This window comes from Vulpes lagopus, chromosome X (assembly GCF_018345385.1).
Source record: "Vulpes lagopus strain Blue_001 chromosome X, ASM1834538v1, whole genome shotgun sequence".
Taxonomy (NCBI): Eukaryota; Metazoa; Chordata; class Mammalia; order Carnivora; family Canidae; genus Vulpes; species Vulpes lagopus.
Window position 1 is genome coordinate 121,143,941 of NC_054848.1, and position 70,473 is coordinate 121,214,413.

Below are 70,473 nucleotides of genomic sequence, written 5' to 3' on the forward strand. Positions count from 1 at the left end.
GGGCCCCACCCAGCACCTAGCAGATGCCCAGTGGTTTGCTGCACTGAAGGGAACCTCGAGCATCTGGCTGCCCCGCTGGGAGTTCCTTCCCAACACGGAAGGGTCCTCCGCGGCCACCCGGGTGTTCAGGCATCTGGCCACAAGGCGTCTACTCGGCAATCTCCGTGCTGGGCACCGTGCGGGTCCCCAGGCAAGGGTAGTTTGTGCCTCCCAGAGGGTCTCGGCTCCGTGCCTCTTCTAGGGCTCTTCCTGAACTGGGGCGTGGAGGAGGCCAGAACCCACTTCTCAAGGCTCCACTACACCAGGGTTGGCCTCGCGGGGCGGAGGCCTGCCTCGGGGTCACCCGTGTGACCACGGCACACTTCTAACATCATTTGGGTGGACTGGCTTGTGCTCCGGGTACTTCAGAAGGCCTTGCCGTCCCTCGAGGACAGGGGAAGCACAGAGGCGCGCCTTGCCCACCCCGGCCCCCCCACCCCCGCCAAACCCGCCCGGTGAGAATGAACACAGACGCCAGGAGTCACCTCAAAAAGGCAGCTTGCTTTATTCTCTCAATGCCGATGGGGGGCAGGGGTGGGCAGCCTGTCTGCCTCCAGTCTGAGGCTCTCGGAGCCGCAGGGGCCCTGGGGGCTGGGCCTGGTCCACGCTTGCAGAGTGGGGTGCAGAGCATCTTCTCCCCAGTCAGCCCAGCTGGCCGGGCCCGTCTCTCTCGGGTCCAGGCCTCTCCCTCAGCTCGGCGTGGGTCTTGCCACCAAGGTCTTCCACTGCTGCTTCCGTCTTGGCTCTCCCTCGGTCATCGGGGAAGGAAGTGGCCCCCAGGGTGGGCCTCCCGAGCCACACAGAGGCTCCCCGTCCCCACGCCTCAGAGTGGAGACCACCAAGAAAGCTGCTTCCCATTGTCCCCTTCTTCCCCAACCCTTCCCTCCCCCTGCCCCAGCCCAGCCCTCCCTCTCTTCCTTCCCCCCACCCACCTCCTTCCCAGCCATCACCGGGGGTTCCACTTTTTTGTCAGGCTGCCTGAAGGAGCTGCCAGCCCCTAGAGCAGGTCCACGAAACAGAAAAACAACAATTGGCAAGCACAGAAAGGGAGAAAAACCACAAAACTCAGGGTTGCCTTTGTCTAACAAATAACCAAGGCTCCCGGCAGGGGGCGAGGCTGTGCTCAGCTTGGAAGCCAGGCCTTCTCTTGTGCTTAGGACAGTCCCCTCCGCCTCTCCTTTCCAGTCCGACATTCCTGTCCCCAAGTACCCACGCTGAGAGCTCTGGGGGTCGGGGGTGGGGTGGGGCGTGTGTGCGCGCACACGGCCCGCACAGAGCTGGAGGGGTGCCTGTCACACGTCTGCCCCCCTCCCCCCACCCCGTGCCAGGTGTCAACGTGGTGGCTGCACTTGGGGAGCAGGAAGTGGCCGATGGAGAGAAGTGTCCCTTCTCCTCGGGGGCCGCTGTCTGGTAACAGTCCTGTGCACACACACGCAGACACACACTAGATTCTAAGGGAGGGTGGGGGCCGGGGTGTCGGGAGGGGCTCACACAGTGGTGACGGAGAGCAGAGGGTTGTAGACCCGCTTGCCGTCGGCGGAGCGAGTGCCGTGCGCCAGCATCTCCTGGATGGTGATCCAGTTGTCCAGGATCTTCTTGTTCCGCTTCTTCATGGTTTTGCGGTGGCTCAAGGCGATGATGTTGAGCTCGGCCTTGCTGTCGCCGTTCTGCTGCTCCCGCAGGCACTCCAGCCGGCTCTGCATCATGAACTCGCGCCGCTTCCGCTGCTCCCGGGCGCGGATCAGGTGCTGCTTGCGCTCCTCCTTGCTCCAGTAGCGGCCCATCTTCATCTCGCTCACCGCATCGTCATCCGTGGTCATGCCGCTGCGCTCCTCCCGGATCTTCAGGGCCCGGGCCTTGAGGAGGCGATCGCGCACCGGCCGCTTGGCCACGTAGCGGGTCCCGTCGCTGCGCACCTTGACCTTCCACTCCATGCGGGGCGCCTCGGTGGCCGCCGCGGCCCCGCCCACCCGGGGGCCGCCCGCCAGACCCAGGGGGCCGTGGCCCAGCTCCTCCAGGCCGCGCGGCGGGGCCAGCTGCACGCAGCTGTGGTAGTGCTCGGCCTCCTGGCCCTGGCCGCGGTGGCGCCGGGCCAGGTAGGGGCTGCCTTCGGGGCCCACGCGCTCCAGGGTGGCGCCTGTCTTGGGGCTTCGGCGGACGCGCTCCTCCGGGTGCGCTCTCCGGCCCACCTCGGGCTCGCGCGACAGGGAGCGGAACTTGGCGGGGCTCCCCTGCGGGGCGGCGGCGGCCTTGGGGTGGGCGGCCGCGGCGGGGCCCGAGGGGGGCCGGTTCAGGTTGGAGTTGCCGGTGGCGGCGGCGGCCCGCCGCAGGGGGCTCTCAGGCAGGGGCTCCGCGAGCAGCGGGGTGCTGCGGCAGCTCTCCCCCGTGTTGTAGGCGCTGGTGCTGTCCTTGTCCGACTTCTCAGGCAGCTCGGAGATGTCGGACAGCTCGTGCTTCTTGGGCTCGCCGGCCCCCAGGTCGTAGAGACTCTCCTCCTCCAGCAGCCAGGCCTTCATGCAGCGCTCCCGCAGCTGCTGCATCTTCTGCGCCCGCAGGATGTTCCTGCACTTGAACTCCAGGTGCCGCAGCTCCTCCTCCAGCATGGCCATCTCGTGGCCCAGGCTCTCGTTGCGGTTCACGTCCAGGGCGCCGTTGCCCGCCGACGCGCGGGGGAAGAGCAGGCCCAGCTGGTTGCCGTTCTCCAGGTGGCCCTTGATCTCCAGCAGCTCGCGGTAGCGCTCGTACTCCTCGTCGGTGAGGCCCGGGATGTCGCCGCCCCCCAGGCCGGCCCCCTCGGCCAGCAGGGAGTCCATGCTGAAGTGGAGGTCGCGGCTCTTGCGCAGGGCCCCGGGCGTGTTGGCCGCGCTGGCGGGCTCGTCGCCCAGCAGGTCGTGCTCGGAGCTCTCCTCCGTGCGGGTGCTCTCGTCCGTGCGGCCCACCCCACTGTCCAGCTCCTGGCTGTTGCTCAGGCCCGGGCCCGCATCGGGGACCCCTTTCTCCTCTTCGTTGCCAAGCTGGGGCAGAGAGACGAGCCGCGCTCAGTGTGGGTCCCGCGGGCAGGGGTCGGGATGGGAAGGGCCTCCAGCTCACCCTCCCTGCCACCCACCCGGCCTCCTTCCTCACCTGCTGGGCAGGGGGCGATTTCAGCTTCCGTGCACGCAGGTCCCCCTCATGCTCGGAGCCAAAGTCATCCAGAAAGTCATCCCGGTCACTGTCCTTCCACCGCTTTGCCAGCTGCAGAGACAGGGCTGTGCTGTCCCCACGGCTTTAAGGACCTCCCCGGATACCACCCACCAGTGGGCCTCGAGGTCCCATACCCGGCCTCCCGGTCTCGATCAAGTTGAATGACCCAAGAGAGAGGGTGGTCCCAGCACACTCGGCCATCAGAGGCCGGAAGGGGAAATGAGCCCCAAAGACCCTACCCACCCTCCACCAGTGCCAGGTTGTTGGCATGTCTGTGCCCTGGTCACAGATCAGCAGCTCCCACAGAAAGCCCGCTGTCAGGGGTCCCAGAACATCCTGCCGGGCACACACACACACCTGGCTCTCAGGCCGGGCCACCAGCAGGGAGATGTTGGTGTTCTCCTCCTGGCTCAGAATGGCCACCGCCTCTTCCCGGTTCTGGACGTCCACACCATTTATCTGTGACAAGCCGAGGGACAATCAAAGAGAATGCCGGCACCGGCTCTGGGGTGGGCCCCGGCTGAACCGCAAGGACCCCTTCGTAGGGAGCTGCAAGCAGAGCACCCTGGGCTAGGAAGGGTTCTTGAGCTCTGACAGTACGGAAACCAAGTGGAAGTGCCCAGGGAGACGAGAGCCTGGCCTGTGCTCCTGTCTGGCACATGTGCCCCAGGAACAGTGTATAGTGGGACACATGCTCACATCTGGGGGATGGAGGGAGAGGCTGGCCAGGTGCCACCGCAGCACAGGCCCTTGACGCCAGCAGGTCTGACGACACGTGGGAGACACCCGGGGCAGTTGTACAGGAGAGAGAGGAGACCCAGCCCTGGTTTCAGGCACGGCAGGACGCCTGGCCATCGGAGGAGGCTCTCAGCAGGAGAGAGCTGGACTGGCTACCGAGAGGTCGCTGGGCAGCCGGAGCAGTGGGGACCACGGTCAGGCCTGCACACCCCACTCACCTGGATGATACGGTCTCCCTCACGGATCCGGCCGTCTTTGGCTGCAATGCTGTTGGGGTTCACCTGCAAGGCAGATGCATCATGGGGACCTGGCACCCCTCACTCAGGTTCCCTTCTGGTGACAGGGGGCAACCTCGCCTTGGGGGTTCCCGAAGCAAGCTAAGGTCTCCTTGCTTGCTCCCTCTTCAGCTCAGACCAGAAGGTTCCGAACTCCATGAGGCAGGGGACAAAACGGTGGATCTTGGGCTAATCACCTCTCCCCAGCCCCTGCTTATCACCCCCAGGCCCATGCCCACACCCCCCACTGGCATTCATATACTCTTCTGCATGAAAAACCATTTTTTTCCCTTTCAGAGGCTGGGTAAATGGAGGAAGCTGGATGGATAGGGACACACACACACACACACACACACACACACATGCACACACGCATACCAGTCCTGGGGCTTGATGGCTATTAAGATATTCATACAGAGGTTGACTTGGCCAGAGTTTGGGGGTTGGCTGGCGAGCCACCCACCCTCCTGTGGACATGTGTGTCCACCACAGACAAGTGGGGAAGCACAACCACTGCAAGTCCCAGGAGGGGCTGGCTGCAGAACGTGGGAGGGACAACGAAGCCTGGCCAGGACCTCAGCCTTGCTCACTGTCCTAGCCTGGGCACAAGTCTCCTGGATGAACACGCACTGAAGCCATTAGCTGCCCTGTGCCATGCTGAGCAGGCCCCACCCCGGGCAGCCGGGCCTTTACGGGCAGCCGCAGAGCCCTGGGTGGCATGGAGAGGCCACAGGGATGAGACGGTGTGGGGACTCTCCGTGTGCCAGACCCCGCCTCAGCACCTGCCACCACGGTGCCCTCCCGCCCCCACTGCAGGTGCCAGACAGACGAACGCTGTCAAAGTCCAGCCTGGGTGTCCTCACACACGAGGAGGAGGCACCGAGCTCCCCCGCCTCCCAGAAGACCCCAGTCCCGCACCCCACCTTCCTACCTCTCCAACATAGATGCCCAGGTCCTCCTCATCATCCGTACGGTAGCAGACCATGAGGCCTAGCTTGTCCCGGTGGCTGGTCTTGTACAGCTCCACCTCCTGCCACAGGGAGTGGGGGAGAGAAGCAAAGGAAGAAAGGCCCCAAAACACGTGAGCAAGGAGGCACGCTACAGGGGCGGCAGCCACGGCCCGGCTCCGACCCCAGCAGCGCGTCACCAGAGCCCAGGTCGCAGCCTCCGGCTCGGAGGGTCTCTTACCATCCCAAGCGGCGCACGTGTGCCGTGGTCTCCCCTACCAGGACACGCCCGGGACACACCCGAGACTCACACGAGACACACGGGACACACAGGACACAGACATGCGTGGGACACAGACTCACCAACACAGACTGACTAAGGACCTCACCCACGCCCTCCCCGACGCGGCCCGGCTCGACCCAGTGCGGCCCGTGAGCCTGAGTAACCAGCTGCGCATGGGCAAGGGCCACGGGACTCGGCCGCCTGGGGACAGCGGGAGCCAGGCCCGGGCTGGGCTACAGCCAGCCAGCGGGGGGCTGGCTCCTGAAGCTGGCGGGGGGCCCTGGCCTGGCCTGGCCGCCCGGCTCACCTCATACTCCAGCTCGTCCATACGGTCTGCCTCCTGCGGGCCGCCCTCCATGAACTCCGCCGGGTCATAATACTCATGGCTGATGGGGGGGCTGCCCAGGAGAAGGGGGGTCAGGCCAGCCATCTGCTCCTCTAATGCCCTAGCCCCGGCTCCCGGGCTGGCCGGTCCCAGTGAGCTCAGCGTGGAGCCCCTCCGTCTGAGCTACATGCATCCATGCAAAGACCAGGAATGCTTCTTGAACGGGGGTGTGCAGGGGGCTGCACGGAGGACACAGGCATGCCTAGCTCTCCCACCCCATCCCGCCCTGTCGCCCAGCCCGGCCGGCAGGGTACCGAGCTCTCCGAAGTGCAGGTGCCCCTCCCGCCCGGCACTGGCCCCACTCATGCAACGCCCCCAGGAGTTATCCAGGCCTCAGAGGACTGCTGGGGAGTAGAGGAGGACCCACGCTACCTCCGGGGCAGCCCTCCTTGCCCCACGACTAAGCGTGGCTGCCGGCGGCCAGGGGCCTCACTCTCTGCGGAGGAGGGGATCCCGGGACCACCGCCCTGCAGCACGGGGTTTAGATTAGCAGAATGAGCCACCAGGCGTGGATGAGAGGCCCTTCTTCCGAGTGGGCCAAGGAAGCCGAAGAGATGGAGGAAGTTCAGAGCGGGGGGAGAGATGGGACAGACAAGGATGTGAGAAGATTCAAGGAAGGATGCTTGAGAGGCAGAAGACGATGGACGGCAGAGGAGGAGAGAGGATGGAGGAGGAGGAGCGGAGGCCCGCGACCTTCCAGAAGCCAGGTCCCGGGATGCTCCTCCCCCGGCCCTGGGGGGCAGATGCCCTAGGGAGCCTGTGTGGCAGCCTCCCCGGGCCCTTTAGCTGCTGTCCAGCCGGAGGCTGCAGAGGGCCTAGAGATTTCGGAGCCCTGGGATGCCACGGTCAAGCTCTGGAGGCCAAGGAGCCTGCCGCTCGGGGTTTCCCCGCCACGCCCAGAGCTGCGGCAACGGAGCCTCTGGGTGGCGTGCCCTCTCTGGAGGCAGGGCCCGGGGCCCTCCTGAGGGCGACTCACAGCTCAGACAGGACGTACGGCTCCAGGATGGCCATGGGCGGGGTGGGCGGGCGCAGCTTGCCCAGCGCCATGAGATGCTCAAAGGTGATGTCGGTTTGGGTGCCACTGTCCACCAGCTGCAGGTCATGGCATGAGCTGTCCCCCCGGAGGCGGGGGCTGCGTCTCAGCACCTGGATCACCAGAGGCTCCTTGGAGGAGCGCAGGGCCTCCAGGGTTTGCTCCTGAGACAGCTTGGAGAGCTCCTTCCCGTTCACCTGTGGCAGAGACACGCCCCCGTGAGAACCCGCCCACCCGCACCCCGGTGAGCCCCACTCCTGAGCCCTGCCCCTACACAGGGCTGTCTGGGGATCAGGGTGCCCCCGTGACTATGCACCGGGTCTGGGGGCTCGGCCCCCACCCTAGAACATCCTCCAGCTCTCCTCCCTCGGGAGCCAGCCACGCTCCCATCCTCCTCGCTCCGGGACCAGCTCGTCGTTCAAGCAGCACTGAGGCCAGAGCTAGGGTCTAGAAGATCCACGGAGAGTGGCCCTCGGCAGCGACTGCGCACCAGCTGTGCTCATCTGCCGTCAGGGCTGGAGAAGATCTTGATTCCTCTCCCAATGGGAGTCAGTCAATAAATGGGTTCAGGCGGGAGGGTTGGAAAAAGTACACAGACACAAAGGACAGGACCTCTGTCCTCAAGGCAACAACAGAATCGCTGAAGAGAAGGGGGACACGCACAGAGCGTCCTGACATGGCAAGGCGACCTGAGGGAGGGGCCGAGGAAGTGACCCTCATAAGACCGCCACCATTTCTTGGGCACCCGACGTGCGTCTCTCCCCTGAATCCTAACCCCAAGAACCCACTGTGCAGATGAGGAAAGCGAAGTTTAGCAAAAACGAAGGCAGTGAGTCAAGGTCATGAGCCGGACCAGGCTGCGTAGTGGTCAGAGCTGGGCAGAAGGCAGGCCTGGTGAAGCCTCCCGGGAAGAGCAGGACCACAATGGGTGGGGGGTGGAGGGTGCAGTGCTTTCCGGGCCCAGCTGGGTGGAGCAAGATGCGCCCTCAAGGGAACTGGGGACATAAGGCTGGCCCCAGTCCGGACACTGATTTCTGCAGCAGCCTATATGCACCGGGCCCTGGGATGGTCACTGTCGGGTGAGTGCGACCTCGAGGGGCTCGTTGGTGCGGACGCCAGTAGACTTAGGACCAAACAAACACAGCCAGAATTTAGGGCATGTGCCAGGAGACCGGTGAGGGGTGGGAGGTGGGAATCAGGAAGCGGGTCCTGCAGGAGGGGGCACGGCAGGGTCTCCTGGTTCACTCAGCAGCTCGTGGAAGGGCTGTTCTGGGCCTGGGCAGGACACCCACCAGGGGATACTCCAAATGGCTACGCCCAGTGGGTAACCACGGAACCGGACCTTTGGGAGGCCCCTAAGGAAGCAGAGGGCCGGCCACACCCCACCTAGGGGGCGGGTAGGAAAGGCTCCCTGAGTGGGGGGCACCTGGCTCGCATCAGGGGAAGGGAGAGAGGGAGGCTTGCTTGCAGGTGGAAGCGGAGTCCTCACCAGTCAGCACAGAGGATGCAGGGCCCGTGGACCCGGCACCTCTACCCATCACCTGCCCGTGGACAGACCTTCCGCAGGATGAGGGGAGAAGCGCCGCACTTGGGCACAGTGGCCGGGTCGTCCCAGTCTCCGAATTCCCACAGCGCCACCTCTGTCCCCGGGGGTCTCAGGGGGACGGGAGTTCTACATGGAGATGCCTGATCCAACTCGGCTCTCCTGGCCACCACTCAACAGACCAGCCCTGGATGTCATTCCGGGGAGATGGCCGTCTTAAGAGTCCCACGACCCCCTGGCCAACCAATGGCTCCTCTGAGGCATGGAACCCAAATATCTGCTACTTGATTATGTCTTTGTAGAAGAAAATCTCGGTATCGATGGCTCCCCTCCCTACAAACTTTCCCTGGTCAGAAAAGATTTTTTTTTTTAACCAATGTGGTCTGATTATAAAAGAAACACAGGTTCATTGTTGAATCTTTGAAAAATACAGAAAGCCATAAGGAAGAAAAGAAAAATCAGCCAAGAAGGTATTAGTTTCCAAGTAAAGGTTAAGTGTGACCGTGTGGTCGGGGGAGACGCAGGAGCTCGGTCCCGCCGGGGAGGCGGCGCGGGGGACACAGGAGAAATCTGGAAAGCTGTGGGCAGGGCGCCGGGGGCAAGGCTGTAGAGAGAGGGAACGTGAGCAATGGCCTCGAAGACCCTAGCAGAGCTGGCTGTGAAGCGTCAGGAAATCTGCGAGCCAGCTGTTCAGCGCAGCCGTTACCAACATTTGATGGAATAATCTTCCAACGGCATGAATTATATTAAAAACAAAGGCAGTAAGTACTCCAAGCCCATGGCTTTCTAATTATTTTACTCCACTCTCCTGTTGGCACCGTTAGGGTGACTTACGCCTCGTGTGTCTGGAGACAGGAGATACTGTACGATGGCGTGTGCCCGTGCATTTCTTTCCGTGCTGAGGGACACCATGCTGGTGGCCACAATGGGAGTATTTATTTCCACCACGGAAATCAGCAACTGCTCCAGACCAGGGCTTTTTGTCTCGGACATTCACCAGCTCCCCACTGCCCTTAACTCAAGGGCTTCCCTAAAACGCAGAAGGGCTGGGCTGTCCTCGAGATCTCCAAGGGCTAGGTGTCTCCCCGAAAGTCCTGGAGCAGAGCCACAAGTGTGCAAGGGGAGGCTCAGGTGACAGTGAGAAACGCAGGAATGTCTTTCTCCCTGGCATCTGTTGGCTCTCCTGCAGCCGCGTTGCTATGGAAACTGGGCCCAGACAGTGGGGGGGGGGGATGCAGGGTGGGCTGGGACCTGAAGAGGAGGATGGGGTCATCACGGTGATGCCCGGGACACCCGGGACGCCCGGCAGCCTTTCCCTTGACCCATGTGCTCCTTCAGCTCCTCTTCCTCAGTCAGGGGGTGCTCCCAAGCTAATGAAGATAAGTGGGGCAGAGACAGGCCGTGACAAGTTGGAAGTGAGCCCCTGCCAGAGCCAATGAGCGCTACCGGCACGGTGGGGAAGTGTGGGGTGATGAGCAAAGCAGCCGGGGTCCAGGGGCCAGGCACACAGTATCAACCCAGCGTTCTGCTAACACGTCTTCCTCGGAAGCCCTGCCCTCGTCCTGCCAAGACCCACTCCTGCTCACCACCTCCCTCCTCTACCGCCACCACTCCAAGACCCCGACAAACAATCCGAAATGGAGCAAAGTCCTAAATGGACAAAGCAAAACTGCCTACCTTGGAGGTGAGAGAACAATGTCACTGATGTTGGAACAGAGAAGCAATTCTTAAGACGAACAGTGGGCAAGGAAGAATGGAAAAGACATAAATTTGACTATGTTAAAAGGTCAAACTTCTGAACAAAGGACATAAACACAGTGAAAAGGTAAGACAGGCGAGGAGAAGATGCGTACAAGGCATAGAACTGATAAAGGATTATCCGGAATATTCTCTGAAGAATTCCAACCAAACAGTAAGAAAATACAACCAATACGGTAGGAGAACCAGCGGTCACAGAAGAGGGAGCTGGGCTGTGAGCAGCAGCACCGCGACACCAGCCCTGGAAACAGCCCAAGGGCCCACCATCCACAGAGGGATCCTAAGTCGGGCCCTGTTCCCACCTGGGCCCTGTTCCCACCTGGGGTATCCGGAAGCCCTCCCCGCTCGCTCAATGGCAGGAACAGGAAAAAACAGGCATCAGAATGACAAAGCGAGGGAAGGGAAAGGAATGGGGTCAGGGATGAGTCTGCACAGGCGGCTCCAAATCCACCTTTTTAAGGGAAAAATGCCTGAGGCCCACAGGCCAGAACTGAGGTGGGCACCTGTACGCGCCCGATGCCAAGATGATGTGATACTTTTTCTGGACTTGAGAAGTGTTTTGGGGGGGCCCAGCGGTTGAGCGTGTGCCTTCGGCTCAGGGCATGATCCGGGGACCCGGGATCGAGCCCCGCAGGGAGCCCACTTCTCCCTCTGCCTGTGTCCCTGCCTCTCTCCGTGGGTCTCTCATGAATACATAAATAAAATCTTTAAAGGATAAAAAGTGTTTCACCACAGTTGCACCTGGAGGGGCAGCCGGGGCCAGGGAGGCCCGCTGCACAGCTCTTGGAGAGGAAGGGGGTGCCCTGGCAGCCTGCGTGGCCGGATCCGCGGGAGCACGGCCTGGGGGTGCTAAGTGTAGCCCTGGCCCACTCGCGAACGGGCCGCTCTGCCCGGCGCTGCGGGGAGTGGGCTGCACAGGTGCATCGCGGTGGGAGCACAGGAAGCGGAGGGCGGAGGTGGAGGAACCGGCCCAGCCCTGGTGGCGAGGGGAGAGGCGGGGCGCCTTCTCGGGGCCCAGGGGTTGGGGGTATGTGGGAGGGGTGAGGGCGGAAGGCGTGAGCATGTGGGCTGGCGGGATGGGGGGGTGAGCACAGACGTGGGGGTAGGGTGATGTGTCAGGGTGGCCTTTGTGCATGGGGGTGGGGGCCTGGGGCTGGGTAGCTTGTGTGGGTGGTAATAGGGGCGGGTCTCTGACCCTGTGTTGAACCTCTTCTCCTTGGAGAGGGTCTCCTCTCCCCCTCCTTCCCCTGCCACCTCCCGCTTCAGCTGGTGGCCTAGATCATCCGCTCTCTTTTGTCCCCTCCCTCACGCATCCTTCTTTCCTCCCTCAGTAGCTGCTCATCACTTCCTGCCCCCCCTCCTGTCACCTACAGCCACGCGAGGACAGGTGCCAGGTGTACCCATTCCTGGGCATATGTCGAGGGAGTCACAAAAGAGCCAACGGCCACCCGGGGAGAAAGCGGAGCACAGAGGGGACCCGGGTAGTCCCAGCATGTGGGCAGGGCTCCACAGCCCTGAGACTTGACCCCGTCAGGCTGCCAAGGAGGCCAAGCGCGGGACTCATTCACCTTCCCACCCGAGAAGGCCCGAGAAGGCCCAGCGGAGCTCAAAGTCCCAGCAAGGGCCTGAGGGCAGACAGCACATCCTCATCCTCAGCCAGGAGGGGAAGCCAGGGCGCCTTTTAAATTTTTTTAATTAAAAAAACGTTTTTAAAGATGTATCCATTTATATGAGAGAGAGAGAGAGAGAGAGAGAGAGGATCGAGTGCGGGGAAGGGCAGAGGGAGAATCTCCACGCAGACTCCCGAGAGCCAGACGCAGGCCTCGATCGGATGACCCCTGAGATCACGGCCCGAGCTGAAACCAAGAGTCCGATGCCTCCCCGGCTGAGCCACCCAGGCGCCCTCAGGGCACCTTCTGATAGCCGGAAGGAATCCAGAATCAGCATCACATGGGGAAGGTCATCTCCAGTTCCCAGAGAGCAATACTTGCAGGCCGAGCCCCTTGTCAGAATCCCTCATTATTAGATGTTGCCCAAACCTCCCTCCTCTGAAGCAATCCAGAAGAAATCCACTTCCTCTTTCAACACTCCACATACGCCTGAAGGCCACTTGAACGTCCCACATCCGCGCCCGCCCCAGTTCCCGAGGACTCTCGTGTCCTCGAGCACCCCGCGGCAGGCGCTGCTAGCCGCGCCAGGTGCCAGGCGTTATTATCCTTCGCCTTAGCTGGAGCCAGCTTGTGGCCGCCGGTCCTGCTGCTTCACAGCGTGCTCGCAGGGCAAACAAACCCTCAAGCACCGCCTCGCCTCACAGGCCTCGTGCTCTCCACTCAGGGGCTCTCCAGGCAGGGATCCAGTTCTCTGCCCAGATGCGCCCAAGCGGGTTGACCTGACACCCACAGCTCTAACCGGAGGCCAGCGGAGCTGGAGGTCGCTTCACTTCCACTGCGGGGAGAGGGGATCCAAGCCCTAGAGGCCCCCTTTGCTCAAATGGGGCCCAGGTGGCCCTCCCACTCCCCTGGCGGATGGCCTGGTCCCCGCATACACACGGGGAGGGCACTCGCTGCCCTGGGCCCGCAGGCACGGAAGCGCCTTGCAAGCCCAGTCTCCGCAGGTCCCAAGGGCACTGGCCACCACCAGGCCCCTGGGCACTAAGCATCCCTCATCCTGGCTAACCCTGCCACCCAGTCACACGGTCTCGGTCTCAGTCTGACGCACTGTAAAGTGGCAAGCTTTCTGGAGGAATTTGTCAGTAATGATTAAGGATCTTGCAAATGTTCACCATATCCCCCTGGATCCAATAAACTTGCTCTAAGCAAGAGATCCTAATTAATAATACTATTACGTGAATTACAAGGATGTTCAGAGCAGCTTTTTTTGTTGTGGTAAAATACACCAGACGTAACATTTGCCATTTGACCATCCTGAAAGTGGTATTCAGCTCCTTCACACTGTTCTCAGCCATCACCTCTGTCTCGTGGGACATTTTCGTCCCCCAGTGACCTCTACCCATTCTCTCCACGTTACCCCCGCCCCCACCACTCTCTCTTCTGTCCAGATATAAATGGAATCGTGCAACATGTAGTATGATGTGTTTGGCATCGTTCTTTGACACATTTTCTAGGTTCATCCATATTGTAGAATTAGTGCTTCATGGCTTTTATGGCTGAATAACATCCCATTGTATTCCATAATATCCCCTTATATGGATGGACTACATTTGGTTTATCCATTCATCCGTCAATAGACATTGGGTTGTTTCCACTTTTTGCCCACTGTGAAGAAGGCTGCTATGAACATTTGTGTGCAAGTTTTTGAGACTGTTTGCAAATCTTTGGGATGTATACCTAGGAGGGGAACTGCCGGGCCCTATGCTCATTCTGCATTTAACTCAGTGACGTATCAGCATTATTTTAAATGCCAACAAACTTACAACCATCTTAAGCATTAAGTGTCTACCTCATTAAAATGTACAGCTGACCTACCACAGAATCTTCCAGTAACAATCCTGTTTCTCAAAAAAGACAGAACGGGGCACCTGAGCGGCATACTCAATTGTCAGACTCCTGGTTTCAGCTCAGGTCAGGATCTCAGGGTCATGCTCCGTGCGCAGCACAGAGTCTGCCTGAGACTCTCTCCCTCTCCCTCTGCTCCACCCCTCTCGAATAATCCTTTAAAATTATGATCTTTGGGCAGCCCGGGTGGCTCAGCGGTTTAGTGCCGCCTTCAGCCCAGGGCCTGATCCTGGAGACCCGGGATTTAGTCCCGCGTCAGGCTCCCTGCATGGAGCCTGCTTCTCCCTCTGCCTGTGTCTCTGCCTCTCTCTCTCTCTCTCTCTCTCTCTCATGAATAAATAAATAAATAAAATCTTTTTAAAAAATAAAATAAAATTATGATCTTTAAAATAATTATCTTTTTTTAAAAGATTTTTTTGATTTTTCAGACAGAAAGAGAGCACAAGCTGGAGGTATAGAGGGAGAGGATCTCAAGCAGACTTTGTGCTGAGCACGGAGCACAAGGTGCTCAATCTCATGAGTGGAACTGAGATCCTGACCTGAGCCAAAACCGAGTCCAGCACTTAACTGACTGTGCCACTCAGGCGCCCCAGTAAATAAATCTTTTTTAAAAAAAAGATATATTGGGCAGCCCCGGTGGTGCAGCAGTTTGGCGCCGCCTGCAGCCTATGGTGTGATCCTGGGGACCCGGGATAGAGTCCCGCATCGGGCTCCCTGCATGGAGCCTGCTTCTCCCTCTGCCTGTGTCTCTGCCTCTCTCTCTCTCTCTGTGTCTATGAATAAATAAATAAATATTTAAAAAAAAGATATAAAAAGACACATTTGCACTAGGATGATTACCATATAAAATGTTTATGGAAAAAGCCTGGGAAACATATAAAAACATTGTGTGAGGGAAATCTGAGATTTTCCCCCCCTTTCTTTCCAAACTTTACATAACACGGCTATACTTTTGAGGGGAAAAAGGCGTTTATGAACAGAAAAAAAAAAAAGACCATTGCTGGAAAATTCTCACAATAAAATTTAAGCACAAAGACCTGCTTAGACCAGTGTGATCCCAATTTTGCGAGCATGGAGCTGGGCGAGTGGGAGGCAGCCTGGCTCGGGCAGAGGTGTGGAGCGAGGGAGGCAGCTGGGACATCGTGCTGCCACAGATGTGCTAGTTTGGAGGGTGCACGGAGCTCACAGGCTTTTGAAAGTCTTTTTCACGGATGGATGTGGACGTTACACATATACATTCATTGGTATGCGCGTGTGCATTCAGCACCACACAACACTTTCCTTAAAGACTTTTCTTTTCTTTCTTCCCTAGCATATTTTCTCCAACGAACACTGCTTTTGTAATCAGAGAGAAAACACACAACAGCAATCTAGCCCATGATATATTCTGAGTTGCTCTCAGTTTCCCAAGACTCTGTGGCAGGCGACTGCTTTGTGCTCCTGGCTGCAGGGCAGCCCAGGCTGGGACTGTAGCCTCGGGGCTCAGGCCCCTTGGGTGCCCATGAAAGGGGAGCAGCGCTAATGAAGTCACATCACACTCCACATCCACACCCGATCTGAGGAGGCACTGCTGTCTCCCTCTACTGCTTTCCACTTCCCGCCTGGGTGTCCCCAAAAAAGGAGCTGGAGTCCCAGAGGGAGTGAAGGAGGCCCCGGGAAGCTCGGGCTGGGGGCTCCAGTTGAGGGGGAACAAATCGCAGTCACCCATCCCTAGAGGAGGTGGCCACGCGGGCCCCACGCCCATCCCCGGAGCCACTGGGAGACTGGCTCTGGGAGACGGAAGAAGGGCCCGACCGTGTAGCCTCCATGGGTCTCAGGCCCGGGGGATGCGGAGGAGCTGACACCCTCCCGCCCCCAGCGTAGCTCCTCTACCTGCCTCCTACTGCTCCGTGGGAGGTGGGATTTCCAGAAGGCCTTCTTTTTAAAAAAAGATTTTATTTATTCATGAGAGACACACAGAGAAAGGGAGAGAGAGGTGCAGGGACCCAGGCACAGGGAGAAGCAGGCTCCATGCAGGGAGCCCAGCGTGGGACTCGATCCGGGGTCTCCAGGATCACATCCTGGGCCGAAGGTGGCGCTAAACCGCTGAGCCACCCAGGCTGCCCTCCAGAAGGCCTTCTGTGTGTGATCAAGGTGTAGGCCCCAGCGTGTGAGCAGGGGACAGGAGATCCCTAGGGTCGGGGGAGCACTGACCCCATAAGCACCAGCCAATGAGGCAGGGAGGCAGAGCGGACATGCCCAGGCCTGCCTTCAGAAGGAGCCCGTGCCCACCCCGGCCCCTCAATGCAAGCCAGGTCGCAGAGGTGGGACCCCTCCCCACCAGCGAACAGACAAGCCAATCTGGTAGTGGGCTGAGGAGACAAGACACAAGCTAGGGCAGGGACCTACCTCAACCCAGGCTCTAAAGCAAGGTGGAGAGGAAGTTGTAATAGGAGCGGGAAGAACTTTCTAGCAATCAGAGGTGTTGGGGGTGAGCAAGGAAGGTGAGATGGGGTGTCAGAGGCTGTAGTAGGGATGGACCTGGGCGACCGGGCCACTGCCCACTGGTCTCTCTTGTTCCCAGCGAGCTGAAGACAAGGGACTCCTGGGACAAACGTGTCTGGTCTCCATGTGGCTTCCCCAGGATGCAGGGGGACAGTGGAGGATGAGCCCGCTCAGGGAGGGCTCCCTCTGCCCCAGGGCACCCTTCTGGAAGCTGAGAGGCAGACTCCTCCAAGCCTGGTCGGAAGGTGCAAGGGGGAGGGGGCAAAGCTGCATTTCAGAAACCGGGTTGGCAGAGAGCCCAGCAGAAGAGGTGATGTGGGCGGTGGGTGCACAGGTGACCCTCTGTGTCCCCGGTCAGTGGGGAACCACTGGAAGGCAGAAGGCACAGGCTCCTGAACATGGCAGGCCCACTGCCTTCTCCAGCTGAGTGCTGGAAAAACGGGAAGAACAGCCATAAGTAAGACAGACGTGGGCACCCGGGTGGCTGGGCGGTTGGGCGGCTGCCTCCGGCTCAGGTCGTGACCCCGGGGTCCTGGGATCAAGTCCCGCATCGGGTTCCCCACAGGGAGCCTGCATCTCCCTCTGCCTGTGTCTCTGCCCCTCTCTCTGTCTCTCATGAATAAATACATAAAATCTTTAAAAAAAAAAAAAAGACAGACGTGATCCTTGTGCTCGGGGAGGCTAGTGCCAGGAGCGGGACCCAGACAAGTCACGAGCCGTTTCGGATCGCATTAGAGCCCTGGGTTACGTGGTGGAAAATGCGAAAGTGGGGACTCCCAGGGGATACTTGACCTAAGACCTGAGTGATGACAAGGAGCCCGCCACGGTAGGGACTCTGAAGAACATTCCAGCCAGCGCTGAGCCCTTGGTGCCCACTGGGGAAGAATGTGCACACACGGAAGAGGCCGGCCTTCACCCCGGCCTCTATGAAGAACGTGGAGGAGGGGACCAAGAGGAGGCAGAGGAAAGAGCAGCAGGCAACCCGTGGACCGGACCAGAGATCATGGTGGCCTGGCCCGGGATGGAGGTGGCAGCGGAGATGGGGACCGCCAGGACCTGCTGCTGGGCCAGGGACAAGGACTAGGGAGGGAGGAAGGATGCCTGACGAGCACAGAGCGGACGCCCGACATCACTCACCATCAGGAAAGCGCACGTGAACACCACGGTGAGACGCCCACACACACTAGGAACGGCTGGGGTGACCAAGTGGAAGAGAAGTGCTGATGTGCTTGTGCAGGTGCAAGAGGTGGCAGTGGGTACGGAAAAGCCTAGAGGTCCCGCAAGACCCAGCAATGCCGCAGGAATTGAAAACGGGCATCCACACAAAACCGTGCACACACCAGTTCGTGGCAGCACTATCCATCACACCCCAGTTTGGAAGGCACGTCAGTGTCCACCAACAGATGGAGAGACGCAATGTGGTAACATCCACAAGGTGGATCATTCCACCGCATAAAGGGACGGGGACGGAGGCCCGACACATGCTAAGAACATGCGTGAAGACAGTGTAGCCAAGTGAAAGGCAGGCCCAGAAGGCCACGTACTGTATGATTCCAGAACAAGCAAATGCACAGGGAAAGAAAGCAGAGGGGTGGTTGTCAGGGGTTGGGGGTAGGGAGGATGGGGAATGCCTACTTAATGGCTGTCAGGTTCCCTTGTCGGGGTAATGAACATGTTCTGGAAATAGTGGTGATGGTTGCACAGCACTGAGAACGCACATGTCACTAATGGTAAATCTAATGTCATATACTTTTCCCCCTCAATAAAAATATAGGGCTGCCGTGCCGATCCACAGAGATCACCAAGGTCCGGGTCAGTGGGGACGAGGCAGGGGTTGGGGTAAACATGGGCCTTGGGCATGCTTTATTAATGGAATTTTTTTCCTTCCAATTTGAAGTTCCCAAAACAAACACCTCCAATGCACCACTGCACTTAAATGTGTCCCAAACACACGCCACCAAATCACCTGTCATGTGACCATTGTCACCGAATTCCACTAGGGATTGTTATTGATTGTAAAGCATGAGATTGGGGGGTAGCGGGGTGCCTGGGTGGTGCAGGAGGTTGAGACACTACTACTGGTTTCGCGTCAGGTCTGATCTCAGGGTCGGAGGAACCAGCTCTGAGATGGGCTGTGCACTCAGCACAGAATCTGTTTGGGTTTCTCTCTCCGTCTTCCTCTGCCCCTATCTCTCTCTCTCCGAGATAAATAATCTTATTTTTCTTTAAGATTTAACTTATGTATTCATGAGAGAGACACACACAGAGGCAGAGACACAGGCAGAGGGAGGACGTGGGGAGCCCAAGGTGGGACTCGATCCTAGGACCCTGGGATCATGATCTGGGCCAAAGGCAGACGCTCAACCACCGAGCCACCCCAGAGTCCCAAAATAAGTAATTAAAAAATAAGCAAGCACGCAGGCAAGCAGGAGACCAGGCGCCTGGCCGTGTGTGCGGGTAGAGCACGCGAACCTTGATGTCAGGGTGGTAGGTTCGAGCCCCACGCTGGGCCTAGGGTTTACATTAATATAAAAAAAAATGTAAATAAAATCGTGAGATGGAGGAGATAATGGGGGATGGAATGTCCCCGAAGAGGCCCACGGAGCCCACGAGGCCGCCGACTGAGTCGCAGGAGAGCGAGACCCAGAGTTTCTCAGGCAGAGAGATGCTGGGGAGAAGGGCTGAACGAGACAGAGCATCGCGGGGATGGACGGGGGCGCGGCAGCCAGCACGCGTGGGCATCTGTTCGGGGGTGGACCCGGGCACAGGGCCCGGGGGGGGCTGGGCGGGGAGTGCGGTTCGGCCCGCATAGACGCGGCCTTCGCCTTCGGGAGCTTCCGCAGAGCACGGTCACGGCGGCGGGGGACAACGCCGCCTTGGGGCTCTACCGGGAGAGGCTGGGCAGGCACCGAGGCCGGCACGGAGCCCGTGGGCGGCGCTGGCAGCGGGCGCGGGGGCGGAGGAGAACCCCCGCGGCAGGGTGGGGGACACAGCGGCATCGCCGGGAGCCCGCGGCGGGCCGCGATCTCGGGCGGGGGTGAGGCGGAGGCGCGGCCCGGTGGCGCGGCCCGGTGGCGCCCCCTCCTCCCGCCTCCCCCCTCCCCCGCGAGGCGGCGGCACCCCGGGTGGCGGAGGGCGGAGCCCCGGCGCGCTCGCCCCGCCCCCTCCCGGCCCGGAGCCGCAGACAAAGGCGACGGCGGTGGCGGTGGCGGCAGCGTGGGCAGGGCGGGCCGTGGGCGCCAGTCCTCGCCCACCCTCCGACCCGCGGAGGCGGTTGCAGCGGGTGGGGGCTCCGGAGAGGCGGGAGCAAGGGGCTGAGAAGAGAGCCCTGGCCGTCCGGGCGGGGCCTGCGCCCCACGGACGCCCGCGGAAGGCCCCTTCGCTCGAGCCCACGCGGCCACGAGGGGGTCAACTCCACAAACGTCTAGTGGGGGATCCCCGGGTGGCTTGGCGGTTTAGCGCCGCCTTCGGCCCAGGACGGGATCCTGGGGTCCTGGGATCGAGTCCCGCGTCGGGATCCCTGTGTGGAGCCTGCTCCTCCCTCTGCCTGGGTCTCTGCCTCTCTCGATCTCTCTCTCTGTGTCTCCCATGAATAAGTAAATAAAATCTTTAAAAAAAAAAAACCGTCTAGTGGGGCCCACGGCTGCCACAGCACAACCGTCCTAACCCCACTCTGCGGACGGACAAACACACCGAGGACACAACCGAAACTGGAAGTTGCCCTCTGCCCTGGCGCCCAGGTCCTGATCCACGGCTCTCAGCTCTGCTGACGGGCGTGTCCAAGGGACACCTTGGACGTACCTCTGTCCGGCTGCCCGGGCTCAGCCAAGTGTCAGGGAGCCCCCACACCCATAGGGGCAGAGAAAGCAGAGAAGGGAAGCCGCAGCCAAGGGCCGGCTCCCTGCAGCCCTTTACAATGGCCCAGCACGGTCGTCGCTCCTATTTTGCCCACCCTGGATTCTGGAAAGGGTCAACGCACAGGGCCCTTGCAACATGGGACAGGGGATACCTGCATGCCCTTCAGGCAGATCTCCCCCGGAGGGCGCATGCTCTCACCTGTTCTCTCCTTTCTACACACACGTTGGAAGCAAGATGCCAACACCAGGGCTCCCATTCGGGGGCAAACCACACCACCCTGACATGCTCGTGGACTCAGCACTGATGCCATCATCAGCCCCCCCTACCCCTCCAAAAATGTACCAGTAAGGCCCTTACAGCTTGTTTTTCTTTCTGCACCCAGGATGCAATCGAGGACCACACACATCACACGTGCTTGCTAGGTCTCTACTATCCTCTAGAACAACCCACTTTTTTTTTCTTTGACTTTCATGGCACTGACCTCTTGGCAGAGTCCAGGGCACCTGCCTTGCAGAATGCCCAAGTCTGGATCTGCCCTCATTAGATTTAGCTCAAGTGCTTTAACAAATTGCTGGGTCCTACCCCCTCCCCACGAACAACATCAGGAGACACCGGGATCAGGCCATCCCACTGCTGGGGACCTTGATTTGGTTTGGTCACATAGTCCAAGTCATGGCTGCCAGGTCTCTCCTTCTGCCTTCCTAATTTACAAGACACCTGGGGTAACACCTTGAGACCCTGCGACTATCTTGTTCCCTAACAACCTCTATGTAATGGTTTTACCATCCCACGATGATCCTTGCCTAAATGAATTGCATCGGTGGCTACAAAATGCCTTAATTTGTAAGAATTGTAGCAGGGCCACCACAGTCTATTCCATCATCACTACACTGGCCCAGCCAATGGCTTGGCCCGAGCGGTGGCTGCCTGGACAAACTACGCATCCAACCCCAGAACTGTGCCCACCCCTTCTTGCCCAGGGGCAGGAGAAATAAAAGGAAGCATGGGAGGGCTTCATCTCCAAAGCCTTTTTAAGTAGTCTGGGAGTGGTATGCTGGTCCGGGTACCCAGGTGAGCTGTCTGCATGTCGGTGAGGGCGGGGGTGGCGGGAAAGGAGCTTTGCTTAGCTGGAACACACTTTGTCCCTTGGGACCTTACTGGTGCAATGACCCCTGGAAATCGAATCGGTAGGTCCCAGGTGATACCTTGCTTCTTATTTGTAGGAAACTCACTTCCTAGGTGATGTTGATGTGATTCAGGGCTGCACTTCTTCATCCCAAGATCCCTCCTGACGTCCTTGCCCCTGGTGCGGGGGGTCCAAGGACCAGCAGTATGGACACCGCCTGGGAGCTTGTGAGAAACTCAGACTCTCAGGCCCTGGACCTGCCCCAACTCTGCAGTTTAACAAGGGCCTTAGGGTGGAGGTGCGCTGGCCCAGAGCACCCCCTCAACGAACCAGGAAGGACACACACATACCTGAATGGGGTTCAGACACCAGACAAGTGATTCAAAGGGTTTCTCCTTCCCTCTCAACCCTTCCCTCCCCAAAGCTGCTGAGTGGATGGTGCTGCCCACCCAGGGTCTGCTGAAATCTGGTCCAAGTGCCCTGGTCCCCCTGCCTTTCTAGGTGAGGGCAGGCCTGATGTCCTGCCTGGAAGTGGCTGACAAGGAATGGCACCCCAGAGGGCCTGTGTGAAAAAGCGAAGCAATTCCTAAGATCATCATCAAAATCAACCTTCAGGGTAGAAGGGGGGCGCCTGGGGGGCTCAGTCGGTGAAAGGTCTGCCTTTGGCTTAGGTCGTGATCTCGGGGTCCTGGGATTGAGCCCCGCATCGGGCTCCCTGCTCAGCGGGGAGCCTGCTTCTCCTCCTTCTGCTGCTTCCCTTGCTTGGGTTCACTCTCTCTCTGTGTCTCTCAAATAAATAAATAAAATCTTTTTTAAAAAAACATCCACCTCGGGGTGTAAAACATCACCCGCCCACCTCTGGGCTAACCCGACTGGCCCGAGGGCATGAGCCCAGCGAGTCTAGGAGTCATCAGGATGAGAGTCTCTGTGAGGTGCCCTTCGTCCCCACCGCTCAAAGCAAGCCAAGCAAGAGGCAGGCTGCCCCAGCTCCTCAGTCTTTCCCCCTCTGGCTCCTAACTAGTCTGAGGCCTGACATTCCTTTGCAACTCAGGGCTCTCCTTCCTGGGTGTTTTCTCCCCTTTCACGTTACAGAAACCCTCGGAATCATACTGGTCTTCCGTCACTGGACATTAAGTGTGTCCAGTCCGTGAGTGAGGCTGTCTCCATCCACCGCCACGCCTTGGCCACCCACCAAATGGCAGCAACTCCACCCTCTAGCCAAATGAGAACCCAGGGGACCAAGTGCCAGGAGCAAAGTTTGCTGATTTCCCCCAGCAGCGACCCTGGGGGGCAGGCACTCTTTATTCCCACGTGGCACTGTCTTCCCCTGTGGGGACCCCGAAGTACAAGCAAGGGAAGACCCACCCAGGGGCGCCTGGGTGGCTCAGGGGTTGAGCATCTGCTTTCAGGATCCTGGGATCAAGTCCCCCACCTGGCTCCCCGCAGGGAGCCTGCTTCCCCTCTGCCTGTGTCTCTGCCTCTCTCTGTGTGTCTCTCATGAATAAATAAATAAAATCTTGAAAGAAAGAAGAAAGAAAGAAAGAAAGAAAGAAAGAAAGAAAGAAAGAAAGAAAGAAAGAAAGAAAGAAAGACCCACCCAACCCTACTAAGTCCCCCATGCTGGGCTAAGTGCTCTGATGTGTTTTTCCTTTGATGTGCGTGTTACACGTATTTCTCTCGTTGTTAAAGCTTTACTGAGGTGTAATTGCCACATGATCAAATGAACATATTTAGAGCAAACACTTTAAGGTTTTGTAAATATGTCTGTGCAACCATCATCACCATCAGGACAGTGACCATTTCCATCGTCCTCGAGGATCCTCATGCCCCCTTTGTCATCACTGCCTCCGGCCCATCCCTGCAAATGCTGATCTGCTTTCCATCGCATGCATTAGTTTGCATTTTCTAGAATTTTCTACTGATGCCTCAGCCAGTACTTGGAACTGAGGTAAGGAAGGAAGGGCATCTTAAAATTCTGAGACAATGGAAAAACGTGGTGACCCCGTGCAGATGATAGCTATTGGAATTCAGGGCCCATTCACCACGGCACGATTATTTCCAGAGGGCCCACTTCAGGACAGGCAGGGCACTCAGCAGCAAGGCACAATGACAGAACCAACCCCTGCTCACAGGAAGCCCCCACTCGGGGGGCAGGGAGCATGTGGGGGGGCTTCCATGGAGGACAGAGGAAGATGGAGAGAGGGGACAAGTGTGGGCCCGCAGCCCCCCACCCTGCTCTCGCAGCACACTGGGCCCTGCTCTCCCCAGCTGTTGCCACTTTGTTCCTGGCCAGTCTCTCCCATTATAAAAAGGCCCCAGGGAAGGAGGGGTCTGTGGCTCCTCAGGGCACAGAATGCTGGCTGCCACAGTGGGGCTCAGCCGGCAGGAGCTGCAGGAAAGAAGACCTGGGGGGCTGTCGTGTGGCCTCTCTGGATGAAGACAGACAGGAGACAATGGTGGTCCTGACTCACTCGGCCTCAAGGCTGAAACAAGAGGACAGGCCTGGCCGGACCTTGTTGGGAACAGGTGGAGTGGGCCGGAGGCCAGTTAGTTGCCTTTGTCACATAGGTCTCCTGTGCACCAGGTCTGCGAGCAAGCACGTGACGATGTCAGAGAGGGGGACCAAGATCTAGAAGACTAGGGTGGCAGGGCAAAGACGAAGAAGCAGAGAGAAGCCCAACAGAGTGGGGCGACACTAGATCCACAACAAAGGGGTTGAGGGACCCCAGGAAAGGATGCCGGCGAGCAAGGGCACCGGGAAGGGCTCTCCGAAGGCACTGGGTGCCTTGGTGCTGACGCCCCTTCCTCCCCACCTTCCACCCTCCGTAAGCCCGTTCCTTCCTCTCCCTAACTCAATTTGCAAGACGGCCCCCCACCCTGGATCTTTCTACCTTTTGCAAGCTTGTCAGTGCGTCGCCCCACTGCCGCCCCCGCCCCCAGCCTGGCACCTGTGCCTGGCTAAAGCCGGTGGAGGACATGACTGACACGATGCCAGTGGAGCTGGAGCTCTGACAAGCCGCGCAGGGCGCCTGCGGGAGGCCGGCTCACCAGGATAAGGGGCCCAAACCAGCGGGCGCCTCAACAGCCACCCAGAAACCTGACGAAGTCTAACAACCCTGCATATCATAAAAACACTCAAACTAGGAATACGAGGGTCTTCCTTGGAGTGCCCGGGTGGCTCAGCAGTTGAGCGTCTGCCCTTGGCTCAGGGCATGATGCCGGGGTCCTGGGATCCAGTCCCGTGTCGGGCTCCCTGCACGGAGCCTGCTTCTCCCTCTGCCTGTGTCTCTGCCTCTCTCTCTGTGTCTCTCATGAATAAATAAATAAAATCTTAAAAAATAAAATAAAATAAAACATAAAAAAAGGGTCTTCCTTGACTTGATAAAGAGCATCTATGAGAAATCTACAGCCAACTTCCAACTCACCGGTGAAAGACTGGAGGCTTCCGCTCTTAGATCAGGAGCAAGGGAAGGATGTCTGCTCTCACCACTTCTATTCAACACTGTACTGGAAATTTTAGCCCGAGCAAATAGGCAAGAGCAAGAAATAAAAGGCATCCGGATTGGAAAGGCAGACGTAAAACGGTCTCTATTTGCCCATGACATAATCCCACATACAGAAGATCCTGAAGAATCCACTAAGAAGCAATCAGAGCTAATAAGCGAGGTGAGTAAGGCTGCAGCACACAGGATCAATATATAAAAATCAACTGCGCTTCTACACAGTGCCAATGAGCAAGATGAAAGGAAGCTGAACCAATTCCCAGGGCGACTGGGTGGCTCAGTCAGGTAAGCATCCGACTCTTGGTTTCAGCTCAGGTCACGATCTCAGGGTCCTGGGATCGAGCCCCACTTTGGGCTCCATACTCAGCAAGGACTCTGTTTCTCTCCCTTTCCCTTTGTGCCCTCCCCAAATAAAGAAACAAATCTTATTTTTTTTTTAATTTTTTTTTTAATTTTTATTTATTTATGATAGTCACAGAGAGAGAGAGAGAGGCAGAGACACAGGCAGAGGGAGAAGCAGGCTCCATGCACCGGGAGGCCGACGTGGGATTCGATCCCGGGTCTCCAGGATCGCGCCCTGGGCCAAAGGCAGGCGCTAAACCGCTGCGCCACCCAGGGATCCCAAAGAAACAAATCTTAAAAAGAAAAATCCTGGCTCAGAAGAGCATGCGGCTCTTGATACCAGGATCATGTGTTTGAGCCCATGGTGGGTGAAGAGATTGCTTAAATAAATGAACTTCAAAAAAAAAATCTTTAAAAATAATTTAAGGGGGCAGCCTGGGTGGCTCAGCAGTTTAGCACCACTTTCGGCCCAAGGTATAGTCCTGGAGTCCCAGGATCAAGTCCCACGTCAGGCTCCCTGCGTGGGGCCTGCTTCTCCCTCTGCCTGTGTCTCTGCCTCTGTGTGTGTGTGTCTCTCATGAATAAATAAATAAAAAATCCTTTAAAAATTTTTTTAAAAAGAGGGGTGTCTGGGTGGCTCAGTGGTTGAGCATCTACCTTCGGCTCAAGGTGTGATCCCAGGGTCCTGGGATCGAGTTCTGCATCGGGCTCCGTGCGAGGAGCCCGCTTCTCCCTCTGCCTGTGTCTCTGCCTCTCTCTCTCTCTCTGTGTCTCTCATGAATAAATGAATAAATAAATAAATAAATAAATAAATAAATAAATAAATAAATAAGATCTTAAAAAAAAAAGAAAACAATTCCACTCACAATAGCATCATAAAAAATAAAATACTCAGGAATAAATGTAACAGGGACGCCTGGGTGGCTCAGTGGTTGAGCGCCTGCCTTTGGCTCAGGGCAATGATACTCGAGTCCCAAGTCGAGCTCCCTGCATGGAGCCTCTTTCTCCCTCTGCCTGTGTCTCTGCTTCTCTCTGTGTGTCTCTGATGAATAAATAAAATATTTTTTTAAAAAAGGAATAAGTGTGAGCAGCCCAGGTGGCTCAGCGGTTTAGCGCCGCCTTCAGCCCAGGGCATGATCCTGGGGTCCCGGGATGGAGTCCCACGTCGGGCTCCCCGCATGGAGCCTGCTTCTCCCTCTGCCTGTGTCTCTCTCTTTCTCTCTACTCTCTGTGTCTCTCATGAATACATAAATAAAATCTTTAAAAAAAGAAAAATCTTTATAAAAATAAATTAAAAAATAAAAATAAAAAAGGAATAAATGTAACAAAAGTACAAAACCTCGTTTAAAGAAATTGAAGACCCATTTGGAAAGACATTCCATGTTCATGGGTAATACTCTACCTAAATCGATCTACAGATTGAATTCAATTCCTACAAAATTGCAGCTGGCTTTTTTTGAGAAACTGGCAAGCTGACCCGAAAATTCATATAGAAACTTAAGGGACCCAGAATAACCAGAACAATCTTGAAGAATACAAAATTGGAAGACTCACACTTGATTTTAAAATTTACTTACTGGGGCACGTGGGTGGCTCAGTTGGTTAAAGCATCTGACTCTTGGTTTGTGCTCAGGTGGTGAGCTCAGGGTCATGAGGTGGAGCCCTGCATCAGGCTCCTCACCCAGCATGGAGGCTGCTTGAGATTCTCTCCTTCTCCCTCTGCCCCTCCTCCTGCTCATGCTCTCATTCTCTCTCTCTGTCTCTCAAATAGATAAATAAATCTTTTTAAAGATCCTAAAAATAAAATTTACTTACAAATCCACAGTAAAAGCAGAGGGGTACTGGCATAAAGATAGGCATTTCTCCAGAAAAGATAAACAAATGGCCAATGGTGCATGAAAAAATACTCAGCATCACTTAGGCATCAGGAACTGCAAATCAAAACCACAATGAAAAAAAAAACCACAATGATACCACCTCACGCACAGTAGGATGGCTCTAATCAAAAATGTGCATTGGGGGGATATGGGGAAAGTGGAACCCTGTGACATTCCCGGTAGGAGTGTGAAGTAGCTTAGCCCCTGTGGGAAAGGTTTCGGCAGGTTCTCAAAAAATGAAACAGAATTTACCCTACGATCCAGCAATTCCATTTCAGGCTATATACCCAAAAGAATTAAAAGCAGGGACTCGGGGTGCCTGGCTGGCTCAGTCGGTGAAGTGTACTGCTCTTGATCTCAGGGTTGTGGGGCTGAGCCCCACGTTGGGTATAGAGATTACTTTTAAAAAATCTTTTAAAAAATAAATAAAAGCAGGGACTCAAACAGATATTTGTACACTCATGTTCACAGCAGCATTATTCACAATAGTCAAAAGGTGGAAGCAAACCCCGTGTCCACCAACAGGTGAATGGATACTGTGTGCTATAGTCACACAATGGAGTATTATCCAGCAATAAAAAGAAATTTTAGGGGGAGCCTGGCTGGCTCAGTTGGAAAAGCATCTGACTCTTGATCTCAGGTTGTGGGTTTGAGCCCCTCGTTGGGTGTAGAGATTACTTTACAAAAACATTTTAAAAAACATGATAAAAGAAAGAAGCCACACATAAAAATCATATATTGTATGGTTCATACAGTTCATTAAGATGAAAGGTCTGGAACAGGTAAATCCATAGAAAGTAGATGAGTGGTTGCCAGGGGCTGGGAGGTGTTGGGAGAAATGGGTATGGGAGTGCTAAAGGCGGGGTTTCTTTTTAAGGTAATGAGAATGTTCTGGAATGAGACAGTGGTGATGGCTGCAAAAGTCTCTGAATCTATTAAAAACCACTGACTGCACACTTTACCGGGGTGTGCGAATTTTAGCTCAATAAAGCTGTAGGTTGTTTTGTGCCTGGGAGCCCTGAGGAGAAAAGGGCGTGGAACCCAAGGCTGGGACAGACACCTGGCGTTAACGTGGGGGGTGGAGAACCCAAGAAGAGGCCCCAGGGAGTCCAGGTCCTGGCACAAGGAAGTCCCCTGGCAAAGTGATGCGGGTGTGCATGTGCATTTCTCTGGGCTGCACTGGACCCCACTGGGGTCCCCTTCTCTCACAGGGTGCAAGGCCGCAGGCACGTACAGACCGGACAGGAGAAGCACCACTGACGCTAGGGGAGGACCAGTGTTGAGGGGAGGACGGGAGCCAGGCAAGGGGTCCGACTGGTCTTTTGGGACAAAAGCTTCTTTCTGCTCTGAGAAGAGGGTCGGATTGGGCCAGGAAACCCCTCCCTGCTCTGCCTGGGACTCCAGCCCCCGGAAACGGGGTCTTCTCAGACTACTAATGGTTTTCCCTGCTTTCTGGCTCCTTTTTATTCACTCTTTCTTTTGTCTCCCCTTTATTTTATTTTATTTTATTTTATTTTATTTTATTTTATTTTGGGAGGGAGGGAGGTGCAGAGGGAGAGGGAGAGGGAGAGAATCTTAAGCAGGCTCCATGCCCAGGCACCAAGCCGGGCTCAATGTCACCACCCTGAGATCAGGACCTGAGCTGAAATCAAGAGCCTGGGCCACCCAGGCGCCCCTCCCCTTCATTTTCACGGATAGTCCCTCTTTTAAAACTGCATCCCAGGCTCTGATTCTGCCCAAACTTCAGCAGGAGCTTTAAAAGGGAGCGGTGTCCCCAGACACTGGCCTGTGATGGCTGCAGCTCAGAGCAGGAAATTGCAGAGGGCAGTTGGCATGTGTCCCCAAGAGCCTGGGGCTCTCTCTCAAGAACTTTCGTGTGGGGGTTCATCTCAAGCCCTCCTCCAACAAGGAGCCTCCCTGAGGGCAGTCCCAGCCCAACTGTGGCAGCCTCCCCAACTCACTGCCAGGGGGAGCCCCAAGGGTCGCCTCAGTGTGGCCCCTCAACCAAGGCTCCTTTCAAGCCTGTAGGGGAGCGCGGGGCGCTCTCCACGCATCCCCATGAGGTCGGCCTTACACGAAATATTACCTCAATCCCTGTCTGAGGAAGTCAAGAGGGCACAGCTTTGGAATCGCTGGCCGTTGGGTGGAAGATTCCAAGAAAGAAAGCGGTGAGGGTGGGATCCCACGGCGGCACCAACCAACCAGTGCAGCCCGGGTGCCCACCACTGGGATTCCCGCGGGCTGCCTTTCGGTCCCGGCCCGGGTCATCACCGAGCCCGGGGCCACGAGCGGGCAATGACAATGGCCAGGCAAGATTTCCAGGGAACAGGCCGAGAGGAACAGCCCGGGGGCGCACCGCGAGAATGGAAGAAAGGCGGGGGGCAGCGAGGGGCAGCGAGCGCCCCGGGGACAGGGCTTCAGGGGAGCTGGGTGGCGCGGCCAGGGCAGAGCAAGGTTCCCCGTCCTGCCCCCGCCCGCTCCCGGCGGCCTCAACGGGGCTCCCGCGGCCTCCCCCATCCCCCCCCCCAGACACCGATCCCGCCCCCCGCGCCCCCGCGCCCCCGCGGATGCTTACAGGAGTTCCCCCCATTCTTCTAAGGAGACCTCATTGCCCTGGCCCACGCCGCGCCCAGCGGCGCCCAGAAACCCGGAGTTGAAGTGCATACCTGTCTGCGCCCGGTCCGCCCCTGGGTCCCGACTGCCTCCGACCTTGAACTCCCGCCACTTGGCCCCGGGGGCGTCTCAGGCCACACCATCCGGGACATTTCCCTGGACACCTCTCTGAGCGCACACAGAAAGTACACACACGCGGGGCCGGAGGAGCCTCCGCGCACACACAGACGGGGCACAGGCACGCACTCACGAAGTCACGCCACGCACAGGCAAGGAAGCCCCGCTCCGGGCCACCGGGCTGGGCTTGGGTTCCGCGCGCGCGGCCGGGCGGATCCCCTCCCGCCCGCCCGCCCGAGCGCCCCCCGGCCCACGCCCCGCGCGGCTCCGGACCCGAGGCCCCGCAGGGCGGAGAGCGAGCGGGGCACCGCTGCCCGCAGGCAGCCTCCCCGTCGCGGAGCCCGCGGCACCCGGCCTGGGCGCGCACCGTTTGGGCAGGGCCGGAGCGGAGCGGCTGCCAGGACGAGCGCCCCGGCCCCAGCGCCCCCGCGCGCTCCTGCGCCCCTCGCCCGCGGGGCCCTGGATTTGGCCGCCGCCCGCGCCGCGGGTGCCCAGCTCCCTCCCCCGCCCTGGGTCCAGCGGGGCGAGCGTGTGCAGGGAACGGAGCCCGTTGCTATGCAACCTCCATCCCGCGCCGGCGCCGGCAGCACCGCGCCTCCCTGCTCCCCGGCCGGGGTGCAAGCGCGCCGGCCCCGGGCCGAGCCCAACTTCCCGAACCAGGCCGATCCGGACCCGGGGTTCAGGCCCCCAGTCTACTCCGGGCGCCCGGGGGGTGCGCGCGGCACCCCATCCCCACGCAGCTCCCCCCGTTTGTGCGCGGTTCCCACGGAGCGCCAACACCCAGCACCCCCCGAATTGAGGGCGGGAACGGCTCCCTACCTCTTCGTCTCCGCGCCCTCCAGCCCTCCCGGGTCGGCGACCGGCTGCCTCCCCAGGTGGCGCCCACGCCCCCCGCCGCGGCGGCCCCTACCTGAAGCATCACTTTGTACTGCTCCTCCGGTTTCTGGACCACGCACATATTACATCCCATGGTGCTGGCCAGCGAGGGGCGGAGGGCGGCCGCGGGAAGACGCCTTTCAGTGGCCGGAGCGCGGGACCGCGGGTCCCGGGCCGCGGCCGGGGGCCATACCCTAGCGCAGGGGGCGGGCCGCCGAGCGGGGGAGGGGAGGACGCCCCCCAGGGAGGGGCCGCTCCACGCCCCTCCGGTTACCTCGGCCGGCGGAGGCCAGGCGCGGGCATGCTCCCTCGCACCCGGCCAGGAGAAAAAGGGCAGCGGGGGATGGGCGGGCGCGCCGGGCGTTGCTGGGCGACGGCCCCCCAGGAGGCGCGGGGGCGCGCCGGGCCGCCGGGGGCCGTCAGGGGCCGTGGGCCGCGCGCCTCCCCGCCCGCGGGGCCCGCCGCTGCCGCTGCCGCTGCCGCTGCCGCTGCCGCCTCCGGCTCCCACCCATGGCCACCGGCCCCGGGAGCCCGGCCCTCGCGCTCGGCGCCGCGGCCCGGCCCGCCGAATGGGGGGCGGCGGCGCGGCGGCGGCCCCCGCCCGCGGCCAGGCCCGCGCCCACGCTCCCGCCTCGCCCGGCCGCGCTCACGGCGCTCCCGACGCCCGCTCTCCGGCCCGCAGTCGGCCCCGCAGTCGGCCCCGCAGTCTCCGGCTCCCGCCCGGGACGACGGGCACGCGCGCGGCGGCGGCGGGGGGGAGGGGCGCGGGGACGGGGCGCACGCGCGCGGGGGAGGGGAGCGGGGCGGGGTGGCAGCGCGAGCGGCGGGGGCCGCGGGAGCCGGCGCGGAAAGCCGGGGGCGGGGCCTCGGCCGGGGTGCTAGGGGCTCCGGCGCCCCGCTCTCCGCTCCCGACGGCGTCGGCTCTCCGGGCTCCCCGCCCCGGCCGCGCGGCCGCCGCGGGGCGGGCCCGGGAGGCGGGGGGCCTGGCCCCGGCAAGGCGCCTCCGGGGTCCCCCGAGAGCTCGGGCGGATCGTAGCCCGCTTCCCGGGGCCCCCACGCCGCAGCCCGCGTGCCTCTACCCTCCCTCCGACCTCCCTTCAGTGACTGCTTCCCTCCCTCCGCTCGGCCCTCCCTCGCTGTCCTTTACACGGACACCTTTGTTAAAATAAGATAAAAAGAAGGGGGGGAAGAGAGGGCGCAGAGCCCGCCACATGGCTTGGGGTGCCCTGGGAGCCCCGCGCGCGGGGGGCCGCCCCCCACCCCCGGTCCGCCGCCTACCTGTGTCCGCCGCAGCCCCGCGCTGGGGCTGTCCCCCCATCTCTTGCTCTTCTATGCCACTGCCTGCCCTCTCCTCGGACCAGCCCGAGAGAAGGCCCTGGCCTGGGAAGCAGCGTGGGACTGGGGGCTCGTTCCCAGGGGTGCCCGGGCAGAGCCGCTGCGCCCGAGCCCCCGGCTGCGGAAGGTCGCTTGATTAAATTGCCGCGCGCTTCATTTCCAGGCTTTGGCGAGTGATGGGATCATTAACCGCACGGAGCCGTTTAATTAGACGGCAGCGGTTGGGGAAGGCCCCTCCAAAGCCCTCTTCCTCGCCGACTCCTGGGTTAGAGGCTAGGAATCGGGACGCCGGGCCTGCTGCGGGCTCTGGAGAAGGGCAAGGAGTGTCGGGGAGAGCAGCCCCCGGGGCAAGGGCTGGTGCACCGGTGCTTACATTGACGGTGGTCCCAGGGGAGGAGAGCCGAGAGCCGGTACAGGGTACACTCAGGTTGGAGGGGCTCAGAGCCGCCGGGACTTGACCCTGCGAGGAGGCGGACAGAGTGCATCTGAGAATTCTCGGCCCCAAACCCAAAGACCGTACTGCTGCGCTAGGACGGACCACAACCCTGGTGGCTTACAACAACAGAAATGTGTTTTTTTCCAGTTCTGGAGGTTCCAAGTCCAAAATCAAGGTGTGGGCAGGGCCATGCTCCCGCTGAAGGCTCAGCGGAGGGTCCTTCCCTGCCCCTTCCTCCCTTCTTGGTGGCTCCCAGCAACCTTTGCTGTTCCCTGGCTTGTAGCGGCATCACACCAATCTTTGCATCTGTCCTCACCTGGCCTTCTTCCCCTCGTGTCTCCTCTGTGCCCGTCTCCAACTTTCCCTTTTCTTATAAGGACACCGGTGGTTGCATTTAGGGCTCACCCTACTCCAGCATGACCTCCTCCTAACTTGATCACATGCTCAAGGGCTCTAATTCAAAATATGATCACGTTCACAGCTACCAGGGATTGGGACTTGAACTTTGTGGAGGGCATAATTGTACCCACCACACGGGGCGGAGGGGAGATTTAAGGACTACATAGACTGCTTCTTGATGAGTGGAGGGACGAAGCCACGTTGCATAGGAATGTAAATGTCTGCGAACACCTGAATGGGAGGACTTTGTGGCCATTTTACCATTGACCGCACCTGCATCACCTGTTCTAGATTCCCCCATCCCTGGAAAGCCTCACTGCCAGGCTAGGTTTTTTCCTGGAGGGCTGAACTGGATCTTCATCCTACGTAGGTCTGAACCTTTCATTGCTTTCCTCCTTGGCGGGCCACAGCTGTGCAATTGTCTATTTACAAAACACCCAGAGACACCCTATCGAATGTCCTCAGTGGCAGGCATACTTCTTGTCCCTAGAGAGCAGCAGGGCTAGCTCCTGACGCACACGGGACCAACTGCCCCACCAATATGACAATCTTTCCTTGACTGGACGGTCCATGGGCATGAGGAACCTACGTTGACCAGATAATAGCTTTTTTTGTTGTTGTTAGGACTTTATTTATTGGGACACCTGGGTGGCTCAATGGTGGAGCATCTGCCTTCAGCCCAGGGCATAATCCTAGAGTCCTGGGATCGAGTCCCACCTCAGGTTTCCTGCATGGAGGCTGCTTCTCGCTCTGCCTGCTCTCTCTCTCTCTCTGTGTGTCTCATGAATTTTATTTATTTATTCATGAAAGACATGGAGAGGCAGAGACACAGGCAGAGGGAGAGGGAAAAGCAGGCTTACCACGAGGAGCCTGATGCTGGGCTCGATCCCAGGGCCCTGGGATCACAACTCAAGCCAAAGGCAGACGCTCCACCACTGAGCCACCCAGGCAGCCCCCCCCCCCCAGATTATAGCTTTTGTTTCAAGTTCAGCAGAGCCCTTACCATGACCCCTGATGGAAGCAGTACCCCTATCCCACGAAGCAGGACCTCAAGCCCAGGAAGGCCTAAGGTTTCAGAAATGGGAAACCCTAATTCAAGTGGGTCACTGCAAATGATGGGGAGAGCAGCCAATCCTGCTGCCACTCCTAGGTTCACAGCACCATGTATGATTAATTCACTGCCTTTGTCACCTTGTGGAGTAAGGTCCCCCAATGCCATAAGGTGCTTTCCCTGAGCCAGAATCTTTGCCAAGCCTTCAATAGGCCCTGGGTGCTTCTGGGTGATGCAGTATAGGGCAGGGCCAGTGGCTCCCATGCACAAGTGCTTATTGTCACACCACCGTTCTTGGAAAGAGTCCCCTGCTCTTAAGTATTGTGTGGCATACCATGTCATTAGATCAGGTGTTGTGTAAGCCCTCGGATGGATTGCTAGCAAAGATGTTGTGCACAGGGAAGGCAAATCCAAATCCAACGCGTGAATTATTACTGCCCCCTCTGGGGGGAGAGGAATCCTGAGGTAACCTTCCTGCTACCAAATGGTTGGCTGGTCCTCTTGAGGAATGGCGCCATACCAAGAACTCAGCATTGGTCTCTGCTGCTGCTGGGTTGGGCATTGCTAGTGGCAGCGTGGGGATCAGCCTTGCTGAGAGAGAACCCTTCCCTTTGGGTCCGTGCAGAACCTCCAGCCCTTCTCACTAAGGTCACTGCCTTCATGGATCCACTGCACCTTGGAGAGAAGCTGGTTGACCTCCACCATGGGGTTCCCTCTATTTGCCTGGTGGCGGAGTTTGAGTTCCTGCTGTGCGGAGGGCCATTGGTGGAGACACAGAAACCCACATAGCCTTCTTTTTTTTAAAGATTTTATTTATTTATTCATGAGAGACACACAAAGAGAGGCAGAGGCACAGGCAGAGGGAGAAGCGGGCTCCCTGCTGGGAGCCCCATGCAGGACTCGATCCCAGACCCTGGGATCAGGCCCTGAGCTGAAGGCAGATGCTCAACCACTGAGCCACCCGGGCGTCCCTCCACATACCCTTCTTATGCACTCCCCGAGGTACATTAGATATATCCACACACCTCTCCTCCAAGCCTTCTGATAGCTGATTGTAACATTGTGGTTTATAAAGAAAAAATATATATTATTTAGTCTTTGTCCGTTTTGTCCCAAAGATCCTAAAACTCTTGGAATTTCCTGTGATGAGAGCAATAAAGGTGTCTTTTGTTATGTGAATGAGGGGACTTTGGGACCACACCTAAGGATGGGGGATGGTTGCCTGGAGAAGCAACTGAATAATTAGAAGGTTGGGACTTTCGGGCCTCCTTCCCTGACCTCCAAGGAGGGAAGAGGGGCTGGAGGTTGAATCTATGGCCAATGATCTGATCAATCATGCTTTTGTAACGAAGCCTCCTTTAAAATTCAAAAGGAGCAGGGTTTAGAGACCCGGATTGCAGGTACAGGAGAGTGGCCTGCTTGAAAAGAACATGGAAGCCCTGTGCCTTTTCCCCATACCTTGTCTTGCAGATCTCCTTTTTAAAAAAAAAAATTTTATTCGGGATCCCTGCATGGAGCCTGCTTCTCCCTCTGCCTTTCTCTCTCTGTGTGTCATTCATGAAAAAATAAATCAATAAAATATTTTTAAATATTTTATTTATTTATTCATGAGAGACACAGAGAGGCAGAGACAGGCAGAGGGAGAAGCAGGCTCCCCACAGGGAGCCTGATGCGGGACTCGATTCCTGAACCCTGGCATCATGACCTGAGCCAAAGGCAGCCGCTCAACCACTGAGCCACCAGGTGCCCCTTACCTATCTCTTCAATCGAGCTGTTACTGAGTTATAATAAACTGGTGATCGAGTAAGTGTCTCTGCGTCCTGTGAGCTGCTCCAGCAAATTAATCCAACCCGCAGAGGGGGTCTTAGGAACCTCTGATTTATGGCCAGTCGGTAAAAAGTACAGGTAGCAACCTGGACTTGGGGAATGCCTGGGTGGTTCAGTAAATTCAGCGTCTGCCTTCGGCTTGGGTCATGGTCTCGGGGTCCTGGGATGGAACCTTGCGTCAGGCTCTCTGTTCAGCAGGAAGCCCCCTTCTCTGTGTCAAATAAATGAATAGAATCTTAAAAAAAAAAAAAACCTGGATTTGAGACTGAAGTGTCTGAAGTGGGGTGAGGTCTTAAAAGTATGAAGTGGGGTGTCTGAAGTGGGGTGAGGTCTTGAAAGAATGACTGCTTAACCTGTGGGATCTGATGCTATCTCCAGGCAGAATTGAGCTAAATTATAGGGCACCACATGGTGGCCAGGAATTGCTTGGTGCCCTGGAAAAATTCCCACCACACATTGGGATTGGGTACAGGAGGCTTTTTACTGACCTTCGGATCTTTTTTATAAAAATTTTATTTATTTATTTGCTTGAGAGAGAGAGAGAGCACAAGCAGGGGGAGCAGCAGAGGGAGAAGCAGACTCCCCACTGAGCAGGGAGCCCGATGTGGGGCTCAGTCCCAGGACCTGGGATCCTGACCTGAGTGGAAGGCAGACACTTACCCAACTGAGCCACCCAGGTGTCCCATGACCTTCCATTCTTAATCCTCCCGGGCCCCTGACCAATCTTCCAAGTCATTTTCCATGGACACCTTTATCTCAGGCCATTTCTCTCTCCCTACCAAGTGGAAAACCAAGTGTACTGCTCACTGAGAGGGTTTCTCCTCATCACTGTCCCCAGGGCCACCCTGAGCGCACTGTAGCGAGGCAGCAGTCCGTGTTGACTAGTACCGACATAAGATGACCCATGGATGAACCAGGTTGAAGTGTTTCCCCATCACCTGTCAGACAGTGACTCCCCCTCCCACCGCTGAGGAGTCCACAGGTGTGAGCTACCGGAGAGGGAGTACCAGTGCAAGGGGGACAGGTGACCTGGGGTCTGGACTTCCTGTCCATGTACCTGACTTGAGCCTCTGGTTCCAGGTGGGCCTGGTCCTGAAGGTGCCATCTTCACTGTCTTGTTTCTTTTTTTTTTTTTTTTTTTTTTTAAGGGTTTTGTTTTTGTTTTTTTTTTTAAAATTTTTATTTATTTATGATAGTCACAGAGAGAGAGAGAGCAGAGACACAGGCAGAGGGAGAAGCAGGCTCCCCACAGGGAGCCTGATGCGGGACTCGATTCCTGAACCCTGGCATCATGACCTGAGCCAAAGGCAGCCCGCTAACCACTGAGCCACCAGGTGCCCCTTACTATCTCTTCAATCGAGCTGTTACTGAGTTATAATAAACTGGTGATCGAGTAAGTGTCTCTGCGTCCTGTGAGCTGCTCCAGCAAATTAATCCAACCCGCAGAGGGGGTCTTAGGAACCTCTGATTTATGGCCAGTCGGTAAAAAGTACAGGTAGCAACCTGGACTTGGGGAATGCCTGGGTGGTTCAGTAAATTCAGCGTCTGCCTTCGGCTTGGGTCATGGTCTCGGGGTCCTGGGATGGAACCTTGCGTCAGGCTCTCTGTTCAGCAGGAAGCCCCCTTCTCTGTGTCAAATAAATGAATAGAATCTTAAAAAAAAAAAAAAACCTGGATTTGAGACTGAAGTGTCTGAAGTGGGGTGAGGTCTTAAAAGTATGAAGTGGGGTGTCTGAAGTGGGGTGAGGTCTTGAAGAATGACTGCTTAACCTGTGGGATCTGATGCTATCTCCAGGCAGAATTGAGGCTAAATTATAGGCACCACATGGTGGCCAGGAATTGCTTGGTGCCCTGGAAAAATTCCCACACAATTGGGATTGGGTACAGGAGGCTTTTTACTGACCCTTCGGGATCTTTTTTATAAAAATTTTATTTATTTATTTGCTTGAGAGAGAGAGAGAGCACAAGCAGGGGGAGCAGCAGAGGGAAGAAGGCAGACTTCCCCACTGAGCAGGGAGCCCGATGTGGGCTCAGTCCCAGGACCTGGGATCCTGACCTGAGTGGAAGGCAGACACTTACCCAACTGAGCCACCCAGGTGTCCCATGACCTTCCATTCTTAATCCTCCCCGGCCCCTGACCAATCTTCCAAGTCATTTTCCATGGACACCTTTATCTCAGGCCATTTCTCTCTCCCTACCAAGTGGAAAACCAAGTGTACTGCTCACTGAGAGGGTTTCTCCTCATCACTGTCCCCAGGGCCACCCTGGAAGCGCACTGTAGCGAGGCAGCAGTCCGTGTTGACTAGTACCGACATAAAGATGACCCATGGATGAACCAGGTTGAAGTGTTTCCCCATCACCTGTCAGACAGTGACTCCCCTCCCACCGCTGAGGAGTCCACAGGTGTGAGCTACCGGAGAGGGAGTACCAGTGCAAGGGGACAGGTGACCTGGGGTCTGGACTTCTGTCCATGTACCTGACTTGAGCCTCTGGTTCAGGTGGCTGGTGCCTGAAGGTGCCATCTTCACTGTCTTGTTTCTTTTTTTTTTTTTTTTTTTTTTTTTAAGGGTTTTGTTTTTGTTTTTTTTTTAAAATTTTTATTTATTTATGATAGTCACAGAGAGAGAGAGAGCAGAGACACAGGCAGAGGGAGAAGCAGGCTCCCCACAGGGAGCCTGATGCGGGACTCGATTCCTGAACCCTGGCATCATGACCTGAGCCAAAGGCAGCCGCTCAACCACTGAGCCACCAGGTGCCCCTTACCTATCTCTTCAATCGAGCTGTTACTGAGTTATAATAAACTGGTGATCGAGTAAGTGTCTCTGCGTCCTGTGAGCTGCTCCAGCAAATTAATCCAACCCGCAGAGGGGGTCTTAGGAACCTCTGATTTATGGCCAGTCGGTAAAAAGTACAGGTAGCAACCTGGACTTGGGGAATGCCTGGGTGGTTCAGTAAATTCAGCGTCTGCCTTCGGCTTGGGTCATGGTCTCGGGGTCCTGGGATGGAACCTTGCGTCAGGCTCTCTGTTCAGCAGGAAGCCCCCTTCTCTGTGTCAAATAAATGAATAGAATCTTAAAAAAAAAAAAACCTGGATTTGAGACTGAAGTGTCTGAAGTGGGGTGAGGTCTTAAAAGTATGAAGTGGGGTGTCTGAAGTGGGGTGAGGTCTTGAAAGAATGACTGCTTAACCTGTGGGATCTGATGCTATCTCCAGGCAGAATTGAGCTAAATTATAGGGCACCACATGGTGGCCAGGAATTGCTTGGTGCCCTGGAAAAATTCCCACCACACATTGGGATTGGGTACAGGAGGCTTTTTACTGACCTTCGGATCTTTTTTATAAAAATTTTATTTATTTATTTGCTTGAGAGAGAGAGAGAGCACAAGCAGGGGGAGCAGCAGAGGGAGAAGCAGACTCCCCACTGAGCAGGGAGCCCGATGTGGGGCTCAGTCCCAGGACCTGGGATCCTGACCTGAGTGGAAGGCAGACACTTACCCAACTGAGCCACCCAGGTGTCCCATGACCTTCCATTCTTAATCCTCCCGGGCCCCTGACCAATCTTCCAAGTCATTTTCCATGGACACCTTTATCTCAGGCCATTTCTCTCTCCCTACCAAGTGGAAAACCAAGTGTACTGCTCACTGAGAGGGTTTCTCCTCATCACTGTCCCCAGGGCCACCCTGAGCGCACTGTAGCGAGGCAGCAGTCCGTGTTGACTAGTACCGACATAAGATGACCCATGGATGAACCAGGTTGAAGTGTTTCCCCATCACCTGTCAGACAGTGACTCCCCCTCCCACCGCTGAGGAGTCCACAGGTGTGAGCTACCGGAGAGGGAGTACCAGTGCAAGGGGGACAGGTGACCTGGGGTCTGGACTTCCTGTCCATGTACCTGACTTGAGCCTCTGGTTCCAGGTGGGCCTGGTCCTGAAGGTGCCATCTTCACTGTCTTGTTTCTTTTTTTTTTTTTTTTTTTTTTTTTAAGGGTTTTGTTTTTGTTTTTTTTTAAAATTTTTATTTATTTATGATAGTCACAGAGAGAGAGAGAGGCAGAGACACAGGCAGAGGGAGAAGCAGGCTCCATGCACCGGGAGCCCGATGTGGGACTCGATCCCGGGTCTCCAGGATCGCGCCCTGGGCCAAAGGCAGGCGCCAAACCGCTGCGCCACCCAGGGATCCCCCACTGTCTTGTTTCTGTGCCTGCCTGGCCACATGGCTTGGTGAGTCTGCCAATACCTAGCTCATGGGCAGCTCCTGTCAAACGGACACTTGATGCCCCACGGTCGGCTTCTTAGCCTGCACCAAAGCCCAGTAGCGTGACAGCAGCTGCTTTTTGAATAGTAAGTAGCTCTGCCACAGAAATCAGGGCCCAGCTCCAGACCTCTACGGGTCTGTGCTTGGATCCTTCCATGGAGGCTTCCCACGGACGCCCCACAACATCATGGTCTACCACGGACAGGTCCTCTCGTGCCACAGGTCTTGCGGGGGTCATGGCTGAGCACCCCGCACCCCGGCCCAGACCTTCTGCAGGACCCTTTCTTGCTCTGTGCCCCACTCAAAACAGGTCTTCGCACCCCAAGACCTGCTTGATCAAACATTCCATCAATTCAGGGATCTACTCAGCATCATGCCAAGTACATCCCCTTTCTTTCTTGAGTTAGTGTCGGTTGCTTTTTGCAATCAGAAAATCCTTATAGCCTTTTTCCTCCTTGCATCCGAGAACAAGATGGGTCACCGGCAGCTCTTCTGGAGCCATCTGAGGAAATTTGGCCAGGGTCTTGCCGTGTCTGCTCAACCTGGCACGATCTGATCCAGAAATAAGGCCTCAATATGTGCCGCCAGTGTTTCCATCAATACTCGAAGGATACAGGCTTCATTAAGTCGGATTAAGCGAGCTTCGTTGAATGGGTCATCCAAGATACCTACTTAATGCTAAGTAACTCATTATACATAAAATAAAAAATACTTATTTTTTTCCCAAGATTTTATTTATTCCTGAGAGACACAGAGAGAGAGGCAGAGACACAGGCAGAGGGAGAAGCAGGATCCCTGCGGGAAGCCGGATGTGAGACTCAATCCCAGGACTCTAGGATCACACCCTGGACCAAAGGCAGAGCCACCCAGTTGTCCCTAAAATAAAAATACTTCAACTAAAAAAAAAAAGAAAGAAAGAAAGAAAGAAAGAAAGAAAACAAAATCCTAACAAATACAAAGCCTTCCAAGACGGTGGGGGAGGAAGAGATCAAGAGACAGTTGATTGAACCAGGGGTAGCTACTTTGATCTGTGCTCAGCAAGCAGGAGAGTGGAGGGACATCCCAGCACAGCAGGAGGGCTGTCATGGCCATTATCGCATTCCTTAGTGTGAATACAAATGCCAAGGGGAGCCTTACCTGAGTTCTTATCCAGACTGGTCCTGTCATGACTCTGTGCCCTTTTCCCTCCATGCCCTGAAGCTTGGATTTCCTGGGGACACTGTAGCACCCTACATGACCCTATAGAAGAGTTCCACTTAAACCCAACATTGACTGCTGCAAAGGGGTCAGGAGCTAACTTATCATTTTCCCACTAGATATGGTTCCTGTTCCCATCCCTAATGTGCCAGATGCCCATATGGGACACCCTGTGTCCCAGTAGTCACTCATGACCTTGCCCACTGGCTTCCCCGGAAGGGAACTCTCAGGAAAGCTGAGGCCAGACCCCAGCCCAGAAACTCTGTCCAGCTTCTCTTCAAGTGGTGAGAAGTGCCCTCTCCAAAGGCAACGGAAACTTCGTATCCAAAGAAGTCATCACCAAACCCAAGGTCGTCTTGGTCTTCCCCTTGGTTATCATCTTTTGGGATTTTGTTCTTTCGCATTCTGTGTTTTGGTCTATAATCTATTTTGAGTTTATTTTTGTGAAGGGTCTGTGTCTAGATTCATTTTATTTGCATGCGGATGTCCAAGGTGTTCCCAAAGCATTTGTTGAACAGATTATCCTTTCTCCACTGAATTGCTTTTGCTCCTCAGAGGTAAGTTGACAACATTTGTAAGGGACTATTCCTGCTATCCCACTTGGCAAAACTGAAAACCCTGTTGATAGCGTGGAGGAAGCAAATGGGGGGCCCAGGGGGCTTCTCATGTTCTGTGTGAGAACATATCCTGGCTTATGGGAACATGGGTATTTCCTTTTCTTCTTTTTTTTTTTTAATCCAGATGCACAGAATCTGATTACTCACTATGCATCAAATTTGTTCACTCAAGGTGCACTTCCATTTTATTTTAAAAATAAGCTCATCGGGACGCCTGGGTGGCTCAGCGGTTAAGCGCCTGACTTCAGCCCAGGGCATGATCCCAGGGTCCTGGGATCGAGTCCTGCATTGGGCTCCCTGTGGGGAGCCTGCTTCTCCCTCTGCTTGTGTCTCTGCCTCTCTCTCTCTGTCTCTCATGAATAAATAAATAAGATCTTAAAAAAAAAAAAGAAGGGGATCCCTGGGTGGCTCAGCGGTTTAGCACCTGCCTTGGGTGCAGGGCGTGATCCTGGAGACCCAGGATCAAGTCCCACATCACGCTCCCTGCATGGAGCCTGCTTCTCCCTCTGCCTGTATCTCTGCCTCTCTCTCTCTCTCTCTCTGCCTCTCATGAATAAATAAATAAAATCTTTTTAAAAATAAAAAAAAAGAAATCAAGAGTCAAATGCTTAACCAACTAAGCCACCCAGGTGGCCTTCTTATGACCTTACTTATCTCATAACTGGGAGCCTGTACCTCCTACTCCCTTTCACCCATGTTGCCCAACCTTTTAGTTTTATTTTTTAATTTTAATTTTTTAAAAGAAATATTTAGTTTTATTTTATTTTTAAATGATTTTTAAAAGATTTTATTTATTTATTCATGAGAGACACACACACACAGAGAGAGAGAGAGAGGCAGAGACACAGGCAGAGGGAGGAGGCTCCATGCCAGGAGCCCAATGTGGGACTCGATCCTGGGACTCCAGGATTGCTCCCTGGGCCGAAGGCAGGCGCCAAACCACTGAGCTACCCAGGGATCCCCTTATTTTATTTTTAAGGATTTTATTTATTTATTCATGAGAGACTCACACACACACAGAGGCAGAGACCCAGGCAGAGGGAGAAGCAGGCCCTATGCAGAGAGCCCAATGCAGGACTCCATCCAGCATCCCAGGATCACACCCTGGGCCAAAGGCAGATGCTCAACCACTGAGCCACCCGGGCATCCCTAAAAGAAAATTTTATTTTATTTTTTATTTATTTATTTAGAAAATTTTAAACTGCAGTAAAGTGACATACAATGTTATATTACTTTCAGGTATACAACATCGCCATTTGACAATTTTGTACATCACACTAGGCTCACTAAGTGTAGTTGTTACCATCTACATTATTACATTATTATTGACTGTATTCCCTACGTTGTACTTTTCAACCCTGTGACTTATTTATGACTGGAAGTTTATTTATGCCTCTCAATCCCCTTCACCTATTTTTTTAAGATTTTATTTATTGATTTATTCATGAGAGACCCACAGAGAGGTGGAGACACAGGCAGAGGGAGAAGCAGGCTCCATACAGGGAGCCCCATGTGGGACTCGATCCCAGGACCCCAGGATCACGCCCTGAGCTGAAGGCAGACGCTCAACCGCTGAGCCACCCAGGCATCCCCCCCCAACCTATTTTGCCCATCACCCCACCTCCTCCCCTCTGACAACCACCAGTTTTTCTGTATTTATGAGTCTTGTTACTGTTTGTTTTGCTTCTTAGATTCCATGCACAGGTGAACTTATGTGGCATTTATCTTTCTCTGTCTTGGTTTTTTTTTTTCAATATACCTTTATCATTTATTTCTGTTTTTAGAGAGAGAGAGTGAGCTGAGGGGAAGTGGGGAGAAGGAGAGGAAGAGAATCCCAAGCAGGCTCCACACCCAGCATGGAGCCCAATGCAGGGCTCAATCTAACAACAACCCTGAGATCATGATCTGAGCCGAAACCAAGAGTCAGACGCTCAACAGACTGAGCTACCCAAGTGTCCCTTGGTTACCTATGTTGGGACTTTATGGAAAAAGAATTCTGTCTGTAGTCTTCTGGGACTTGCTTTTCTCTCCTCAACCTTATATAACTAAGATTTTTGTCCATGATGTTTTTTTGTAGCCGTAGTTCATTCATTTTTACTGATACATAATAGTCCATAATTTATTTACCCATTTTCCTGTTGAAGGGCATTTCAGTTGTTTCCAGTTTGTTGCTATTGCAATGCTGTGAACATTTGTCTGCACATCTCATAGTGCAACGGAGGGAAGTTTTTCTTCCCATATATGCCCAGGAGTGGAAAATCTGCATGTGTTCAGTGTGATAGGTGGGGCCCAGTTGCTTCCCAAAGTGGCCCTACCAATTTGTACTCCTAGCAAGAGGTAAAACATGCTTTGGAGTCTGTATCTTCTTCAACTCTTGGCATTTTCAGACTGTTTCTGCCGGGTGGGTGGGTAGAAATGGTCTCTCACTACAGTCTTGCATTTCCCTGATTACTAGTCAAGTGGTTCTTCAGGGGTTTCTTGGCCATATGTGTCTTCTGTTCTGTGTTATACCTGGCTTTGTCTTCTTCCAGTTTTTGTATTTTCTTCCCTTTATTTATTGATTTGTGGGAATTGTTTACATACTCTGAATACTAATCCCTTGCCAGTTACAGGTACTGCAAATATTCCCTCAGTCTGTGGTTTGCCTTTTCACCTTAAGAAATCTTTGGTAAGTAGAAGTTCCCAATTCTAACATAGTTAAATGTACCAATTTCTTTTTCAGGGCATTACTATCTTTTATGTCTGGTTTCAGAGATCTTCTTGACCCCGAGGCCAGAAAGATACCTTTTCTTATACAAATTTTATGACTTTATGACAAGTCAGGTTATATGCTGGGCAAGCTTCTGTTCATTCATCTTCCTCAGGGGTGTATTACATAGTCCTTTTTTAAGTTTACGTATTTACTTATTTTTTAAAAGATTTTATTTATTTATTCATGACAGACACACACAGAGAGAGAGGCAGAGACACAGGCAGAGGAAGAAGCAGGCCCCACGCAGGGAGCCCAATGCAGGACTCGATCTCAGGTCTCCAGGATCACGCCCTGGGCGGAAGGCAGGCACTAACCCGCTGAGCCACCTGGGCTGCCCTATTTACTTATTTTTAAGTCATCTCTAAACCCAACATGGGGCTCGAACCCACGAGCCCAAGATCAAGAATAGGATCTCTTCTGACTGAGCCAACCGGGAGCCCCATGTATTGCCTAGTCTTGACCTTTGTTCTTCCATAAAGCCAACAATAAAAGTAACACTTAAACCTACTTAAGAGGGTTCAGAACAGGGCAGCCCCGGTGGCACAGTGGTTTAGTGCCACCTGCAGCCCTGGGTGTGATCCTGGGGACCCGGGATCGAGTCCCGCATCAGGCTTCCTGCATGGAGCCTGCTAATCCCTCTGCCTGTGTCTCTGCCTCTCTCTTCTCTCTCTCGCTCTGAATAAATAAATAAATCTTTAAAAAAAAAAAAAAGAGGATTCAGAACATGGACGCATGGATGGCCCAGTTGGTTAAGCATGTGACTCTTGATTTCAGCTCAGGTCATGTTTGAGGGTATTAGGATCAAGCCCTAAGACAGGCTCTGCACTCTGTGTGGAGTCTGCTTGAGGATTCTCTGTCTTTAATAAAAATAAATAAATCTGGAATACCTGGGTGGCTCAGTGGTTGGGTGTCTGCCTTCAGCCCGGGGCGTAATCCTGGAGTCCCAGAATCGAGTCCCACGTCGGGCTCCCTGCATGGAGCCTGCTTTTCCCTCTGCCTGTGTCTCTGCCTTTCTCTCTCTGTATCTCTCATGAATAAATTAATAAAACCTTTAAAAATAAATAAATAAATCTTTTTTAAAAAGAGAGTACAAAACAAAACCTGTGGACAACTCTCACTTTTGAATACAAATGCAAACATTCTAAAGATAAGCAAGACTTCAGCAATATAGCAAAATAAGATACTACATATGACCAAGTAGGGTCTACTTCATAAATACAGGAATAGTTCAACCTTGGGAAGTCATTACTCAGGAAAACAGAGGAAACTATTTGATCACAATAGTAGGTGCTGATAAAGCATTTCGTAAAATTCAACATTCACTCGGTTAAAACCTAGTACAATCGTGAACGTGGGGGAGAGAGACAGTGCTTTGACTCTTCTGGTGATGTCACAAAACCAGTGAGGTGTGTGGAAACCCCCTACCAACTCCATTTTCGGCAAAATGGAGCCCCAAGCAGAATGTAAGGGTTTCCCAAAGCAGCTAGAATTTGCATGGAAGCCACAGGGGACAGGGATGCCGAGGAAAGAGCGGGCCGGTCTCAGGATAGCATAGCCCAGATATGACCAGCGCACTTTGTCTAAGTACAGGGTTTACTGTAAGGGGGTAAACCTAATCCCTTGCATAGAGCAAGAGCTATAGGACCTCGGGAACATCAGAAGGAGATAGAACAGAAGCCACTTAGGGGATATATGCAGTTAAAGAGCAAAGAACATAGCAAACCAGGGGCGCTTGGGTGGCTCAGTTGGCTAAGTGTCCAGACTCTTGATTTCAACTCAGGTCATGGTCTCACGGTTGTGATGATGTAGTTTTGGAACACAGGTGAGGTTGGGGGGTGGTGAGGTCTGGAGCCGATGTCCAAGAAAGAATTCTTGCGACATCTTTGGTGCACAAAGGTGGTTTCTATTAAAGCTCGGGGACAGGACCCCTGGGCAGAAAGAGCTGCTGCACTGGGGGTCGTGAGAGGTGGCTGATTATATCCTTGGGGGTGGGGACAGGTAAGGAAAAGGGAGGTTTTCAAAACAACTTTCATATGCTAACGAGCACCTACGAGATACTGGGGGGGGGGAGGTGCTTGCCATTGTCCAGGTAAGGTTGTTTTTCCCTCTAGCGGGGCATTAACATTGAGACAGTTGGAAGCTTCCTGGAGGAATATCACACGCATCGTACCCAGGAGTGTGGGAGGGGAGGCGGTGGGGTGTCAGCCTGTGCTTTGTCCTCAGCTCGCCTTCTGCCCCCTCGTCATTTCTCCCGTGAGCAGTTTTGACCCTTAAATCTCTAAGGCTGCTGAGGATGGAAGGTCTTATCTTCTGTGGCTTCTTCCTGCTGCACAGGGGTATAGAGCTGTCCCTACTTATGCATCAGTATTGGTCAGTTGGGGGACATATAAGGGAGTTATGAAAGGGCAGGCCGCTGAATCCAAAGCAGACAACATATACCAAAGTCCTTGAGAAGAAAAGATCATCTGTCTGCTGCAAGGTATGGCAGTGAAGAGGTCTTGGCACCAGGCAGGGAGACACGGGAAATGACACCAAAGATGAATATTATTATGAGAAATAGGAATTGAATAGGCTTGAACATTTCCTCCAGTCCAGGACTTTTAACCAAGTATTAAAGGAAAAGGAGATCATTTAAAGGGCCAATCTGAGCATTGATGGAAGGTGGAAACCCAGAAGTATTTTGTGGTAATCTGGAATGTATGCACAGCATTCTCTTTTTATGATAGCCCAAGGCCCACCTTGTGTAACTGTTAAAACATCGAGAAAGCCACTCTATTTGGTAAAACTGCTTGACGCATATGTATTACTTTAGCATTTAATAGGGAAAGGCTACTTTGAGTATCACTTAGGGCTTTGACTGGGTACTGATTAAGAGCTTCCGCGTGCCAAATGCCATTGTCCAATCTCAAAGAGGGAATAAGGATGGCCAAAGAGGGAACTAGGTGGCCATACCAATGAAACACAGAATGACTCTACTGTTGTTTTTTTAAAGATTTTATTTATTTATTAATGAGAGACACAGAAAGAGAGGCAGAGACACAGGCAGAGGGAGAAGCAGGCGCCACGCAGGGAGCCCCATGTGGGACTCGATCCCGGGACTCCAGGATCACGCCCTGGGCCGAAGGCGGCGCTAAACCTCTCAGCCACCCAGAGATACTGTGGTTTTCAATTTGGAAGGCCGACTGGGTGGGTGATGGTTTTAATAATGCGACCGTGCATCCAGGCAAACCCAGAGTCCAGCGGCTGGCTATCCAGCCCGGGGGAGCCGCGCACACAAGTTAGAGTCGCAGCGTCACTGGGGCCCCGCCAGAAGCCAGCCATCCTTGGGGTCTCCTTGAACTGCACTCAGGATAACAAAGACCACACGGTTTTGGAGGGCCAGGCTTTGAATTTGGGTCCTAATTTCAGGCCCATATTTGATTGGGGAGTTATGGCTTGATAATAATCCCCTTTTCTTTAAATTGCTCCATGGGCATATAGGACTAGGAAGGCTTATTTGGAGTCAGTATAAATATTAATTTTTAAGGCTATTGCCAATTGCAAAGCACAGGTGGGTGCTAGGAACTCTGTTTTGGGGGCAGACATGATTGCTGACAGGGCTTTGGCCTCAACAATCAGAGTTAGACTAACTAGCATACCCAGCTTTTCTTTTTTTTTTTTTTCAAGATTTTATTTATTTATTCATGAGAGACACAGAGAGAAAGAGGCAGAGTCACAGGCAGAGAGAGAAGCAGGCTCCATGCAGGGACCTGATGCGGGACTCGATCCCGGGACCCCATGATCACACCCTGGGCTGAAGGACGATGCTCAACCGCTGAGCCACCCAGGCGCCCCTTACCCAGCTTTTCTTCCTCCCTTTTCCACGAAACTACTGCCATTGGTAAACCAACTGTCATCTGCATTTTCAATAGGGACATCTTTTAAATCTGCTCAACTAGAATAAAGATCAATAATCTCTGAACACTTGTGCTCTATGGAAGTACCCTTACCCAGGCATAAGGGCACGTGGGTTTAAAGTTTGACTGGGGGGGGGGGGGTGGCGGCTCCTGGGTGGCTCAGCCAAGCAAGCATCTGATTCTTGATTTCGACTCCGGTCATGATCTCAGGGTTGTGAGATTGAGACCCGCACTGGACTCCGCACTTAGTGAGGAGTTTGCTTCAGATTCTCTGTCCCTCTGTTCCTCCCTCCCATTGCTCTCTCGTGCTGTCTCTATCTCTAAATAAAGAAATAAAATATTGTTTAAAAAAGTGAAGTTTGACAGATTTTAAGTATTTTTCAGGTATATCTATAAGCGTTGCCTGGCATTTAATAAGTCGGCCTTCCATCATCCATTGGTGGCCTCTGGTCTCTAAAACATTCCAGACGTGATGTGAAGTCATTACAGTCAGGGATTGTTCTGTGGTGAGCTTTGAGCCTCCTTTTACCAGGAGGGCTGTTGTGTGCTTGGCTAAAGCCTTTGTCTGCAATTGTAACTCAAGAGAGGTGGCTTCAAAAAAAAAAAAGAAAGAAAGAAAGAAAAGAAAGAAAGAGAGAGAGAGGTGGTTTCTAGGATAAATATGGCTATGAGGGATGCATCCATCAAGAAGCCCTTTTTGTTAGCGGTCCAGCCTTAACAATATCCTAATTACAAGGATTCATTGGCAAGTGGGAGATTTGTCTCAGGGGATAAGGGCATCCCCAAAGTGCATTATCCAATCCAATCATAAAGAAAGTGGGGTCATCCATTATCTCCACAAGTACATATTTAACCCCATGAAGTGGGGTGAGGTATGCTCTGATTTTTAAGGAGCGATTTTGTCATCCCAGCCACACAGACTTGGCCAAGGTGATGGCTGAACTATAGGTTATTCAATTGTTGGGGAATCAATCCCATTTTTTTAGCTGTTCAAATAATTATATGCCCATGGGGTCCTGTTATTATCCCCGCAGAATAAAAAGCACAAAATGTGTCCCTATGTGAGCTATTGTGTCAATCTCTCTGAAACTCACCCCAGTTGTCTAACTTAGGTAAATAACATTTAAGGGCAATCAAACCAGGATTTAACATCTGCCAAGGTGCTGTTGCCAATTGCAAAGCACAGGTGGGTGTTTGAAACATTTTCTCTCTATAAAACCTCTCATTAAATCAGAGATAGCCAAATTAGGGCTAAATCATTTGTAAAACAAGTCCAGTTTTATTTATTTTTTTTTAACAAGTCCTGTTTTAACAAACTGGTCCTAAGGACTTCCATAAGCTCAGCAAGAATAATGATTGATCATATAGATCTTTTAGAATCTGCTTTGCTGGAATTTTTTTATAAGGAATCTCTAGGTTGAACTTTTAGCAGCCCCTCCAGGCCAGAAGCTCAGCATCCTGAAAGGAGCTTTTCAAGAACATCAGAATAACCATAAATGGGGCGCCTGGGTGGCTCAGTGGTTGAGCACTGCCTTTAGCCCGGGGCGTGATCCTGGAGACCCAGGATGAGTCCCGCGTCGGGCTCCCCGCATGGAGCCTGCTTCTCCCTCTGCCTGTGTCCCTGCCTCTCTCTCTGTGTCTCTCATGAATAAATAAAATCTTTATTATTTTTTTAAACATTTTTTAAATTTTTTAAATTTATTTATGATAGTCACACACACACACAGAGAGAGAGGCAGAGACACAGGCAGAGGGAGAAGCAGGCTCCATGCACCGGGAGCCCGATGTGGGATTCGATCCCGGGTCTCCAGGATCGTGCCCTGGGCCAAAGGCAGGCGCCAAACCGCTGGGCCACCCAGGGATCCCTAAATAAAATCTTTAAAAGAATAAAAAAAACCCACGTTTCATCTTCAAGGAGATTCATTAAAAGGACTTTTAGGACAAATACAAGTTTTTGATATCTTTAAAATCCTAAAACTGAAATGGGTAAGAATTTCCAGAACTAACTAAAGTTGCATTCAAACTGAACAAGAGTTAGTAACATGGGATGAACTGAGGAAGATGATTAGAGTTCTGTGACTTTTGTTTAAAACATCGCTGGTTGGGGATCCCTGGGTGGCGCAGTGGTTTGGCGCTTGCCTTTGGCCCAGGGCACGATCCTGGAGACCCGGGATCGAATCCCACGTCGGGCTCCCAGTGCATGGAGCCTGCTTCTCCCTCTGCCTGTGTCTCTGCCTCTCTCTCTCTCTCTCTCTCTCTCTGTGAGTATCATAAATAAATAAAAATTAAAAAAAAAATAAAACATCGCTGGTTTTGTAATGTTCGCTTTTCCAGACTAAGGAAACTTTCTCTTAAGGTATCTCTGACTTATAGAAACATGATAGGGACACCTGGGTGGCTCAGTGGTTGAGCATCTGCCTTTGGCTCAGGGTGTGATCTTGGGGTCCTGGGATCAAGTCCTGTATGGGGCTCCCCTCCCTCCCCGGGGAGCCTGCTTCTCCCTCTGCCTGTGTCTCTGCCTCTCTCTGTGTGTGTCCCTCATGAATAAATAAATAAAATCTTTAAAAAAATAAAACACTAAAACCTTAGGAATTGCATATGACCTCTAGAATACTTCTAGCATTTACCCAAATGTAACTGAAGGCTTACTATTTTACAGTGCTTCTAGACTAACTTAACACACCAAATAAAAGGCCTAATGTGTCAGAGACTTCATTTACAATTTAAATCTTGGGATGTTTGTGGTTTTTTTGTTTTTTGTTTTAAAAAAAACTCAGAAAGTTATAGCACACACCTAAATAGGATTACAGATAATTACAAAACTCAAAATGTGTTTAATCAGGGCGACAATAAGAGACTCCAAAGGCAAATGTGTTCGCTTATATAGTTGCAAGCAAAACTTAGCTCCTTTAATAGTTTTAGCCAATGGAAGACCTGATAATTGACAAAACTGAGAAACTGGTTTTCTGGGCAGAAAAAAAAAAGAAACCTTTGTTTACATCATCTTATCAGGAGCAGATCAAGGATCCAAGAAAACTTTCTTTTGAACACAGAGAAAAGCAAAGTTTCAATCTTAACCAATGTACTTTTTAAAAAATCCCTTCATTTCAATTTTAGTCTGTCCTGACCACATCTAAAATTCCTTTCCAAGGATTTCCCTTCACAGACCTACTACAACTTTTTTTTTTTTTTTTTTTTTTTTTGCATTCACATTTTGTCCCAAGCCATGTCTCTCCAACCCACCAGTCTCATTTAGGACAAAATTACCTTTTTTTTACCTTCAACAAAAATGCATTCCCGTTCCTTATGTCTGTCTTCCACATAGAGTTGCTTCCTTTATTTCCATCAGTCTTAATAACATTTAGCAGAAATATTAACTCCTTAGAAACCTTAATCTCAGGACGCCCGGGTGGCTCAGCGGGTGAGCGTGTGCCTTTGGCTCAGGGCGTGCCCCCGGGTCCTGGCATCCAGTCCCCGCATTGGGCTCCCCGCAGGGAGCCTGCTTCTCCCTCTGCCTGTGTCCCTGCCTCTCTCTCTGGGTCTCTCATGAATAAATAAATAAAATCTTTTAAAAAAGGAAACCTTAATCTCCAGCGAAAGCTAAGTAGTAAGCGATTTTGAACTGCTGCACCAGAATTCTTTAGATGGCAGACTTATGAACTGATTAAGCACAAAGCATGTTTACCAAAAGGCCTAAGTATTCTTAGTTTTTTTTTGCAATAAGAAGTCAAAAGCACAAGTCTATGTCTAGTAATCAATGATTAGCACTTTATCCTATTAGAAAAGACCTAGATGTCCAATGAATCAAATCCCATTTATCATCCAAGCAAAACTTTAAAATTTCAGGCTACTGAAGACTTTGAAAGCTGTCTTAACAATTACCCATGGGTGGCTCAGCAGTTTAGCACCTGCCTCCGGCCCAGGGTGTGATCCTGGGGACCAGGGATCGACTCCCGCATCGGGCTCCCTGCATGGAGCTTGCTTCTCCCTCTGCCTGTGTCTCTCATAAATAAATAAGATTATAAGATTTAAAAAAAAAAGCAGTTATCCATGGAAACTTTGAGACGGAAAATTAACATAATTTGAGTCATCTTTTTACTAACAAATTGCTACAGAGGTAACACGAGCTTATTTGACCTTTAGCAAATCTTGGTAGAGGAAGTTTCACGTTTAACCCCAATAACTGTAAAGAACATGTCTACCTTAAGCCAACGAAGTTAACTTAGTTTAAATACTGAATTATGTTCCGGCTGGGTCCACTTAAAACTCAATTTGTTTAACCCCATTGTCAATTTTTTTTGCCTGAGACACTGGTGGGCAGGCGGCTGTGTTAAATCCAGGGTGATATAGGAAAGTTAGGGTTTGAAGCCAATGGCCAAGAAAGAATTTTTGAGATGTCTTTGAGGCTAAAAGGTCGTGTTATTAGAGCACCGGGACAGGACTAGTGGACAGAAAGAGCTGCACTGGGGTCATGAGAAGTGGCCCGTTACATTCTTTCAAGTTGGGAGGGGGTTAGGGAGAGCTTAAGTCTCTAAGGAATCTGGAAGGCAGGTTTCCAGGACCTTGAGGGGTTAGCTAGTGTTGGGACGAGACCCTTCAGATGTGTATGGGCGGGTCATATGCTTGGGAGATGACTGCCAACATGTATCTTGGGGGGTTTAGAGATAAGGGAACTTCTAAAGGAATTTTTATATGTTAAAGTGGACCCACAGGATCCTGGGGGTTGGGCTAAGATTGCCTTTTGCCCTTAGCAAAGTATAAAGTATAAACATCGAGGCAGTTGGGTTCCTAGAGGAAGGTTACTGCCTGTTTCAAGGACTTGTCAATGGGCTCTAGGGAGTAAGGAAATGTAATGATTTCTTTTTCTGCCTTGGGTGCTGTTCTTTGCTGCTTGATAGAGAGGATAGGAGGAGTCAATGGCGCTAGAAGCACTGAGAATGGTCTAGAAGCCAGCTATGCAGGCCGCACCCAAGGTGGTGCCAGAACAGGAACAGGGGGAGAGGGGACAGAAGAGGGGAGGTGCTGCCAGAAGGCAGAGCAAGGGTTCCCAGTTCCAGAGCTCATCAGCTCCAACAGAGGATCCGATGCCATGTTTTCCCACCAGCAAGGGGGAATTGGGCCGTCCAGGTCAGGCCCGAGAAGACAGGGAATTGCCCCAAAACAAAGGGAGTTGCGGCGGCTGCTTGGATATATTCCTTAAAGTCCCCATCCCGAGCAGACTAACCTCAGTTGGCTCCAATTATAGCCATTAACCCGGGAGATAAGTGAGGAAGAAGCCCCACATCTATTAGGAGGAGGAACAGCGAGAGAGAGGCAGTCAGCATCCCCCTTGCTAGGGAGGGCCTACGGTTCCTCCAGTAACCTGGGTTTATTATCATCCAATGTTCCAGGAGGGGCGTCTACTGGTCGAGTTACCACCAAACGTGTTCTGCAAGAGGCCCTTAGGTTGGGGTCCTGGTGTAGAGTAAGGAGGCCCTGGGGATGAGCAATGAACGTACCCTAGGTCCATTTGCCCTGGTTCCTGCAGAAGAGATCTAGCAGATAGATCCCACTGAGGCCATGCCCCTTACAGGAGCTCAGTCTTTTCCTAGATTTTGCAATCCAAATGGTTTCCAGTGGGTGAAAAAGGCATCCCAAGGGACAGTCCTTGGGGACTGAAGAAGCCTACTGAGACCATAGTCCTAGAAAAGGAGAGAAGGCCCATTACCTAAATCCATCCCCCCCCACTCCCGAGTGGCGTCCCGCGCAGGGTATGTCAGAGGTTCCGCGTGTCAAAAGCAACTGGAAGTGTCCCTCAAACGAAAAATCGCTGTTGATCACCATCCTACCTTACCATGAAGGCATTCCTAAGGTAAAGGCCCCGTGGGAGGGATGCCAGCTTCCCTCCACTGCCCCATCACGGCCTAGGCTACAGATGGGTGCCTGGGGAATGGATTAAAATACCACACTGGGGGATCCCTGGGTGGCTCTGGGATCCCTGGGTGGCTCAGAGGTTCAGCCCAGAGCCTGATCCTGGAGACCCGGGATGGAGCCCCACTTTGGGCTCCCTGCATGGAGCATGCTTCTCCCTCGGCCTGTGTCTCTGCCTCTCTCTGTGTCTCTCATGAATAAAGAAATAAATAAAATATTTTAAAGATAATAAAATAAAATACCATACTGGGCTGTCCCGTTCCCTGAAAGCCACATTATCACCCTGCCACGAGGTTCACGCCTTATTTCCTATGCCTTGCAGGTTGCGACATCACCTTGCCATTTTTAACCCACAGAAAACACTAGAAAAGCTTTACAAGGGGGAAATGACTGAATTTTGCAATTTAAGTAGTTAGCAGAGGAAAGCAGTAAGGATAGGGAATCCATCACGGTCTAAATGGTCCCCAGTTGGGTTTTAATTCCATTGGGTACTGGTTTGGGATGGCTCCCAGTGGAGGTCTCTCGGCCAGGGCCAGAAGTGGCCAGACCAGGGATGTAGAGGGGATCATACTAGACCAGTGAGGAGGAAAGCTCACGCGGAGGTCCTAAGACTGGCAGCCGTCCTGGTGACTTAGGTGGCTGTCCTGTACCCAAGACAGACAGCTTTGTAGGGGGACAGGAATAAAGAGAGTCTGTAGGTCTTTTTTTTTTTTTTTTTTTTTTTTTGAGTCTGTAGGTCTTATTACCATTCCAACCAGGGTACTAACTTCCAGCCAAAAGGGAGGCCTTCTCCTCCCCGTAGAGTAGCCACAGGCTGGAGAATTGCAGCCCGAGCCACTGGCATCAAGTGCTCCAATAAGACTGTGCTCCTTGAGGGATCCCTGGGTGGCGCAGCGGTTTGGCGCCTGCCTTTGGCCCGGGGCGCGATCCTGGAGACCCGGGATCGAATCCCATATCAGGCTCCCGGTGCATGGAGCCTGCTTCTCCCTCCGCCTGTGTCTCTGCCTCTCTCTCTCTCTGTGACTATCATAAATAAATAAAAAAAATAAAAAAATAAAAAGACTGTGCTCCTTGAAAAGCCCCTGGAATGAAAGTAAAGAAAGAGGGGAGGAAAGACTCACCAGCTTTGCACCGAAGTTCAGAGTCCAGATTTAAAGACTCAAAGCCCCGAGTTCGAGCGCCTTACGACGTAGTTTTGGAACACAGGCGAGGCTTGGTGGGGTGAGGTCCGGAGCCGATGCCCATGAAAGAACTGTTGCCACATCTTTGGTGCACAAAGGTGGTTTCTATTAAAGCTCGGGGACAGGACCCCTGGGCAGAAAGAGCTGCTGCACTGGGGTTGTGAGAGGTGGCTGATTATATACTCGGGGGTGGGGACACGTAAGGTCAAGCGAGGTTTTCAAAACAACTTTCATATGCTAACGAGGACCTGCGAGATGCTGGGGGCCTTGCCTTTGTCAGGGTGAGGTTGTTTTTCCCTCTAGCGGGGCATTAAGGTTGAGACGGTTGGGAGCTTCCTGGAGGAATGTCACACGCAGTCGCACCCAGGAGTGTGGGAGGGGAGGCGGTGGGGTGCCAGCCTGTGCTTTGTCCTCAGCTCGCCTTCTGCCCCCTCGTCGGTGAGATCGAGCCCCAAGTTAGGCTCCATGGTGGGCGTGGTGCCTGAGATTCTCTCTCCCTCTGCCCCTCCCTCCCATCTTTATTTTTTTTAAGATTTTATTTATTTATTCATGAGAGACAGAGACAGAGAGAGGCAGAGACACAGGCAGAGGGAGAAGCAGGTTCCATGCAGGGAGCCCGACGTGGGACTCGATCCTTGGACTCCAAGATCACACTCTGGGCTGAAGGCAGGCTCCAAACCGCTGAGCCACCCAGGGATCCCTCCCTCCCAATTTAAAAAAAAAAAAAAAAGAATATAGCAAAACAGCCAAGGGGCAACACTTCTCAGAAAACACCAGAAATTTAAAAAAAGAAAAGAAAAAAATACACCAGAAATGAAGTACACTTCTGTACTGAGGGACTCGCCCCGAGGTGGGAAATCTCCATGTCTTGCAGAAAACAGCAGCTTGGAGAACTGAGGCAGAGAGGATGGAGACGGAGAATCCACACTGCGGGGTGGGGGGCAGTCTACACCGAGGAGCACCGAGTTGGCCCAGTGCTTGCGGAGCTCAGAAGACGCTAAATTATCAACATTTTCCCTGGGGCTAGTGCTTTCGGTGTCTTAAGACATCTCTCCCAACCCCGAGATCTCTCAGATGTTCTCTCTTCGTCTTCTACAAGCGTTGTTGTTGTGTCCTTTTTTTTTTCTTTTTTCTTTTTTTTTTTTTTTGATTTTCAATACAATTGGAATTGATTTCGTGTATAGTGTCAGGCAGCAGTCAAGTTTTTGTTTGTTTGTTTGTTTGTTTGTTTTAATTTTTATTTATTTATTTATGATAGTCATACAGAGAGAGAGAGAGAGAGAGAGGCAGAGACACAGGCAGAGGGAGAAGCAGGCTCCATGCACTGGGAGCCTGATGTGGGATTCGATCCCGGGTCTCCAGGATCGCGCCCTGGGCCAAAGGCGGGCGCCAAACCGCTGCGCCACCCAGGGATCCCTGTTTGTTTGTTTTAAGGAAGAAAGGAAAGGAGAGAAAAAGACTTTCCCAGGCTGAAGATGCTCAGGAGGGCTCTATAGAGTCTCCACCAGGCCCAGGGTGGCTGTTTGGATTGTTGTTTTAACAATGCCCGGAAGCCAACCAAAGTACTCCCTTCCTTTAAAAGGACGTTGCAAGGAGATGCAAGTCCCTTTGGGGACCTGGGGGCATTTGCTTCTCCACAAGGGTCTTAGGTACGTTTAAATTTTAAGAGAAGCTCTTGGAAATTCTTAGGGTCAGATCACAATTGCCTCCAGGAGTAAATGCAAACGAGGAGTTCCCGCGGGGGGATGTTGTCCTTTCTCTCTCTCTCTCTTGCAACCTTCCACTCCTCTTAAAAACCAAAGTTCATTGAAATGCAAGTCCCCTTGAGGGCAGAGGCATTTGCTTATCCATACCGGGTCTGGGCTACTTTTAAATTGTAAGGGGGCCCCTGGAAGTTCTCAGGGCCAGGTCTTGGTTGCTTCCTGAAACAGGCATCCTGTGAGTTCCTGCGGAGGGGATGTTGTGAGTAGATCCCGCTGCCAGTTCTCCCATGGGCCCATCCTCTCCTCTGTGCCTCGGGCCCCACCAGCTCCGCACAGACCTGGCTGTGGCCTCCGAGAACAACTTTCTGTATTTACTTCCTTTATTTTTTATTTTTATTTTTATTTTTATTTTTTTTTATTGGAGTTCAATTTGCCAACATATAGCATAACACCCAGTGCTCATCCCATCAAGTGCCCCCCTCAGTGCCCGTCACCCAGTTTTTTCCACCCTTCTCACCCATCTTTCCTGCGGCTCCTGGAGGGGGCTTTTGCAAATGCATCTGTGCCCTTCGGAAGGGGTGGTGACCCGGATGGGAGTGCGTAGGGGATTGTGTTCTACTCTCCTTGGGTCTCTAGCTGGGCCTACGAAAGAAACTGATGTAAGGCAGATGCACAGGAGAGAAAGCACCGATTTTGTTGAATTTTTGAAGGTACCCGGGGAAGCATGAAGACCCGAGGAAGTGACCGGAGCAAGCAGCTTTTTCTACCTTGTATACAAAGAAAAAAAATGCATCTGAAAAATTGACAAGACATGGGTAAAGGTGAGTTTAACAAGGTTTGTTTGTACAGATTTCTGGGGCCCTAACTCCCCACCTACATTGGATATTAACACACATTTTTAAATAAATTCATTTTACACTTAGTCGACTTGATCACACATTAAAATTCCCTGTCAAAAAAATTTTTAAATAATAAATAATAAAAATAAAAAATAAAATTCCCTGTCAAAGATTCCTTTCCACATTCTGATTGCACCCTATGTTTTCTTCTTCATTTTATTATTTTAGATTTTTTTTTAAGTAATCTCTATACTCAATGTGGGGCCTGACCTTAAAACCCTAAGATCAAGTCACATGGTCTATACCCACTGAGCCAGTTGGGTACCCTTGTTTTTTCTTCCTTAAACAATCAATCTCACTTTAGGACAAAATCGCTTTCTTTTCCCTCAATAAAAAATATATACATCTCCATTCCTTATACCTTCTCTTACCAAAAGCATATCTACTCTCGTAGCATTCAAAGCTGTTTCCCTTATTATTTCTAGTAGCTTTAGTTACTTATATTACTTAGAATTCTTAAATCTTAGAAACCTTGATTTCTAGTGAAAACAAGAAAGTATCGTGAAATACACCAGGATTCTTTTGATTTGCAAGTTTGAGTACATCTTATGATTTTTAGAAGCCTATACCTTTTTTAAGGCATTTATTTATTTATTTATTTATTTATTTATTTATTTATTTGAGAGAAAGAGGGCCCAAGCAGGGGGAGGGACAGAGGGAAATGGAGAGAATTTCTAGCAGATTCCTTGCTGAGAGGGGAGCCTAACCTGGGGCTTAATCTCACAATCCTGAGATCCTGACCTGAGCCACAATCAAGAATCAGTCACTTAGGGGTCTCCTGGGTGGCTCAGTCGGTTAAGCTCTGGCTCTTGTATTGGGCTTGGGTTGTGGTCTCAGGATCCTGGAATCAGCCCCATGATGGGCTCCCGCTCAGTGCAGAGTCTGCTTGAGGATTATTTCTCTCTCTCCTTCCTCTGCCTTACCCCACTCGAGTCCCCCCACTCCCAAAAAGATAAATAATCTTAAAAAAAAAAAAAAGAGAGAGTCAGGGGCGCCTGGGTGGCTCCGAGATTGAGCATCTGCCTTCGGCTCAGGTCATGATCCCAGAGTCCTGAGATCGAGTCTTGCATCGGGCTCCCTGCATGGAGCCTGCTTCTCCCTCTGCCTGTGTCTCTGCCTCTCTATGTGTGTGTCTCTCATGAATATATAAATAAAATATTGAACAAAAAAAAAAAAGTCAGACTCTTAACCAGCTGAGCTACCCAGGCTCCCCACAAGCAGCTTTTTTGCCCATCTCTACACACGGTGTCAAGGCTTCCCCATCTAAATATTCATCCTAACCCCTAAAGGAAAGGAACCCACTCACCCTTGCTTGGGGAATCCTGGCTTTGGAAGGTCTTCCCCTTCAACTCCTTATTTCTTACCAGTAAAGTTTCCTTTATGCCACAGCTACACCTGGTGTGTCTGTGACGGCCCAAGGAGTGGACTCATGTTGGTTTGGTTACATGAAGACACATCTGTTTAAAAAAAACATGGCTCTTCACTGCCTGACTTCTTTTTTTTAAGATTTTATTTATTCATTCATGAAAGACACACACACACACAGAGGCAGAGAGAAGCAGGCTCCATGCAGGGAGCCCAATGTGGGACTCGATCCCGGGTCTCCAGGATCACACCCTGAGTCAAAGGCAGGCACTAAACTGCTGAGCCCCCCAGGGATCCCCGCCTGACTTTTTCTTTTCTTTTTTTTTTAAGATTTTATAAAGATAGTAGTGGAAAGACTTCTATAAAGTCATAAAAACAATCTACCAGCTGTGTCTGAACTGTTAGGCCCATCATCCGGGAAAAGCTGGTTTTGTTGTCTGAGGCTTCAGGTCTCCTTCTGGCCCCTTAAAAACACCTGCAGCTGGACTTCATTCAGCTGCCACTTAGCCTGGGTTGTCAATATGTTCTTGTTCTTATATCTGTGTTTTCCAGACAGGTGGAAGCTTTCTGCTGCTGCAAAGCTCTCCCTCTGTGATCGCTTTCGCTCTCGCTCAAATAAATAAATCTTAAAAAAAAATGAAACCCTTTCTCCTTTTCCTCTCCTTTACTCTAGCATTAGTGGAGAAAGATAATGTCCTAATATGTATCTCCCAGGCCATTGCTAAGTGGGAAAGTCAATTCTGGAAATTAGACCAACCTTTTATTTCAACCGAAGAGAAATTGTAACTGTCCCAAATTTTTTCTAAGGATGTTATTTATTTATTTGAAACCGAGAGCACAAGCAAGGGGCTCAGCAGGGGGAGAGGGAGAAGGAGGCTCCCTGCCGAGCAGGGCTCAATCCCAGGACCCTGGGATCAAGACCTGAGTTGAAGGCAGAGTTTAACCGGCTGAGCCACCCAGATGTCCCCCAACTTTTCACAAGCAAAATGAGATCTCATTGGTTGACTCCCCTGAATTTACATTGTTGAGTTAGAAAGGACCTACCAGGAGGTGTTCTTCGTGAACTAGGATTCATTGCTTTGGCCTATCCCGACTTCCCTAAGTAGGGATAAATGTAAATGAGGCTGTAATCAGGGGTTTTTCCTTAATTCTTGAAATTATTGCAGAATCTGCTGCTAACTGGACACCTTGGGAGGCTCAATGGTTGAGCATCTGCCCTCGGCTCAGGGCGTGATCCTGGGGACCTGGGATCCAGTTCCATGTTGGGCTCCCTGTGGGGAGCCTGCTTTTCCCTCTGCCTGTGTCTCTGCCTCTCTGTGTGTGTCTCTTGTGAATAAATAAATAAATATTTAGGGGATCCTTGGGTGGCTCAGCGGTTTAGCACCCGTCATCGGCCCAGGCGTGATCCTGGAGTCCCGGGATCAAGTCCCACATCGGGCTCCCTGCATGGAGCCTGCTTCTCCCTCTGCCTGTGTCTCTGCCTCTCTCTCTCTATCTCTGTGTGTCTCTCTTGAACAAATAAATAAAATCTTTAAATAAATATTTTAAAAAAGAACCTGGTGCTAAGGATCCTTAGATTCTCTAGTCCAAGTAGTTGTTGTTACTAGGATAGCCTTTCATTATTTTTCAGCTGAGCTAGGAGGTGTCTGTACTGTGGCTAACGTCACCTGTTATATCTGGATTAACACTTCCAGGGAAGCTGAAATCCAGTTACGTACAATCACTGAGCAAGCCACTTGGCTTAAAAACGTGATTCCTTCAGTGAGTTTTTCTTTGATTGGTTTGGGTCTTGCAGACCGTGGCTCTGAAGTGCACTCCAAACGTTAGGAATTATCCTGCTTATAGTTACCATAATCTCCCTGGTGTATTGTATCCTCTCAAAAGCGGTAAATGCCTGTCCACAGCTAGTAACTACCAAGCAAATGATCTCCCTGAGACTGAAACCTCAGAGGAAAGTGAAGAGAATGGCTGACTAAAGGGTTGTCGACCCGAACTCGTGGCCTGTGAACATCACAGGGGTTTAGCAACAACCTGAACCTCTGAGTGTCACACAGAGGCTCAGTGAAAGCTCGAAGAGCTACAGAGCCATAGTTGAAAGAAGCGCTAACGACTTACATTTCTATCTTTTTCTTTTAATTTTTTAAAGATGTTATTTATTTATTCATGAGAGACCCAGAGAGACAGGCAGAGACACAGGCAGAGGGAGAAGCAGGCTCCGTGCAGGGAGCCTGATGCGGGACTCGATCCCAGGACCCCAGGATCATGACCTGAGCCAAAGGAAGACGCTCAACCATGGATCCACCCAGACATCCCAAGCCTTAGATTTCAATCACATCTCTCAGATAAGCTGAGTTCATCAAAAGGGGAGAATTGTTTAAAACCACAGGCCCTGGGATCCCTGGGTGGCGCAGCGGTTTGGCGCCTGCCTTTGGCCCAGGGCGCGATCCTGGAGACCCGGGATCGAATCCCATATCAGGCTCCCGGTGCATGGAGCCTGCTTCTCCCTCCACCTGTGTCTCTGCCTCTCTCTCTCTCTGTGAGTATCATAAATAAATAAAAATTAAAAAAAAAAAAAAAAAAAACCACAGGCCCCAAATGGCATTACTTAGGCCAAGTAACCAAACCAGGGCTTAATACGTTATCTAATTGCAGTTTCAACCTCCCCTAGAAATGTTAGTCTTAACAGTCAGTGGGGAATTTTCTCACCAGTGCCTATAAGGGAGTCCGTCCGTGGGGTTTCTCCTTCCTTGGAAGGAAGACTAGGCAATCCACCTAATAAGACTCCTTGTCCTTCCACCTAAGGGAAGGTGACCCTATCTGGAATAATCTTTCTCTTCTTTTGCTAATAACTTTTGGGGCCTACCTTCCTTCCTACAAAAACTTTCCGTTTTGTACAGTTCCTTAGAGCCTCTACTGGCTAGACAGGATGCTGCCCAAATCATGAATCAATAAAGCCAAGTGCACCCTCGAATTTACTCAGTTGAATTTTTCTGCTTTAACAATATGGTAAAAAAAAAAAAAAAAAAAAAAGCAAAAAAAAAGCAATATGGTGAAGCTCTAATCCCCAGTGGGATGATATTTAGAGGTGGGGACATTGGCAGATAATTAAGTTTAGAAGCGGTCAGGAGAGTGAGCCCTTAGAAGGGATTAACACTATTATGAGAAGAGGAAGACAGAGATCCGGTTCTTTCCATCTGCAGGAAAGGCTGTTGGGGCACACAGCAAGAAGGCAGCTGTCTACAGGAACTGGGGCTCTCACTAGGAACTGAATCTGCCAGCACCTTGATCTTGGACTTCCAACCTCCCAAATTGTGAGAAATAAATGTCTGTTGTTAAAAAATCCCCCAGTCTTTGGTATTTTTTCATAGCAGCCGAAGCTGATTAAATCATGTTTTTCTTTTTTTATTGGAAGTGTGGACGTATTAGGGGGTGAGTGTCTTTTCAAAATGTTCTCTTGTTTTTGTAATTCTTTTTTTTAAAAGATTTTATTTACTTATTCATGAGAGACACACACAGAGAGAGAGGCAGAGACACAGGCAGAGGGAGAAGCAGGCCCCATGCAGGGAGCCCGATGTGGGACTCGATCCCGGGTCCCCAAGATCATGCCCTGGGCTGAAGGCGGCGCTAAACCGCTGAGCCACCCAGGCTGCCCTGTAATTCTTTTATAATGGATTTTATTTCTTTTATTTGAGATTTTGACAAAGGATATTGTTTCACACATGATTATGGCTCATCTCTTCAGTAAAGTATTTTTTTTATTGGTTCTGTATCTCAAAGTCAACCACCAAAGGCCCAAAAGGATGCAATAATTTGTTTCAACGTGGGGATCTTTTCCAGCGTGGTGTGAGGTGGCCACTCTCTACCATCCCCTTTTTCCTTCAGAAGGCGCAGAGTAACCAAGCAAGTGTCTTCCCCTAGGAGCTCTTCAGACATCCCCTCTGGGAGGAGAGTAGGGCAGCCTCTCCCCAGCAAGTTTCTGGGCAATTGGGAAGAAAGTAAGAACACACAACCCCAGTCAGAGAACCTATCTTGTGGGAAACAGAGAGGAAGAGGAAGAGTAGAAAGCTAATTCAAGATACCAGCAACCTGGGATGCCTGGGTGGCTCAGCCATTGAGCATCTGCCTTCAACTCAGGGTGTGATTCCAGGATGGAGTCCCACAGCGGACTCCCTGGGAGGAGCCTGCTTCTCCCTCTGCCTGTGTCTCTGTGTGTCTATCTCTCATGAATAAATAAATCTTACAAAAAAGATACCAGCAACCTGTACCTAACCAAAAAGGCAAGGATGAATTACCCTAGGAAGCTCTGTTGAAACATAGATTCCTCAGCTCTCACCTCTGAGATTCCCTCACCCTTTGAGTTTTCAGCTGTTTTCGTTATTGTTTTTGTTTTTTGTTTTTTGTTTTTTAGATTTTACTTTAAAGTGATCTCTACACCCAATGTGGGGCTCAAACTCACAACCCAGAGAGTCAACAGTTGCATGCTCCACCGGCTGAGCCAGCCAGGTGCCCGAGTGTGGAGCCTTTTGTTTCTTAGCTGAGCCTCTTGTCCCTGTAGGCTCCTGATCTCCTGTCCTTGTGATTCCTGCCTCCTCCGGTCTCCTTCTACAATCCCTCTTCCAGCATCCTTGTTTCTTCAGATAAGAACATGCAGTGTCTTTCTTCCTTTTTCCTCCTTATAGGTCGGCCAAAGTAGAAGTCACTGTCTTTAGAAGAGTTCCAGCTGAGCAACAGCAGTTTTTAGTTTCTTTTTTCTTTTTTGTCTTCTCAATTTGAGTTTCAAGAGTCAAGACAAAGGTGGTCAGGGCCAGAGAGTGATTTTGACTTACCCTTGGAACCATGACAATAAATTTTGAGAAACAGGGGCCCCTGGTGGTTCAGTAGGTTGGGAATTTGCCTTGGGCTCAGGTCATGACCCCAGGGTCCTGGGGTCTATCCTGTGGCAGGCTTCCTGTTCCACAGGGAGTCTGCTTCTCCCTCTCCCTCTGTCCCTCCTCTCCTGCTTGTGCACACACTCTCTCTCTCAAGTGAATAAATGAAATCTTTTTAGAAATAAATAAAATAAATAAATAAAAATTAATTTTGAGAGACAAAAATAAACAAGGGACTCACTATCTTCTGAGTATGCTACTGCAGCTTCTCTTACCTCACTTTCTACGTATGGCTGTCAGCAACCCCTCTCGATGGGTCTCTGAATGCCTTTAGTTCTTCCAGAGTTATAGAGAGTGGTTGCTAGTTGGCTTCCCCTGCTCACTACACCCCTTGATGTGGTGTCCAGAAGCCAACATGCTTGTTCCATCAAATGAGCAACATCTTCTGGTTGCAGAATCCACGTGTGGGGTTGTAAATTGAAAACACACTACTAAGTGCTTTTGCAAACTTCTGGGGCACAGTAAAAAGAGGGATTTACTTTTTTCACCTTTCTTTTCTTTTCTTTTTTTTTTTTTTTTTTTTTTTTTTGAGAGAGAGAGAGCAAGCAAGGAAGGGAGGGGCAGAGGGAGAGAAAGAATCCTAAGCAAGCTTCACGCCCAGCATGGATCCCAATGCAGGGCTTGATCTCAGGACTTTAAGATCATGATCTAAGCTGAAAGTAAGAGTCAGAGGCTTAACTGATTGAGACACTCAGGCACCCCAAGGCTTTATTTTTTTATAGGGGGGAGGGGCATAGGGAGAGGAAGAGAGAAAATCTTAAACAGGCTCCATGCCCAGCACAGAGCCTGGTGGGGGGCTTGATCTCACAACCCTGAAATCATGACCTGAGCCAAAATCAAGAGTTGAATGCTTAACCCACTGACCCACCCAGGTGCCCCCAGAAGAAGGCTTTAAACGGGTAATATCAGATGACAAAAAAGGCAAGTGGATGACCTCAGAGTACCAAGTAGCTATTCAATGACATCAGCTTTCTGGCCATCCAAATAGGAAAGGCTGGTTTTCCTTGCATTGAGGCAAGAAAAATGTAGGATTGTATGGCATTTTGGTCTCCTTTCCAGTATTGACACCCGTCAGCTTAACACTTTTTTTTTAATAACAGAGAAACAACAGGAAAACCTCCAAACACATAGAAACTAAATCACACACTTCTAAACAATCCATACGTCAAAGAAGAAGTGTCAAGGAAATTTTTTAAAATACACTGAACTGAATGAAAATGAAAATGGAGCATAGCAAAATGTGTGGGAAACAACTAAAGCAGTGCTGAGAGGGAAATTTTTTTTTTTTTTAGAATTTTTATTTTATTTTATTTATGATAGTCACAGAGAGAGAGAGAGAGGCAGAGACACAGGCAGAGGGAGGAGAAGCAGGCTCCATGCACCCGGAGCCCGACGTGGGATTCGATCCCGGGTCTCCAGGATCGCGCCCTGGGCCAAAGGCAGGCGCCAAACCGCTGCGCCACCCAGGGATCCCGAGAGGGAAATTTATATACTAAATGCACACATTAGAAAAAAGGTAAGTCTCAAATCAATAACTTGAGCTCCCACCTCAAAGAACTAGAAAAAGAAGAGCAGGGGATCCCTGGGTGGCTTAGCGGTTAAGCGTCTGCCTTCCACTCAGGATGTGATCCCGGAGACTCGGGATCGAGTCCCACGTCGGGCTCCTGGCATGGAGCCTGCCTCTCCCTCCTCCTGTGTCTCTGCCTCTCTCTTTCTCTCTCTATGTCTATCACAAATAAATAAATAAATAAATCTTAAAAAAAAAAAAACGAAAAAGAAGAGCAGAATGAACCTAGGGCAAGCTGAAGGAAACAGTAAAGATGAGAGGACATCCGTGGTGCCTTGCTGGCTCAGTCAGTAACGCATGCAACTCCTGATCTCAGGATTGCAAGTTCAAGCCCCACATTGGGTATACAGCTTAAAAAATAAAATAAAAAATAAAAAAAAAGAGGATACCCAAAGCAATAAAAAACAAGAGAAAATCAATAAGACAAAGAGCTGGTTGTTTTAAAAGATCAATAAAATTGATAAACCTCTAGAAGACTAGCAAAGAAAAAAGAGAAGACACAAATGACCAATATCAAGAATGAAATAGGGGATGTCAACGCAGACCCTCCACGCATCAAAAGGATAATAAAGAATTCTACCAAAAACTCATACACATATATTTGACAAAAAAAAAATGGAAATGGACTCATTCCTCAAAAATGACTACCATAATTCACCCAATATAAAATAATTTGAATAACCCAATAACTATTAAGGAAATAGAGTTGATTTAAAATCTCTATCCACCAAAAAAAAAAAAATTCTAGACTAGACCCAGAAAATTTTTTTTAAAGATTTTATTTATTTATTCATGAGAGACTTACACTGAGGGAGAGAGGCAGAGAGAGAAGCAGGCTCCATGCAAGGAGCCCAACGTGGGACTTGATCCCGGGACTCCAGGATCACGCCTTGGGCCAAAGGCAGGTGCTAAAGCACTGAGCCACCTAGGCATCCCAAAATAGAAATCTTTAATGAAATATTAGTGTAAAAAAGAAATATTAGTGTATAGAATTCAGCAAAATAGGGATCCCTGGGTGGCACAGCGGTTTGGCGCCTGCCTTTGGCCCAGGGCGCGATCCTGGAGACCCGGGATCGAATCCCACGTCGGGCTCCCGGTGCATGGAGCCTGCTCCTCCCTCTGCCTGTGTCTCTGGCTCTGTCTCTCCTTCTATCTCTCAAGAATAAATAAATAAAATCTTTAAAAAAAAAAGAATTCAGCAAAATATAGAATTATACACCAAGACCAAAGAGGGTCTATTCCAGTGATGCAGGCTGGTTCAATATTTGAAAATTAATCAATGCCATCCACCATATTAAGAGCTTAAAAAAAATAAAAACCACATAATAGTATTAATTGATACAAAATATTTGACAAAATTCAACACCTATTCATGATTAAAAACTCTTAGAAAAATAGGAACAGAGGGGGAACACCTCAACTTAATTACAAGCATCTACAAAAATTCTACTGTTTACATTATACTTAAAAGTGAAAGACTGATAGATCATATCAACAAGAGAAAAAATAAGAACCATATGATCCTCTCAATAGATGCAGAGAAAGCATTTGACAAAACACAGCATCCATTCCTGATCAAAACACTTCAGAGCGTTGGGATAGAGGGAACTTTCCTCGACATCTTAAAAGCCATCTACGAAAAGCCCACAGCAAATATCATTCTCAATGGGGAAGCACTGGGAGCCTTTCCCCTAAGATCAGGAACAAGACAGGGATGTCCACTCTCACCACTGCTATTCAACATAGTACTGGAAGTCCTCGCCTCAGCAATCAGGCAACAAAAAGAAATAAAAGGCATTCAAATTGGCAACAAAGTCAAACTCTCCCTCTTCGCCGATGACATGATACTCTACGTAGAAAACCCAAAAGCCTCCACCCCAAGATTGCTAGAACTCATACAGCAATTTGGCAGTGTGGCAGGATAACAAAATCAATGCCCAGAAATCAATGGCATTTCTATACACTAACAATGAGACTGAAGAAAGAGAAATTAAGGAGTCAATCCCATTTACAATTGCACCCAAAAGCATAAGATACCTAGGAATAAACCTAACCAAAGAGGTAAAGGACCTATACCCTAAAAACTATAGAACACTTCTGAAAGAAATGGTGGAAGACACAAAGAGATGGAAAAATATTCCATGCTCATGGATTGGCAGAATTAATATTGTGAAAATGTCAATGTTACCCAGGGCAATCTACATGTTTACTGCAATCCCTATCAAAATACCATGGACTTTCTTCAGAGAGTTAGAACAAATCATCTTAAGATTTGTGTGGAATCAGAAAAGACCCCGAATAGCCGGGGGAATATTAAAAAAGAAAACCAGAACTGGGGGCATCACAATGCCAGGTTTCAGGTTGTACTACAAAGCTGTGTCATCAAGACAGTGTGGTCCTGGCACAAAAACAGACACAGAGATCAATGGAACAGAATAGAGAATCCAGAAATGGGCCCTCAAGTGTATGGTCAACTAATATTCGACAAAGCAGGAAAGAATACCCACTGGAAAAAGGACAGTCTCTTCAATAAACGGTGCTGGGAAAATTGGCCAGCCACATGCAGAAGAATGAAACTAGACCACTCTCTTTCACCATACACAAAGATAAACTCAAAATGGGGCAGCCCCAGTGGCACAGTGGTTTAGCGCCGCCTGCGGCTCAGAATGTGATCCTGGAGACTGGGGATCGAGTCCCACATCGGGCTCCCTGCATGGAGCCTGCTTCTCCCTCTGCCTGTGTCTCTGCCTCTGTGTGTGTGTGTGTGTCTCTTATGAATAAATAAATAAAATCTTAAAAAAAAAGATAAACTCAAAATGGATGAAAGATCTAAATGTGAGACAAGATTCCATCAAAATCCTAGAGGAGAACACAGGCAACACCCTTTTTCAACTTGGCCACAGTAACTTCTTGTAAGATACATCCATGAAGGCAAGAGAAAAAAAAGGAAAAATGAATTATTGGGACTTAATCAAGATAAAAAGCTTCTGCACAGCAAAGGATACAGTCAACAAAACTCAAAGACAACCTACAGAATGGGAGAAGATATTTGCAAATGACGTATCAGATAAAGGGCTAGTTTCCAAGATCTATAAAGAACTTATTCAACTCAACACCAAAGAAACAAACAATCCAATCATGAAATGGGCAAAAGACATGAAGAGAAATCTCACAGAGGAAGACATGGACATGGCCAACACGCACATGAGAAAATGCTCTGCATCACGGGCCATCAGGGAAATACAAATCAAAACCACAATGAGATCCCACCTCACCCCAGTGAGAATGGGGAAAATTAACAAAGCAGGAAACCACACATGTTGGAGAGGATGCGGAGAAAGGGGAACCCTCCTGCACTGTTGGTGGGAAGGTGACCTGGTGCAGCCACTCTGGAAAACTGTGTGGAGGTTCCTCAAAGAGTTAAAAATAGACCTGCCCTACGACCCAGCAATTGCACTGCTGGGGATTTACCCCCAAGATACAGATGCAGTGAAATGCCAGGACACCTGCACCCCGATGTTTCTAGCAGCAATGTCCACAATAGCCACACTGTGGAAGGAGCCTCGGTGTCCATCGACAGATGATGGATAATGAAGATGTGGTCTGTGTATACAATGGGATATCCCTCAGCCATTAGAAACGACAAATACCCACCATTTGCTTCAACATGGATGGAACTGGAGGGTATGATGCTGAATGAAGTAAGTCAATCGGGGAAGGACAAACATATGGTCTCATTCATTTGGGGAATATAAAAAATAATGAAAGAGAATAAAGGGGAAAGGAGAGAAAATGAGTTAGAAATATTAGTGACGGAGACAACATGAGAGACTCTTAACTCTGGGAAACGAACAAGGGGTGGTGGAAAGGGAGGTGGCCAGGGTGTGGGGGTGACTGGGTGACGGGCACTGAGGGGGGCACTTGACGAGATGGGCACTGGATGTTATGCTATATGTTGGCAAATTGAACTCCAATAAAAAAAAAAAGTGAAAGACTGCTTTCCCCTTAAGATCTAGAGGGAACAAATCAAGGATGTCTGCTCTTATTCAAAATAGTGCTAGAAGTTCTAGCCAATGCATTAAGGCAAGAAAAGGAAATAAAAGGCACACAGATCAGAAAGGAAGAAATAAAACTGTCTGTATTTGTAGATAACAGATGTACTTGTAGATGGCATGTTTATGTGGAAATTTCAAAGACTACAAAAAACTCCTAGGACTATTACAGGAATTCATCAAGGCTGCAGTATACAAGATCAGTATACAAAAATCAGTATACTACAAATGAACATATGGACACCAAAATTAAAATACAATATCATTTACAAGAGCCCAAAAAATACTAGGTGTAAATCTAACAAAATATGTATAGGACTTTTATGCTGAAAATTATAAAAAGCTTAGGAAAGATCTAAACAATGTAGAGACATAACCTATTCATGGGTTGGAAGACGCAACATAGAAAAGATCAATTCTCCTCAAATCGACATGCAGATTTAATGCAGTTCCTATAAAAATCCTAGCAAAATTTTTATAGATATAGAGAATATTATTCTAAAATCTATATTGAAAGCCAAAGAAATTAAAATAACTAAAACAATTTTTTTAAAAGAATAAAGTGGGAAGAATCAGTTTTCCCAATTTAAAGATTTACTATATTTACAC

General features: G+C 51.9%; 1 protein-coding gene and 1 pseudogene across 3 annotated transcripts; one reads left to right on the forward strand and one right to left on the reverse strand.

Annotated features, from left to right (window-relative positions):
• Positions 1-520: 520 nt before the first annotated feature.
• Positions 521-30,880, reverse strand: PDZD4 (PDZ domain containing 4). 3 transcript variants are annotated; one of them, XM_041740325.1, is made up of 8 exons: positions 30,530-30,880; positions 6,827-7,080; positions 5,773-5,863; positions 5,167-5,265; positions 4,179-4,241; positions 3,580-3,681; positions 3,163-3,273; positions 521-3,053 (listed from the first exon to the last, which is right to left on the reverse strand). In XM_041740325.1, the coding sequence occupies exons 1-8, from the start codon at positions 30,587-30,589 to the stop codon at positions 1,527-1,529; spliced, it is 2,307 nt and encodes a 768-aa protein (XP_041596259.1). In that variant the 5' UTR covers positions 30,590-30,880; the 3' UTR covers positions 521-1,526. The 3 variants fall into 3 exon arrangements, with proteins under 3 accessions (XP_041596259.1, XP_041596260.1, XP_041596261.1); XM_041740326.1 differs by having other exon boundaries at positions 6,845-7,080; positions 30,530-30,879; XM_041740327.1 differs by lacking the exons at positions 5,773-5,863; positions 6,827-7,080 and having other exon boundaries at positions 30,530-30,878.
• Positions 30,881-40,260: 9,380 nt separating this feature from the next.
• LOC121482326 lies at positions 40,261-40,433 on the forward strand (annotated as a pseudogene).
• Positions 40,434-70,473: the final 30,040 nt, after the last annotated feature.

Bases quoted from the DNA above. Each gene is read 5' to 3' on its own strand.
- PDZD4 (XM_041740325.1), bottom strand. From the start codon at position 30,589: ATGGGATGTAATATGTGCGTGGTCCAGAAACCGGAGGAGCAGTACAAA. The intron at 5,864-6,826 runs GTGAGTCGCCCT...TCTCCTGGGCAG, and splicing joins CCGTACGTCCTGTCTGAGCT to CCCCCCCATCAGCCATGAGT. The intron at 5,266-5,772 runs GTGAGCCGGGCG...TCCCTGTGGCAG, and splicing joins TGGACGAGCTGGAGTATGAG to GAGGTGGAGCTGTACAAGAC.